Source organism: Phaseolus vulgaris, chromosome 4 (assembly GCF_000499845.2).
Source record: "Phaseolus vulgaris cultivar G19833 chromosome 4, P. vulgaris v2.0, whole genome shotgun sequence".
In the NCBI taxonomy this organism is placed as follows: Eukaryota; Viridiplantae; Streptophyta; class Magnoliopsida; order Fabales; family Fabaceae; genus Phaseolus; species Phaseolus vulgaris.
This window is the reverse complement of record NC_023756.2, coordinates 2,096,050-2,167,394: the sequence shown is the minus strand read 5'-3', so window position 1 is coordinate 2,167,394 and position 71,345 is coordinate 2,096,050. Positions and strand designations below refer to the sequence as shown.

The following is a 71,345-nucleotide window of genomic DNA, read 5'->3' as shown; positions in this document are numbered from 1 at the left end:
CTGCAGGTAAATGATTTTTTGTTCAAATTATTAATCATCATTCATCTATTGGATTCTAATGAAGTAACCATATACCAAGAGCATGACATCCATGAATGATGCTTGAAACTCAATTATCAATTATAAAAAAGAAAAGTCCAATTTAGTATTGGATGGTTGAAGATGAAAACTGGTAGAAAGGTTACCATAAGGTTCAAGCCAAGCATGTTTAGTATTGGATGATGTTATCAAGAAACATAACACTAGATGAATATGCTGTGTGCAGCAAACACACACAGATCCATAAAGGTAAAGAACCCTTTTCAAAAGATAAATCTTTGCTTCTTTCAGACCTTGGTTCATGCTGCATTTTTTAACTTCTGACCTTAAATTAAAGAAGTTGGTTCTGTCTGACTCAATATACCAAAATGTTATGCATAAATGTATAATTATTGTGTTTGAAACATTAGATGTCATAAACATCAAATAAACAATGAGACACTCCTTGCACTCTTTCTACATTTCTGCAAATGGAAAGCATAGTTCCAATTTGTAGAGGGTACAATCAACTTCAAAAAGTGAAAACTCTGGTCGCAGCTCTTCATATAAATCACATTTACCTAATAATAGAGTGAAACTATACAAGTAAAGATCAATGACATGATGGTGCTGATATGTATATCTTCAGTCATGAATGCAACATTCATGTACCTTAATTGACAATTGTGAAAAGTGTCCTAAGTCAGCATACATGGCTTCTGAACCTGGAACACAAAAATTATAATATCAGAAAGATATAGCATATATCAAGCACACAGCAGTTTAGTAAACAATTTGCTCCATACCTGTTATACAGAGTAGAATTCCACCCAAGGACATCCATCCTCCCTTTTGAGTCTTTTTCAGAAATTTGAACATGTAATATGGGGAGAGAGCTTGATAGACATGTGGATTCCAATGAAAGATGTTGTAAATACCAATAGCACTGATGCAAAGTAGCCAGGTCAAGACAACAGGTGCAAAGAGACATCCCACACGGTGAGTACCATAATGTTGAAGGGCAAACAAAAACACCAGTATTACACAAGCCACTGGAACCTCCACATCTGCATAACCATTAACCAATAATTAGCTAAGGCAAAGCACATGGAAATTTTCTAGTTCTAATGTTTGTTGGAAATTTTCTAGTTCTAATGTTGGTTGAAAATTGTGTATAAATTCTTCTTTTTAAAATTGTGTTAAAACTGTGCTATAATTGTCAGAAATCTAACAACTATTTTTTGGGTTTAACATTTTACCGATATATGTCCTACGAGTCGTGTTTGATACGCACATCCGACACATAAACGTAATTTAAAATAAGTGTTTGAAATATAGTAACACGGGATTTGAGTAGTTTTTACGAGGTTCTATGCTTTAAAGAATAACACTAGCCATCAAATTAGTATAAGTGTATGTGATTGCTTGAATTGAAACTAATTAGTATTTTAAAAAGCATATTAATTAACTTTCAGGTGGTAGTTTTTCCTGGTAAATAATTCATCAAGTGGGTATATCAAGCCAGGTGTTGAGGTGCATAAAAAATACTAGTTACCAAAGTTGTTGTCATAGTAATTGAAATGATTTTTTTATTGAACACTAGAATATGATACAGATGTCAAATTATCCAAGGAGACAAAAGTGAGGTCAAGATTAAAAAGTAAGATTAGGTGACTTCATTCTGGAATTTCATCAGCTTCAACTCTTTGAAGTTGACAGAATTAGGTTTAGTTGGGGTGCCACGATAATCATAATTTATTACTAATAGTGGAATTGCAGACACTGTTCATGATCAGTCTAACAGTGGCCACTGGCCATACCTAATTTTATATCCAATCAGACACCATCAGCCAACTATTCTAGATTATTCCACAGGGATTTATTGAAGTCTCATCCAAACCATAATGCTTCATATCATAACCTAATGAGAGTCCAACTTTACAAGGGAACTACTATTTTATACTTAAAAATCTCTGACTAGTGGGGTTAGGCTTTACATATCTTAACCATGCTTTTCATGTGTACTTTCTATTTTTATTCCAATCAATTTAGTAACAGTTACGTATTCAAATAGAAGTTTACCAAGACAGTGACTTGGCTTTGATCAAGGCGAAGAAATTTCCACTGATCTGTATTTATGAGGACCTACAATTGTGCATGCACTTGTCTTTTGGTTCTCCCCTTTTGTCCACTAATTAGAGGTTCCTGTGATGGTTCAAATCAGATCTTATTCACTCATTAAACAAATCTATTGTGATGCCCAACTAGAATCCTTTCACTATTAACTAATATCTTCACAGCATATATGCCATTGGGGGGGGCAAAAATCCTACCATCCTAAGGTAATGCACAGCCAGCTAAGATAACTGCAGTATCAAATATTAAAAAATAGTACACAAAACTAGAATTATTCTAAATTTCTAGATTGTTGTGGGAACATATTCCCGAGATTGATTTGGTCAGGGTACCAACCGATTTGAAACTTACCCATCAAAGCTAAATTCTGGGGAACAAATTCAAAAACGTTTTACCATAGTGTTATCTGCAATTGTAAGCTAGATATATAGTATCTACAATAAAAAAAATTGGTAACTGAATAAAGAATCTTACTGCATATTAAAAAAAATGGAACAAGAAAAAAGGACAACTTTCTCCTATAGAATCCATTTGTAATCCTTCCTTAGAGCACAAAGTATAGACTGCTAGAACTGCATTAAAAGTTGAGAAATTCTAAATTTTAAGGATTTTGATACTGTTGTTAAAAAACTGTTTCTCTCCCTCTCTTCTTCTGGTGTATTACACTTATTTAACTACTGACCCAGAAAACGTTTGTATAAAATCTTTAGATTTCTGTGAGTGCCAAGTTCATGGAGAAGAAAATAGAAGAGAAATATAAGGACAAGAGAATTTGTGACAGAAATTAGTTTTTTGTGTTTATAAAGAAACTTACATCTGTGCTGTTCTTTAGACATGGAAAGCTCCAAACCTGACACAGCAGAAAAAACTGCAGAATGACCAAAAATCACACAAAAGTTAGTTATCAAGACTCGTGTGTACATTACTTACAACCAAGGTTTTAAAAAACGGCTTGTTACTGCAATTTCAGCCACAATGTCAAGATTTTTGTACTATTTCTTGCAATATCAAGCATATGCCCTTAATTTAAAACCTTGCTTGCAGCCAAATTCACACAATATCATCATCACAAATACCAGAAATTGCTGGTGTGAGCACACCATCCCCAATAACCATGCAAGTTCCTATCAAGGCCAGAACAAGCAGCACCCTTTGCAGCACCCTGTGTTTCTCCAACAGGTTCTTCAACCCCAACCCAACATTTTTCTTATTGATGGGAACAGTTCCATTGTCTATGGTGTACTCTGTTAAGTCCTCATCCGCAAGCTGAGTGTTGGGCAACAAGCTAACACGGGCGTGGCGGCAGAGCAAGGAGTACAGAGCAAACGTCCCTCCCTCACCATTGTCATCAGCTCTCAGCACAATGAACACATACTTGAGCAGTGGAATCAGTGTGAGCGTCCAGAAAACAAAAGACAACACCCCATAGATTTCTTCATTGGTATCTGAATGCTGAATATCCTCAGCAAAAGCACTTTTGTAAACGTAAAGTGGGGAAGTGCTCAAGTCTCCATACACAACCCCCAAGCTTTGATAAGCCAAAGTTAACACTGTCTTCCATGATTCTTCCTGCATATATCACATCACCATCACCATGATGATATGATAATCATATACAAACCAAAGATTATGAAACATATTTCTCATCCTGCAATAGTATTTTAGCTCAAAATGCCACATGGCACATCACACACAGGCTTTCTAAGCCTTGGCCTTACCTTAATTGTGTTCCTATGGATAACAGACTCAAGATCCATGATGGGGTTGAATTTCTGAGAACTAACTACACAGCAACCATGATCTCTTCTTCAGCTAGATAAAGGATGAAGAAAACCCCTCTTGAATCAACAAGTCAATGAAAAACAAAAAGAAAAAGCTTTAAAAAAAACTCAAGAGACAAAAAGTGGCTTTGGTAATGGCACAGTGTGAGGCTCGCCACTTTTCTTCTCCCACCACCCTCTTTCTGTTGGTACTTTAATATTAATATTTACGAAAAAGGGTGTGTTGTGGCTGAAATCAGAGGGACAAATGAAGACAAAAGAAGATCAAACAAGGAACACAAGCAACAAAGGAGTTTAGTTTAGTTTAGTTTAGAAACGGTGGTGTGACTAGGAAGGGTTGGTGTTGGTGGAGTGAAGGATTAGTTCAGAAAAAAAGTAGATTAGAATAATGAGTGAATGGTGGAGTGTGTGTTTTTATGTGTAGGAGAAATAGAGGAAAAGAAGGAAGGTATTTTTGGTTTGCTTGTTTTGTTGTGTGGTGGTGAAAGGGTAGTGGAGAAGGTGAGTTTATGGTTCTGTGTAAATAAGGTACCATAATGTTTTTTTTTATTTTCTTTTCTTGTGTTGTTGAGATTCTATACGTAGGAGAATATTTTGTGTTTTGAATGAAAGATGAAGTGGACAACTACTACTATTATTGAGACACACACACAGAGAGATGATATTTATCATGTTTCAAGATAAACAATACTTTTCAAAAACTAAAACCATTGTTTCACAATTATTTTCAAGTTATATATAATTGGATGTATTCAGTCTCATAAAAATTTTATAAGATAAGATTTGCACTAATTATATACTATAAAATATTTTAATTTTTATTAAGAATATGTTTAACTAGTATTATATATATATATAGATATAATTGGTCATGTTTGAAGGATGGTGGGGATGATGAGAGAAAGATTGTTCAGAGGGAGCAGTAGCATTAACCATCTCCACCAGTTTGCAGTAAATCTGACAGTTCTCAGATTTGGACAAAATGGCTTCCTCATTCATACTCTTCTAAAAATTACTACATGTTTTCAAAGTAACACTATCATTTTCCAAAGTAAAACTATCATTTATAACTTTCTTTATTATTATTTACTATTACACCTACTACTATGTTAAACCAGAAGAGCTTTAGTGATTTAAAAAAAAATGTTTTATAATATTAAATAAATAATTAACTGTTTTTTATATTTTGAGGGATCAAACGATTTGGACATACGACCGATCATCACGTAACCATCTTCAAGAAGAATGTATTAAGATAAATGAATGATTAATCTAAGATAAATAGTAGGAAAGATTGTGTAATGTACTCATCATCATGATATATACATTAAGTTCGGTCAAAGTGTAAAAGAGTTCATCAAAATTATATAAATAGACATAACTATCAAAAATACATTATTATTATTATAATATTTATTAAATCCAAATACCGAATAGTTATTTGAAAGTAAAATAACCTTCTATTAATGCACTCTCATCAACACAATAAAAAATAAGAAAAAAAAAGTAAAAGAAAAAAATCAATTATTAATCGTATTGAAATTAATTGTTCATCGGATTGAATTCACTAAGCCTAACTCAACCTATCCTAATATGATATCAGAGCCATTTCGAGTCTATCTTAGCGAGTATTTGTTGGGTTTATCAGGTCACCCGCCATCGGACTGTTATCGGACCATCCATAACATATATCTCAACGCACGAGTTGGTAGCCTCGGCGTGAGGGGTTATGTTGGAAATCCCACATCAAATAGAGATTAGAGTCTTTCATAGTATATAAGTGGATGCAAACCTCACCTCATTGAGTCAGTTTTATGAGGTTAAGTTAAGCTTAAAACCCACTTCTTAACATTTTCAATTTAAATTTTACTGTTTAATGAATTTATGTTTTTATAGGAATTAATTAATCAAGAGATAAGAGGTATAATAGAAAAATATTTAGAAGCTTTCATGAAAAATACAGTACTAGTTATAGGTTTTTACTTAATCTTAAACAACGAAAAAATCGAGGGAATATGGTTAAAAAATAATTTTCAAAACTTTTTTAAATTCAAAGGGTAAATAGTTTAAATTAAAGTAAATTGATAAATTAATAGGTACGTAATTTAAAATGAAAAGAGTATTCTTTAAATTTTATTTATGAAAACATTGCGCGTAAATAAAAAATATAATTAACATTCTTCTATAACTTCTAGGTATTTTTTTATGCTACTTTTAATAAATATTTTCTTTCTAGACTCTTATTTTAAAAAATTTCTTACCGTCATCTCTATCACCGTATGAATAATAAATGAAAAAATATAATAAAAAAATAATTTGTGATAATAATAGTTATTGATATCGTTCAACTTCTAAAATGATAAACAAATAGAATTGAACATTTTACATGTCTGGTTTTCAATACTCGCAGTTCATTATTATATAAAAATGATAACTTATTTTACTAAAATTATTATATAAAAATAATAAATTATTTAACAAAAATAAAAGTGCTTATTACTTCCTTAATTTTCAATACTATCCTATTAGTGTTTGAACTTATATTGATATTTTTTTAATCTTATACAGTCAATATTGCAATAAAATTCTCATTTATAATCTCTTTTAATTTTATATTAAATTCTTTTAACATAAGTTATAGAATTTGCTAAAATTGTTCCCATGGCTGATTTTCAAGCAATTAAAATTGATTTTTTTTTAATATTGCACATTATGTAAAAAATACAAATGTTCAATCAATATTTTTATTTCTAATAAATCTTTCTTCCTTTATTAACATGGCTGATTTTAAAGTTGCAAAAATAATATTAAAACTATATAAGAAGTTATGCTAATATATCTTTTTTTTATCTGTTTTATTTATTCTCTCAATAACCTAAAATTAACAATCACATTAACTTTAATTCCAATTCCTATCACTTTAAATTTTTTTTCCTCTCACATAATCAATTAACATCTTTAAATATATTTTTGATTTTAATATAAAGTTATATTGCACCTTATTCCTCTAGATATCTATGGAATAGCATCATAAATTGTATAGAGCACAAATAAAGATTTTTGTGCTTTTTACCTATTTCAATTCAAACTTGTTGATACTCAAATAGAAAACTAAGATAATAATTTCATTATCTTTACGTAGAAAGTAAATTGTTTATAAAGAATTTAGTGCTGTAACGATCTAGAAAATAACCTTAGAGTAGAAGTGGTATATTTTAAATGATACCTGAATATTTTATTATTAAAATGAAAATGACATATAAATAGAAAATTCAGTTATTCAGGTTTCATTTTAAAATAACCACCATCTCTCTAAAAGTTTCCCTTTTCCTTTCTCTCCCTTCTCTCTAAGATTCTCACCTCCTCGTTCATCTGTTTGACGATCAGAGTACGCCATTAGACTCCTGGCAGCAAAGACTCTACCCGATCAGAATCTCTTATAGAGTAATCCTCTTTTTCCTTTCCTCTCCTTTTCTTTAAGATTCTGACTACCTCGCTTATCAGTTTGGCGATCGAAGTCTGCCGACTCTTGGTAATGAACGTTTGCCGGATCAATCACATAGAGTAAGTTCCTTTGGAGCTCTTAATAATTTGTTGAAACTGTTTGTGATTGAGAATTGAAAGTGTTTGAATGATAATATAAATGAGTTGAACTATTCCTTTTGAATATGTTGGTTAGAAGATTCTGGACGTGGAGGTGACGTGGTCACCAATTCCAATTATTTTTGCTTGTAGGATTGTCTCTCTTAAAGAGTAAAGTAATATATTGACTGGAATGGTTGATTTTGAATCTGTTATGAGAATAATTTGTTGAAACTGTTTGTGATTGAGAATTGAAAGTGTTTGAAGGATAATATAAATGAGTTGGAACTATTCCTTTTGAATATTTTGGTTGAATTACTTAAGTGAGATGTTTGAATGAGAAGTGGTTGTGTGATTTCAGATGATGATTGATTTAAAGAGCATGTATATATATATATATATGAAGTGATTGAGTGGTGCATTGATATGTTAAATGATGTATGTAATGAGGCTAAAGTGTGATCAAGACGTAGTATTTTCAGGAAAAGAAATACCATGTTGAGATTGTTATTAGGGTGTATTGATTTGTGAGTGTCCTGTGAATGAGACGATCCTGACTCTACTGATATAATGGAATCAAATAGATGAAGTTATTCAGTTGGCGAGAGTCGAAGGAGGTCCATTTGGCTGATTCTGAGGTTTGAAAGAACTGATCAGAGCATATCAAATGGATTTACCTGTTATTTGTTTGTGTTTGTTTCTCTAACTGTGATGATCGTGTATTTACACGGGAGATTGCAGGTAATAGAGCTCCTCAATGAGCAGCACAAGAATTAGATAGATTTAAATTGAATGCTTTGTTTTGTTTTGTTTTTAAACTTTTTGGATGTATGAAGAGGGATATATTTTGAGATACAAATATGTATATGTTAATTAGATATTGTACGTTAGTTAGATATTGTACGCATTTTTTTTTGTTTTTATTTTTTTTAAAATGTAAAAGTTAGGGATGTTACAAGTGCCATTTTTGTTCTCATTTGACAAAGTTAGAACTCGATTAAGGAAAATATTATACTTATATTAAATTAATTAATTACATTAAAATTTACTATTATTAGTAACTAATCATGCAACTTTCAACTCATTCATACTGAACTGAGTTAAATTATCTTTTATCCTATTTAAAAGTAAAACAGTGGAGTGAGATTTTGATATTAATGAGTATTTAGTGATTTTTAGTATAAGAGTCTTATCGTGAGTTTTTTTATAATTTGGATCAAATAATGTCATTATTTTAAAGATTTTCTTATCACCAATTTTATTTTAAGGCAAAGGTTTTATATGACTTATATTTTTTTTTATAAATTTTTACTTCTATTTCAATATTTTACAAGTTAAAAAGATAATTTATTATATTTTATTAAGATTGAAAAATATTTTTAATCGTAACACTCTAAATTTAAGATTTTCTTTGTGCTACATCAATATATGATTTAGTTGACATTTTTTTTTTTAATTCAAGTTTCAACTTAAGATTCTGAATATGTATTAAAAATATTTTTTAATTTTCAAACCAAAATAAAAATAAAAAACTTTATATTGTTCATTTAAAATATTTATTATTTTTTTCTAGTGAAAATAAATCAATTTATTTAAAATATTTTAAAAGCAATAATAAATATAAAAGTTGAATTACAAAGACATCTTGTATGAAGAAATGAAAATTTTCAAAAATAATCATACAAATAGGGATAAAGAGCATAATAATTTATTTTGGATTGTGCTGGATTTAATATAAATTTTACATCAGATATAATATGGTTTGACCTAAATTTTTAAAAAATTTAACTTATATTTTAATATAAATTTACATTGAGTTCTGACTCTTGGAACCATAATATCATTCTAAATATATTTCACCACATATCTATGAAAGAGACACAACACACTCATAACGAACCACAAACTCATAAAAGAACAGCATATCATTTATATATCAGATTCACAACACAATGTATATCGTATAAAAGTATGTGTCTCATCATAATCAATAATACAAACATCATACATTTTTTTTAAATAAAAGCTTTCATGTTAGGTATCACTATGCCACTTAAGATCTCAGTTAGGCTGACACCTCAAGTAACAACAATCATTTACCATCACATGAAAAAAATATTATTAAACAAAAGAAAAAAGAAAAAAGATACAAAAATACGGGGAACTAGACCAAAACTCATACATGTATCGTTTTTGTTAAATACAAACATCATACATGTATTTCAACTCATCAACCTCATATCTGCATACAAAATATTTTTGTATAATCCAACACATTCACACCTCATTAAATACACATTGTTTGAGCGAACTCTCCTAACATAAATTTAAGTTTTTGACAACATCCAAACTAAGTTTTTGGTAAACCTACATTGACAACGTTCCTCTTAATCAAAGTCTCAAAGAGAGAAAAAAAATGAATACCAATCAGAAATGAAAAAATTATTTACCCTAATCTAATCATTTTATCTTTATTTTCACATTGTTACCTTATTGGATCTCCTCATTATTATACTTCTATTTTAGAGAGAAATAGAAGAGAATGAAAATCTAAATAGATAACATTTTTAATAAAATAAATAATAAATGTGTATAACCAAGTTAGAGAATTTTTTTATCCTTTATGTGTTTAGTCAAACCAATAAACTACCTACTAACTTAGAAGTTTACCCACACAAAAATGTTTGATAAGTATTCAAGGAGTTCCTAGCTTCTATGAGCTAACTTATAGCTTATAGTTTATAGCTTATTTAATTTTCTTTATATTTTTTTATTATCCTTAATTTCTCTTTACCTATTATTACTTATTTAAACTTTATAGAGACAATTAATTATCGTATTACTTTTAATATTTGTTGAGTTATTTTTTATTTTTTTTATGAAATTCAAATTAAAAAAACTCAATATTATAGACTTAAGTAACTATATGATGCTATGAGAAAATTCCACACCATAAAAATTGTAAAAAACCAAATTCAACAGAACACTAGCTTAAATTTAGAAATAAAAAAAAATAAAAAATTGAATAATATTTACTACATCGTCTTATTTAAATAAAATGACTTGTTTTTATATCTTTGTGCTTTTTTCTATGTATTTAAAGTTACTTTCCCGTCTTACAAAAACTTCTTCAAATGATTTTATTTGAAACATAAAAAACCCATTTAATGTTCCTTTTTATAATAATTTAAAGCATATAATATATATTATTTAATTAATGCTTTGAAGATACACTTTAAGCTTTGGTAGTTTTGTTGAATGAGATTTTTAACCACCGTTGAACCAAGAATGACGTAGAATAGAACAAATAAAAGCATTTAAATTATTTGCTTAGAAAACTAAGGTTGAAAAGTATAACACATGGTAAGCATACGAATTTTTTTACATTCACACACGTAAGAAGCCTCCAGAAGTTTAACTCCCTCACCCAAATTCCACAAGCTATTTGTGAGGAAAGCTACGTGTGAGTGTGATGCAACCACACACCTACAAACCCTATACCTTCTAGTCACTATCTTTTCTCTTCTTTTTTTCATTTTCTTTCTAGGTCTAAATACTTTGTTATCAACATGCTTCAATTATTTAATGCCTGTATTTATTTCAAAATTTCACATCTTATGGTGGATGAAAACTTCAACTTTAACTTTTAAGTTGGTTCCAATCTCAAGTCAGATAGTATTACTAGAGTCAATCACCACATCTGAGGTGTTGTTCATTTTGGAGGTCGATGCTCCGTCATGGTTTTGTCTTTAAAGGGAGCTCAGTGAGCTAAAGGAGAAAGGTGTATTTAAATTTCCCTTAACCTCGACTCTTGAACAATGTGAGACTATATTAGCTGTACTGAAACAAGCCTTCAGTCGAGATCTAAGGAGAGTGGATACCCCTAGCTAAAGGGCTTGGGACACATTTTTATTCTCACAGACGGTACCACTGTTCCAACCTCAAATTCAAGCGATAGAATCGTTATGGTCAATCACCACATCAAAGGTGTTATCCGTTTTGAAGGTCAATGTTCCGTCACGGTTTTATCTTGAAAAAAGTCTCAATTGATCGAAGGAGGAAGATGTATTTAAATTGTCCTTAACCTCTACTACTTTTATAAAATTTAATTAGACTATTCATTACTCGTGAATTAGAATAAAAAATTTGTTGTACATTAATTAATTTAAGCACGTCATGGAAGAAGCATTAAGAAAGGAGAAAACTAGCACCGATTATTGATCCACCCACTCCAATTAAAGTCGAATTAAAGAATTGGGCATGCAATATTTTTCGTATGTTTGAATGAATTGTGGTTTATTATTATAAGAGAGTTTGGAGATGAGAATTGATAAGAAAAATGTGTGATAAAGTGGGAGATAAGTGAAAGTGACCTTAAAGGGCATTCACTCTTATCCTCCTAGGGTTAACTTGTGAAGGTGGAAAGAATTGGGACAAGTGGCTTTATTGTTGGAAAGTGGCCAAGGAGTTTTGTACAAAACAATTACGACAAATGGGCCTCCCCTTAGCTTGCTTTTGAGTTAGGGTGACCACTTTCTTTTCCTTTGTCCTTTAAAACTTCTCAATGGTCATGCCCTATCTCTAACTCTTTCCAAAGGTTTCATCATCTATGTTTTCCACTTTCAAATTTCTTATAAATATCTTACAATTTTAACATCACTTTGATTCAATGATAAGTAAAATGGATATTTTTAAAGTTTTGAATTGAAAATGATATTTTGATTTCTTATGCAAAATATTTATAATTTATTAGTGTCGATATCGGTTAACTTGGGCATGAAGCTCTATATTTATGAGTGATCCGAGAACAGATAGTTTGATAGGATCAACAAATTCTTGATAGGATATGTTCTAAATAGATCTAATATCGTACTAGAGAGCGAACCTTATATTAATGAATAAAAAGTTTTGGAGTTGAAAATAATATTTTAATCTTTTATATAAAATATTTATAATTTATTATTGTTGAGATCCGTCAATTCGTCTGTCATACTATATATTCATGGATGGTCCAATAATGGTCCGAGAACAAGTGGTCTGATAAAGTCAACAAATTCTTGTTAGGATATCTTTTAAATGGATTTGATGTCATATTAGGAAGCGGACTTTACATTAAAGAATAAAAAAATTATTAATAATAGAAATTACTTTAGATATCAATAGTCTTAAAAATAGTATCTAATTTAGTCAATCTAATGACTTATTATTTTTTGTCTATAAATTTAATTTTTATTTAATTATTTTCTTATAATGTTAAACTTACCTCAATTTTACAAATTATTCACAAAGTAAGATTTGCTGTAACTTATATACTATAAAAAAAAAATCTAATCGATATGTGATATTCAACCTTTTTCTTCCTGGAAGAACCAAAACATTATTTAGTGGATTGATTGTGAAGATAATTTGCAACAATTAACCAATTTAATAAATATTATAATTCTAATTTTTTTATTAAACAATAATTATAAAATATTTGATATTTTTAACTGTGTATAAACATCTTTCCTTATTAGATATCTTAATCTTTTGTTCCACTTACCACCTCTTCTTATCAAATCTCAACCTCAAAAAGAAGCAAACCCTCCTTTTTCCTTCTTTTTCCTTTCTTTTCAACCCTAAATTATAATCCCTTTTCTTCCCACTTTCCAAATGGATTCACATTTATCAAACAAAACAAGTAAAGGAAACTTATATGAATCATACAAATATTTTTTGTTGACTAGTTTTGGTACGTTAGAATTTAACTAATTTGAATAGAAATAAAACTTATTAATAATATCCACATAATTAAGCAATTTAAAATAATAATATTTATTTGACACTTACCAAGTTACATTATGTGTGACGGTGGGTTGTGTGACCTTAGTTGGACAAAGTGAATCAATTAAATAAATTTTATTTTAAATTATAATAATAAATTACATAAAAAAATTATTAATTTATTTTGATTCATTCAAAATTTGATCCGATCCGATCCATTAACAAAACTTGAATCCAATCTTTCTCTTAATAATTTAAAATATATTATAAAGTTTTTACAATCATTTTATGCATGTGCACGAGGGTTCTATCTATTGTGTTGCTTATATAGGTGCACAAATGTAGCAATGCTATTATATTATATTCACTTGTTAGAAAGTTCTATATATACTCTTGTTCAATTATCCAAGCTCCTTTTGTATCATTTATATATATGAAATTATCTATCAATTTTTTTTATATGTACTTATTTATAGATTTTTTCCATATATAACTATCTATGGATCTTTTTTCTCTATGAATTTTCAAAATTCATATATAACAACTATGTAGTCAACTTTATCTATAATTCTTTTTTATATGTAGTAATATATTGGAGGAATAGCACTAGGTTACCTTTTATGATGCAAAATCCTCAAATACTCTAAATTAATTTTTTAATTTTTTTCTATTAAAAAATATAATAATATTTTATATATGGTTTTTTTATTATATATAAATTTCTAAAGTAAGTAATAACATTTTTTTAAAATACATCCTAATAACAAAATTTTCAATTAAAAATAGTTACAAATTTGACTTTATAAGTTAGATTTCCAGATCAAGTTATATATAAAATTTATTTTTTAATATGGTATTAAAGTAATTTAAAATTATCAAATTTATCTAAAATTTATTCAACTTATTCAATGACTATCGAATCATTCCAAATTTATTAAAGTTATGAAGTTAACTGTTAAGTATCATTCACCATAACTATTGATATTTCGCCTGTCATTTTATCAACGTAAATAAATTTATTAGAAATTTCAAATCAATTACAAATAAAAATATTTCATTAAATACAAACTTCATATAAATCAATTTTATTGAATGCAAAAGTTTTATGATGGAGTTTGATTTCAGAATTTCACTGTGTCACATCAATTTCGTCGATTCAGAAATCACTAAAATAAACAATGACGTATCCCAAATTGATTGATTTGATCTTTGGTGGATAATGTGTGGTAAATAATTAAGGTGGCAAGTTATGAACGTTACTGTGCCTGAAAACGGAAAGGTAAAGCAAAGAGGGTGAAATCGTGATGAAGAACAGTAGTTGAAAGTGGTTATTTAGGGCACAAATTAGTCATGGGGGCCCACATGGGCTTTTTGGAGCCCAAAAAGGGTAGCATGGCACTGCATTAGACACAGACACCGTTTCACTGTGCTCAATTGCTGAATCTCTTTCGGAATCTTTTCTGCTGCAAAGTTTATGCCATCATCATCATCTCAAACACACCAATGAATCACCATAACCAAACTCACCAAACTTTTTTTGCTTTATATAATTTTACTTTACAAATTTTTATATTTTTTAGATGTCAAACTTTCAACCTAAAAAGAATTTATAAATGGAGAATAACGAACCCCTTTCAATTTGATTTTTCAAATTTAAATAAATTTAAATCCTGGATTTAATTAGTAATATTGGATTAAAACTTTAATATATATATAGTTAAATTAAAAATCTAATATTTTTTAATTTGTTTATATGTTTATCAAATAACTTTTATTGATAAAGATACATATATTATTTTATTTTCTTTTATTACCTATGGAAACTCCATATTCCAGTAATATATTTTATATGTTGGTGCCAATAAATATGTACGTATATAACTATTAAATATGAATACTTTGGTGAATTTAATCTTAATTCGTTATATTACTATCTCTACTTATTCCAAAAATAAATTACGCCAATCTTAATGAATTTTGAGTACTATATTAATTGTTTAGCCACCACAATTATCCAAGATAAATGCAATATATTAAAAAAAATTCTATTTTAATATATATATATATATATATATTTATATTGTCCCATTTGAGATCGAGTGATTTTATGATGTATCGTACCCGAAACGACATTCACGACAATAATGTATTAAGATAGGTAAATTTCTGATTGGTGCATAGACCCGATGATTTGTATGAGGATGATTTTATGAGATATTTATTTGGTATGTCACGTGACTTTCTCTAGGTTAAGTTATGAGTGTTTTGTATATAGTCATACATGAAAGTATGTCTACTTAAAGTGATTAAAGTTATCATTGTGTATAAGGGTTGAACCAACATAAAATGACTCATATTTATTAATTTTTTATTACCGATAAAAAAATAAATTAACATTTATAGAAAATCAAATAATACATATTTTAATCATGAACACATATCTTAATTTTGGACCAACATTAAAAAAATCTAGTAAAACCCTATAAATATGTACAACCCTTAAAATATATTTATTTATTTATTTTGATTAATTATATTATAGTGATGTTTAAGTTAAATTTTGTAAGCTAAAAAATACAGTGTCTCCATCGATATGATGCATCCCATTGAAATGAAGACACACCTAAAATTCCGGTTTAACATGATAATTAAGATTATGATGAGAAAGTCAGATTCCACTAATTTATTTAATGAAGCATTGATTTCTGAAATTGCTACAGAGAGTGAAAATGGCAGTGATGAGTTATTTTCTGAACTATTTTTCAAATCAAACTATTAATTTCATTCTTAACACCTTCTCCCATTTCTGACACTAAACACGTTCTTTGCTTAGTTTTCTCCAATTCAATTATTACACTTAATTACTATTAATTAATTATTATAATCCAATTCAACGAATCGCCGGCTAATAATCGTCATATTCTGCCGACTATTTTTATTTAAATATATTAATCTAACAACACACCATTTCTTGATTTATCTCTTTTCAATTTTCTTTTCTCCTTGTTCTCAAGTTTTTGTTTCCTCTTCAATAACATTTTTAATTCAGGGTTTCAACTTTAAAAAAAATATATAATTTTAGTCTAATTCTTAATTTTGTATATGTTTTTTTTTGGATTGATCATTATACTAAATGTTTCTGAATTTTCGAAGAAACTATGCAAATTTTGAATGTTTTTATTGGCATTTACAATAATCTAGATTCATGCTGTGATATTTTTGAAATGATATTAAAATTGTTTGTGATAGATAAATTCCAATATGTAGTCAAAACTCTTGTAATCATTCCTATAGATGTAGTTAACTATGGATTAGATTAATAATTACATGAAACTAAAATAATATATTTAAATTAAACAATTTTAATATATGATCTTTATATAAAATTATTGAAGTTTATTCTCTTTTTATACATATATCTATAAAAAAATTATACTTGAACAAATTATACGAAACAATTATAACATTTTAATCGGTTACAATATTTACTCTTGTTTTAAGAATGAAATGTCAAAAATAATAAATCTAACAATAAAGATGAAAAATCAAAACTCATCATTTTTTTTAAGATTTATTATTAATATTTAAATTATTTTATTTTATTTTACATTTTTAATAGACTTTTTGTATTATGTTCTCAGAGTTTATCAGTATGCCATATGTGAGTGTAAGGTTTAATGTATATGTCATCTGTGAGATTTTGTTTTTTTATTAAATGTAGATTACACTTTTTGTGACATTATAAGAAGACTATGGATAAAATATTATCTTTTGTATAAAGATTAAGTATTCCATTTTTTTAATTTATTAATTTTTGATCGATATGGGTTAAGTTGATTTTATTATATGGATGTTACTTACATCACTAAACTCAATTTAAGTAAAAAAATATTGATTTCTCTCTTACTTTAATTGGTTACATATATTATTGAATGGATTGAATAATTTATTATTATATAAATAAATATTAAAAAATATCAATGTATTTTTTTAGATGTGGGTCACCCTATTTAACATGTGAATTTTGCAATTTAAAAACAAAATATAAACAGACTATAATTTACCTTAAAAATTAAGAATTACAAGATTTTGTCTCAACATATTTTGGAACTATAAAAATATATAAAACAAAAACAAAAACAAAAAACCTACTAACATTTGTCTTTGTATTAATTAAATATGAATCTAATTATGAACCTATTAAATTATTGTATTCTAATTATGGTTCACATGTTATTGTATAAACAAAATTCTCTTTCATGAAGTTAAAGCTATCAACTAAGCTAAGCCAGAAGATGTATAGAGATCCCTCATTTATTTTTTATTTATATAAAGGATTTGGAATATCTAATTTTTAAGTCTTTTTAACTTTAGGTGTCACGTCAAATTTCAAAACATAAATTATTTTGTTACCCCATAATTAAAAAATAAATAAAATGTTTCATTTTAGAAGAAAAATTCTATAAACTTGAAATTTTTTTTATCATAAATTATAATGTTAATTTTAGGGTGTTATGTCAAATTAGGTTATAGATATTTATAAGGTTCCATGGAAGAAGAAGGTGCCCTACAAGTATAGATCTGGCAAAGATAAGGAACCTACATTACAAATAAGGCTTCAATCAACATCAACAACACACAAGATATTTTTCATATTTTTCTCATAATATTACTACATGATAGAGAGCAAGAAATTAATTAGGGTTTGCCTTGGTCATATTTTCTTTTAGATTATTTTTTTCATAAATGATTTATAGAATAAGAAAATTAAAATAGTGAAAAAAATACATTTTTAATTGATATTAATTACTGATAAAAAAATATTTTAATTGATAAATGACAATTAATTAAAACACAATACATTATTGACTATAAATATATAAAATGTTAAATATTTTTTTTCCTTATACTTGAAATTGGTTTTTATAAGTTTAGATATCATATGCTTTTTTTTTTCAACAATAAAAAAATAAGCAAACAAAAACCACTTTAAGGTTGATCCAACCCATGTACTTATAAAAACGAATAATCTCTCGTCTCATAAGTTTGTCACTAACTTTCTACTAGAATAAATACAGTTTAACCAATCTAAATAAATCACTTATTTTTAATCCAATACAGGTAACTAGAATAAATACAGTCTAACCAATTTAAATAAATCACTTATTTTTAATCTAATACAGGTAACTAGAATAAATACAGTCTAACCAATCTAAATAAATCACTTATTTTTAATCTAATACAGTCTAACTAATCTAAATAAATCACTTATTTTTAATCTAATACAGGTAAATGAAGTCAGGAAACTATTGAAATAAATTTTTGTCTTACTATAAATAAAGTCTAAAATTTAGACAAAAAAAAACCAATTTAGTGTTATAATATAAATAAAAAAATGTATAAAAATATGAAAGTATGGTAAGATATTTGATTCTCATTGATGTTGATTCTCTTGTTATTTGTCTTAAATATTGTCTTGTACTATGTGTATGTTGTGAGATGAATAAATAGGGTATACCTTATATTCTTCTTCCCATAAATCATGATTTAGAAGTTTAAACTTAATGATGCATATGAGATTAATTAAGGGCATTTTGTAGGGTAGCCCTGCAAAACCTGTGATGGCCCATTGTCTACCACACTCCAACAACAAAATTAGTGCAGATTTCAGTTCAGACACATTCAACCTTCTTCCATTATCTGACACCTGCTACTGCTGCTTCCTATTCAATTCAAACCTGCAATTCAGAACACACTACTTCTTCATCTATATCTCTAATTCTATCTTTTTAGTTCACCAAAATTAATGAAATTAAAAAAAAAATTCTCTTTTAATTTTGAAGGGACACACATCAGAAACGAAAACAGTGTAGTTATGAATATAATTCAGTGTTCTCTAGAAGTGGTAGGTTCTGACACTAATTGGATCAGCAGAAGTTAGTGCAATTTGCAGAGTTTTTGCAAAAGCAAAAATTGGTTCCCATTTTCATCATTTGCTTTCACATGTTTTTCAAATCAAAAGTTTGCTGGTTTTGAATTGCTGAACTTTATCTAGGTTGCCCCCAAATAAGTTAAGAACTCGTTGTTGTAAGGTACAATGCAATTTCTCAATTAAATTCTCAAATTAAAACTTTCTCCTTAACTTTGGAATATCATATTATAAATGCTAACAACACTTAGTCTCATTCTTTTCATTTCATTGTTTAGATGTCACGTCCATTAAAGATAATATTATTAGATAATTAGTCGATTTTGTAAAGTTTAATTAAATTTAAACTTTATTTTTTAATATAATATTAGACTTATTTAAAATTTATCTTAATAAGAGTTTGTTGGATTTGTCAGACCACCTTCTATCGGACTACCCATTATATAGTCTCACACACGAGTTCACAGATCTTAATCAATTCACAATATATAAGTAGGTGCATACCTTATCTTACATATTATTTTTTAATTAAATTTAAAGTTCACTTCTTAATATATTTAAAAGAACCCATTTAATTAAGCTAAAATAACAAATATATAAGTGGGTGAAAATTTACATATTACTTTTGAATTAAATTTAAAGTTCACCTCTTAATATATTTAAAAGAAATCATTTAATTAAGCTAAAATGACAAGTATAATAGAAAATATTATTATGAGTATATCCCATGGTTAATTTTTTTAATTGAGTATTCTTACCATTTTAGTTTAATTAGTATTTTCAAATTCAAATTCATAAAATACAACTACACTAAACATTTAAAGATATTTTTTTGCCAACTCTCTATTTGAACAATTTTTTCTCTATTTGGACCTTTGTGCCATTTAATACAAATAGAATGCTACAAAACTCAATGAACCAACCCAAAGATAAAAAAATTTATGAAAGATGAGAAGAATAAGATAAGATATGCATATAGATATAGATATGGAGTCATTGGGATTTGAATGGCTTGAAAAAAATATGGTCCCACCTATGACTTGGTAAATGGACCATGGCCCAAGTATGGCCCACAGCCTTCAAAGCATCATACTGGCCCATACTAACAACAGTGGCCCAACAAAATATAAAGGTACAAAAAGATATTCTATAACAGAGCCCAAGCCCCATGCAACGTACAATCACCCAAGGTGAAAACAAAAAATTAACTTTTATTATAATAATCATCTTAAAAAATAATTATTGTCATAATTTCTGATTAATCAACTTTCTTATATAGTAATTTCCCACTTTAAAAATAATACAAGGTTTATTTTCTCTTGTTTAGTTAACTTATTTTTTGTCGATAAAAAGGAGCTTTTAAAATAACATGATTATTGATGAAGTAAAAAAGAAAAAAAAAATGAAAATGCTTTGTTTTGTAGTATAAAGCGTAATAATTGGTATTTCTATAATAAGTCGTGTTTGTCTTTTTCTTGGTGTTGGTGCACGAACGCTATTTCTAGTTGTTTTTATTATTGCAATCCAAAACGTGATTTTGACGAGTCATGTCCTACGTGTAAACACGTTTCGTCTAACGTGATTTTCTATTATATTATTATTATTATTATTATTATTATTTTTATTATTATTATTATGGCCATTGGCTTTTATTAAACTCACTGTGACGTATATTTTACATCATTTTTTGTTGTGGGAAATTTTATTTACGTATATTGTTTATTGCGATTTTTGTATTTCTTTTATTCTTGGAAATTTGTAATGTTTATGTTTTTGGTAGCTTTTATTTATATAGTGAAGATATTATGGTATTTTTATGGAAATATAAAAAGTTATTTATTATCATATTTTAAAAAGAAGACGTGTTATGCGAAGAACTTTGTGATTAGACTGATATTTGAATCCAATAAATGTATGGACTATTATTGCAATATTAACTTTAATTCGAGTGATATAAAATATAAAAGTATTGCAATTTATATATTAATAATTTTACATAAAATTCCTATTATTGCACGTATAATGAAAAAGGTATCCTTTTCTTTTATATATCAATACATAAATTTTATTAATATGCAAATGTATTATTTAGTACTCGTCATTTTAAATACAACAATTAATCTTATATAAAACTAAAACTAATCCCAAAAAACCCATAATACCTTAAATACGCAATTAATTAAGTAAAAAATTAAAGATAGATTAAATTTAGTTATCATTTCAAAATTATTTCATATATTTATTTTTATCACATAAAAACAATTTTTTGCCGATACTATAAGTTGGTAATAAATTGTATAATGCGTAAATTAAAACCGGCACTATTTGATTATTAAAATTAAATATTTTAGTACTAATTGGATGAAAAGTGATCTTATTATTAAGTATTTTAAAAAAATTGAGAATTTATTTTATTAATAATATAACTAAATTGAATAAAATAAATAAATAATGAGACAAAAAAATATTTAAACTTATCATTTATTTTTCCCTTCTTTCTTAATGTAAATTTGATATTATAAACTCTTATGCGTATATATATATATATATATATAAAGAATAAGCTGTCTTCCATATTTCTCTTTTGGTAGAAAAAGAATTGGGCCTTGGATCCAAAACCTTGAATCCTATTTACTTCATTTTTTCCCTTCTTGACCTTATTGGTCAATAAGTCCAACAATAGTAGTAGTTCCTTTTTTGTGTTTTTCTCTTGCATTATCCAACCCTAAACTCTTATTTATACATTCATAGTCTTCCTTTTTAAAATAAAAGTTTTATCTTTCACTATGCAACTTGACATCTCAACTAAACCGATACCTCAAGTAACAACAATATTTTACCATTGCATGAAAAAAGTATTATTAAAAAAGAAAAATATGAAAGACTAGACCAAAACTCATATATTAACAAAAACGATACATAGTAGACATACTTTCTTATTTCATTTTTTTGTTATTTTTTGTAACATTAGATATTAAAAAGATATTATCACATTTATTATTGTTTCTTTTTATTATCTCTTCCTTTTTTGAAGCCAACATGGGGGTGGTGATTGTCATTTTCCTATATCACATATAAGGTGAACTATTATGGCAATTATCATCAGTACACTTTAGTTAGAATGTCTCTTTCAACTTGTTCCTGATTCACTCATAATTTTGAATCACAAGGCTAATAGGCCTTATGAACTTTTACACTGATGATTACAGAATAGAGCTAAGTGCTAATAACACTTGTTGTCTCCACCTTCTCTTCCAGCCTTGTGAGAGATGCTTATTGGTAGATACAAACACTTTACTAAGCTCTTAAAAGAGAGGTGAGAATTTAGTTTCATGCAGGTTTTGAATGGTACTAGAAATCTGTGTGCAGGATCACAAAGAAAGGGAAAAAACTTCAACATTCAGAATCTTCATGCAAAGTAGATCATGGCTTCTAGAATTCTTTCCACTCTGCATAATGTGTCTTGTTCTTCTGCTTCTTTTGTCACTAAACGTTGCATAGGTATAGAACTATCTCTTCTTTTTATAATGTGCATATTTTGAGTAAAAAAACTGAAATGATGAAAACCACCCTTTTGTGTTCTATGCTGGTGATATATGGGAAAGGGTGAATATGGTTTCTATAGATTGCATAGGAGAAAACAATTTAAAACATGAAAGGAAGTTTTGATTTTTGATAATGCAGCATGGTGAATTTGATATGAACTAAAACCTGATATTCTCAAGTATATCATGACGAATTTGGACAATACTAAAGTCATTTGCATATGTACATAATATGCCATGAAAGGGTGTGTTGAAGATTCTATATCTAGTGTTCAAAATAAAGTATGTAAGTACTAATTAGATTAAGTTAGAATCAAACAAAATTTTAAGAAAGAGACATAGCACATACACACTTCTTAATTTCCTTAAAATAAAAGTTCAAAGAAGTGTCACAAATTGTTGATCCTATCTTAAAATCATAAAATTTTATTGTCTAAACAATTGGATGACTATTGACTAAATTTTCAGGCCTATCTTGTCTCTGGCATAGAAGTTTAAGTGAAACTGCTGCTTCTGCTGCTGCTGATATAAAGGCTAGCAAACCACCAGTGCAAATTGAACACAATCAGCTTCTGATTGATGGACTGTTTGTTGATGCAGCTTCTGGTTTAATATCTTACCATTATGTGCTTAAAACATTGTTGTTTCATTGATATGAAAACATTCAATCTATGCCACAAAAACTAAATTTAGCAATTTTTCCTTTGTTAGGAAAAACTTTTCCAACCAATGATCCTAGAACTGGAGATACAATTGCCAATGTAGCCGAAGCAGACGTTGAAGATGTAAATCGTGCTGTACGTGCTGCTCGCAAGGCTTTTGATGAGGGACCATGGCCAAAGATGACAGCTTATGTAATAAAACATTATTTAATCCTAATTTGTTCAATAAATTTCAGTATGGAACTGTTTTGGTGCTGTAGTTTTTGCTTTGGGCTACAAAAATGCTACATGTTTTTTAAGTGCAACACTTTTGTCCATTATCTTTGATGAACTCCTCTAGGAAAGATCACGAATAATTTTGCGTTGTGCTGATATATTGGAGAAACACAATGATGAAGTTGCAGCAATTGAAACATGGGATAGTGGGAAGCCTTATGAACAGGCTGCAAATGTTGAAATACCTATGGTGGTACGCTTGTTCCGATATTATGCAGGTAACTAACTGCATTATCTTTGAGTTTTTATATCATGTAGTTATAGTATTGTATAACAAGTTGACATTCTATGGCATCTTTTCTGTTTTCTTCAGGTTGGGCGGATAAAATTCATGGTTTAACAGTTCCAGCTGATGGACCATACCATGTCCAAACCTTGCATGAACCCATTGGTGTAGCAGGGCAGATTGTACCTTGGAATTTCCCACTTCTTATTTTTTCATGGAAGGTTGCACCTGCTTTAGCTTGTGGTTGTACAGTTGTAATGAAAACTGCAGAACAGACACCACTTTCTGCCCTTTATGTGTCAAAGCTATTTCTTGAGGTAGTCTTATAACATACCTATAAATGTTTCATTATGTCCTAGCTGGGTTGGGTTTCACTTCTGTGACCATCTTATTATACTTGTATAGAGCAAGCAATTCCTCTTAAATCCATGCCTTCATCACTTTGAGATCGTTGAAATTACACATAGATATGATTAATATCTCGGGATTTTTACCAGTGTAATTTCACTTATTAATTAGCAAAATTGTTAAAATTTTCAAAAAATACCAAAATGGGTAAGTCGTGCCAAGGTGACACGAATTTAATATAATCAGATTTCAACTAAAGTCATACCACCTTACACGACTTACCCATTTTGGTAACTTTTACAAATTTTACCCATTTCGGTAATTACCTTGTGAAATTGCACCAGAATAGTAAAAATCCCCTCATATCTCATAGTTGGCTTTCGGGGTGAAGTTAAGTCAAAATCAATAAGATTCTACAAGAAAAAAAGTTCTTACAAGAATATTTGTCAGTTCTTACCATTTCACAATACTAACTATATCAATAACCTCATCTTAGCCAAAATGAAATTAAGAAAAGGATAACCTCTTCCTTTAAAGAGAATGTGAACACGTCTTTAATGTTATGATTGTCACTCTTATTAATTAGACCTCTAGGAAATTAATAGCTTCAATTTAAAATGAACCAAATAATGCAATTCCAAAATTGCTCACAACAAGAAGATTGTGATCCTGCCTGTGCCTATACTTCTGTAATTGTCCTCACTGATGGATTTGATGCAATAGGCTGGACTTCCTCCTGGAGTTCTGAATGTTATCAGTGGCTTTGGTCCTATTGCTGGAGCAGCTCTGTGTACTCATATGGATGTTGACAAGGTACTTTAGAAGATTTAGTGGAATGATTCTCCTGAAACTTTAAAAAAAGGGTAGAAGGTGTTTTAATTATCTTATGATTTGGTTAACATTTCTTTTAGTTCCTTTTTAAAAAAAGAATGATTTTGGTCCTTGTATTTATGAAATGTGGTAAATTTTGTTAGTGGCCAAATCAAAATAAAGTATAGAATTAGGGACAAAATTCACCACATTTTAGAAACTTGGGAACCAAAACCATTGTTTTCAATAGGTACTAAAACCAATTTTGACCAGATCTTTAGGACTTGTAAAAGACATTTTAATATATATATATATATGTGTGTGTGTGTGTGTAAAATTTTACTCTGCTGATTGTCTCTGCAATACATATATGCATCAATTTATGCCTATATAGTATAATAAAAATTGGTTGATTTTGTTTTTGTAGCTTGCTTTCACAGGATCCTCTGACACCGGCAGAAGGGTACTAGAACTCTCAGCACGCAGTAACCTGAAGCCGGTAACTCTGGAGCTGGGTGGAAAATCTCCATTCATTGTCTGCAAGGATGCTGATATTGATGCAGCTGTTGAAGCGGCACATTCTGCATTATTCTTTAATCAGGTTTGATTATCCTAATTTCATTATGAGGAATGATAACAACACAATCTACTTCAGATAAAATTTGTAGTTTTTAATAAATTTTAACCAACAATGAAGACTCTCTTTAAAATAGTAATTTAAAGAGTGTATTGCTAGCATTTCTCTTATGTTATAATTCACAATGAGAACAATGCATTCTCAATTTTTTTACTTATTGCATATGTTCCAAAATGGTTCAAGCTGTGTTGTTTTGCTTCTGTATAGGGGCAATGTTGTTGTGCTGGTTCTCGCACATTTGTTCATGAAAGCATATATGATGAATTTGTGGAAAAGGCTAAAACTCGTGCTATTAAACGTGTAGTTGGAGACCCTTTCAAAAGTGGGGTTGAGCAAGGTCCTCAGGTATCTATGAACCTTTCTGAATGAACTGTAAATCTTGGTTCAAGCAAGAATAACCGCCTAAGTTTTTCAATAACTTTGGTTAAGTAAAAGAGCCTATGCTTTTGCAATTCCTCATTCATAATCAAATCAACAAAAAAATTCAATTAGTTTTCTTCAACTTATGGTCGATAAATCCTAAGTAGCTGGCTGGCATCTTAAAGGGTGATGGCATTGATAGTTGTATGTGTTTCAGATTGATTTTACACAATTCAAGAAGATCCTGAAATATATAAGATCAGGCATTGAAAGTGGTGCTACACTGGAATCTGGTGGTCAAAGAGTTGGCTCAAAAGGCTACTACATCGAACCAACTGTTTTCTCAAATGTTCAGGCATGGCACTTCCAATTAATAATGGTTCTATTTCTAAACAAGTGATAACATAGTTCCAAAAGTAGGAGTAAATAACTTTCTTTCTTAATATTATAGGACGACATGTTGATAGCAAAAGATGAGATATTCGGTCCGGTACAATCTATCCTGAAATTCAAGTATGCTACTAATCACTAGATAAAAGTGTCATCATGTATGTACTTTTGCACATTCTTCAGTAGTCCCTCATCTTAAATTCCTCTTAATTCTGTGCTATGAAATAAATCATAGGGATCTAGAGGAGGTGATAAGAAGGGCCAATGCAACTTCTTATGGCCTGGCTGCTGGAGTTTATACTCGGAATATAGACACTGCCAATACCTTGATGCGGGCATTGCGAGTTGGAACAGTATGGATCAACTGCTATGATATCTTTGATGCAGCAATACCTTTTGGTGGATATAAAATGAGTGGTCAAGGGAGAGTAAGGGGAATCTACAGCCTTAGAAGCTACCTTCAAGTTAAAGCTTGTGTCACTGCTTTGAAGAATCCTGCATGGCTCTAGTTTTCCACTACCTAAGTGTTTTTGTTCTTGTCTAAGAAAAAGAACCAGCAATGCATCTTTCGTGGAACATTCCTAAGGCATTGAATTTGCCAAAGTATTCCTAGTGCCATTGTTTTTAAACATTAAATGAAATTAATAAATGTATTTTTAAGGTTCTAGTAATCAAAGAATCTAAGTAAATAAAAGATGTGTTATAAATCACGTACAGAAAATAGTCTTAAAAATTTGCAAACCAATGTTCATAACTCTGATTATAAAAGGGATATCATTAATTACACTTTTATGAATTAGAAATATTGTCTGCTGGAGTTTCTGTAGTAGATGCCTTCCATCCTCCATTTGAAATAAATAGAGGCCTCTTATAGTCTTTTGAAAACCTGTTCCATGCATGGACGTTGTTGGTTCAGATTTGTTCATGATAGAACTAGTTTAAGTGTAAAATCAAATGTTTATTCAGAATACTCTCCTTTAAGTTTAGTGTCTTAACAAACATCAGCACACATATTCAGAATACTTCGGAATGTGACTTACGAAGCACACATATCTATGATGCTCATCCATGTAAAACTAGACTCATACTAATTGAGATTTGAGAATTAGAATTGCAAATCAACTTGTTGTCACCATATTTCTAAGCTAGAATTAAGCTTTGCAAAATAGTCATTATTATTCACATGGGGATTTGTTACAGAACTAATGAATTTTTTCTTTAGTTAATGTGAATTTTCATTTCATTATAGATGTTTAACTAACCATATAACACATTATCAACTTCACTATCAGTCTTAAGTTTAAGATTTACAAGTTAACTCGAAATCTTAACAAAGGAATAAGAATAAGAAAGTAATATGAAAATTAGAGCTTGGGCTAAATGTTGTCCCTAAGCTCAGAGGTATGGTTAGAGTGGAAGGAGTCCATTTTACGCTTCTGGTTCATATTCTGCAAGGATAAGAAAAGTCCAAGATTTGCATACAAGTAAGAAGTTCAAAACATGCCTCAAATTGGAACCTAAAACTCATAACTTTTTTGTTCATGAAGTTTGTGGCAGCAACAAGTGCTATGTAAAAGAATATCCTCGTAGATGCAGATAGCAGAAGCCCTTAAACTATTAGTAAAAACTTATATATCATAAGTATCAAAGAAACACAGCCACTATACAAGACCAAACCCCATACCTGTAACAGAACTAGGCTTTTGTAATAGAGACTGGCATCATTGCATGTCAGCTTCTCTGATCCGTAATTTGGTGCTTCAAAATTAGATCCATCGGCTGGGTAAAAAGCCAGAGAACACCATATGTTTGGAGTTTAAAATTATCAAATATTTAAAAACAAGACATTGAGAAATGCATGTATAGAAACTAAAAATAACATTCTCTTACACATGAAGAAAGAGAGAACAAATTTAATAACATGTTAGTATGATGATTTATTTTTTACAGGAAAAATAATGATGGTCAAGCAATGAAATGAACTCATTCTATTTTCACTTATTCCATTATGTAGCACCTACAGGTGTTGCAAATGTGAATGAGGTAAACACGATCCAAGAGATTCTATGCAGAGAAGAGAAGTACATGAATAGCCCACATGCATGGGTCTGGCAAGTAATTTAATAGTTTTCTACAAAAATGTTAACAAATCAATGCTTGAAGATGGAAAGTGAAAGATAATGGCTATACCTGGAAGAGGCTCTTTGAAACTCTGAGAATGGTAAGCTGTATCACTATCACATGTCTCTTTGGTTTACTGCATGCCATTTATAACATAGTCAACTTCTTTAGTAAGCAAGATTCCAGTTGGTGCAAGTTTAGGATGCATGCTGCCTGTATCTAAAGCTTCATATGACTGTCTATTAGCTGCAGAAGAAATCGTATACCCCTTATGCAGGACACCATCAACAATAGCAACATGGCATTTTTACCCCCTTTCTATCTTAGTATGAATAAAACAAAACCATGCATAGAGGAGAATCACTCCTCCCTTGAGGGGAATGTATGCGTATGACTGCCAAAAGCACTTGCTCAAGACCCTCTACAGTTTTAATAGATGTTAGCAACACATCACTAGGGTCAAAATAAAAACCAACTTTAATAAGGCTTTTAGCCCAATCAGGATCCGCAGTTGGCTGGTGAACCGTGGTTATAACAGGTACAATTGTTAGGTTAGACACAGGCTGTCAGGCAAGGTAAAAGTTCACAGCAGTTTGTGCTTGGACTCCCTGAGCAGCATCAACAACCAAAAGCAGAGACAAGCTGCCAGTGACCTTGACACTTCGTGAGTAAAGTTCAAATGCACATGTATGTCAATAAAATTCAGGGAAATTTTGGTGACTCCTTTCCATCAAGGTAAACTTTGCCATCTGTGCTTAAAGAACACTGTCTGTCTGGGCCTTAAACTATGATTTTCCTTTCCATCTCCACTTAGACGTTTTAACTTCACCAACTAAGCTTTTGATCAACAAATTGGAAGACTTTTATTTAATCAACATACTATAAATCATTAAATAGTAATTCACAGAAATAACATGTTAGTACAAAGAAAAATCCACCAAAATCAGGCGGCAATAGTTGTTGTTGTATTTGAGACTAAATGATGCTACATTATAACCGTAGAGGTAGAAACACCAGTAGTGTTTCCTCTAGACGGTGGTAAGACACTTTGCAATTTTTTAATCATCTGGTCAAGCTCTTTCAACTTGTCCATGTCACCTGCCTGCAACAAAAACCTCTCCAGCATCAGAAATGATGCACTACTCATATGTCTTCCTCTCTCCAACATTTGTTTGGAGCACTCAAAAGCTTCATGCACCAAACCCCTTGCACACAATCCAGTGACCAGAAGATCTAAAGCTTGAGCATGGGGACAGTACCCTTTCTCCACCAGGTACTTCCATAGACCTACACTTAAATCAAGCCTATAATTTTGACAGAAATACTTTATCAGCATCACAACGGTCCTTGTTTTTGGAACAAAACCCCTCTGAGTCATCTTCTGGTAAAGCTCACTCACACCTTCAATCCCTCTTGATCTCATCAATCCTAAGAACATTGTATGGTAAGTCACACTGTCAAGCTCAATGTGTTTTTCAGCCATCTCATCCAGCAAGGAAAAAGCAGATTCAATATCTCTATTTCTAACCAAAGCAGTAACTAGAGCATTATAAGCCCCAGTGTCAGCAACCAATTTTCTCGAAGGAATCTCATTAAACAACTGCCACGCCTTGCCTATATTTCGAGCCAACCCTGCTCCATGAATCAAAGTAGTTATAGTTTCAATGGTAGGGACAACATTCCTCCCCTCCATCTCCTCCATAAGTCTCAAAGCGTCACCAAAACAACCTTTCTTACAGTAAGCATCAATCCTAACATTAAATGTCACTCCATCCGGACTAAAACCACGCCTAACCATTTCATGATAGAAAATATCAACAGAAGTAACATCACCCGATTCTTTGAACCCCAAGAGCAGAATATTCATGGACTTGGTATTAGCACTAAACCGTGGCACGAGCTTTGCAAACACGGACCTGGCTTCCTTCATTTGCCTCTGTGTGCAAAATGCTTTAAGAAGCACATTGAACTCGTCAGTGCCAAACTCCCTGCCAACAAACACTTGATCTTCCATCCTTCTAAACCCATCAAGGGTGTCCTCAAAGGACTGGAATTTGGCGATTTTGGAGAGCACAATGCTCATTGACTTAAGGGTGAGCAAAGAAGGGTGGGTTCTTGCAATGTCCTGCAACAGAACCCAAGTTTTGTCGAAATAACGCATTCGTGCAAGGATGTGGAGAGTCATGTTGAGTGAATCAGGACTTAGGGGGGAATGGGAATGGATGAGGCAGTAGTTGAAGAACTCCAAGGCCTTGAGGCCATTAGAATGTGAAGAAAACAAGCGGCCGAGAACGTTTTCCACAAGGGTAGTGGAGAAAGTGGAAGGAGGGAGGAGGTGGAGGAGTGTAGCGTGAAGGGGTTGCAATGGGAAAGGGTGGTCGTTGATGATTCTGGTGAGTGTGTCAACATCAACTGCGACCTGTGAACATGATTCAGGACTGCCAATAGGATTTTGAGAAAAAGTAGGTGACTCCTTTCCAACACTACAATCATCACCATTTATGCTATGCTTATAGAACATTCTTGTTGTCTTTGCTTTAACCATGATTCCCATTACTCTCTCCACCTAAGACATTTTAAAGTTAACCAACTAAGCAACACAAGACAAACAAAATCCAAGAAATTTAACATAATATTTTTGAAGAAATAACTAATCCGTCATACCTTTTACAAATAAGTTCATCCACAAACTAATTTTGATTTGATTTGTAGGAAAAGTTGAATTCACTTTACAATCTTACTTCTCCAAAAGCTAATTTTAACAATTTGAATATTACACTAAAAATTAAATTTTTTTCATCTTTTCAATCAACCCATTATCTCATTCTACATCATAGTGAACCCAGCACTACACTCTTTGCACAAGAAGCAATTTTCTACAATACCCATTTCGTTTAACATAGCAAAAGCCCATGCCCAAATGAGAAAAAATGAAAATTTTCAGCAACAGTACCTGAGACTCATCAAAATAGTGAGGTTGTCCACGGCCTTTCCTTTGGGTGGAATTGCCATGGTTAAAATGTGCAGCCGAGAAGCTTCTAACGAGCTCTAGAGGGTACTGCCTCAAACCTGTGGAGCTTTTCCCTCTGGTGCTGTTTAGGCTTGGAAAGTGTTGATTGGTTAAAGGATTGAAATTGAAATTGCAGAAGAAGCGTAGATAATCCGATAGCTTCAAGCTCTTGGAAGCCATTTCACAGTCATGGAGGAAATGTACCTTCGGGTTACATTTGGATGGATGGTTTCAACCCGGTTCAATGTCACAAATTCTTTGAAAAAAAAAAACTATTTAAAAAAAAGTTGTTGGACTTAAAGTGAGGCCCAACCCACTAATTTGTAGTCTTGTCTATGAAACGGGAAGAGAAAGGAAACCAGAGACGCAGGGAGAAGAAGGGTCGAAACGCAAAACAACCTGGGAAAGACACGAACACAGATCTGTTCCTGCGACAGAAGAACGCAACAACAACACCCCAAAAGCACAGAAAGTTGCAAGAGAGAACCAGTGACCTCGGAATTGTTACCAAGGTGCGTTCTGCATAAATCATGACCTAGAAACAAACAATTTCAGTGTCGTTTTTTGCTTTTTTTTTCCTAGTGTCCAACTGAGCTCGCTGAATCCACTCTAAACTCGCGAATTTACACGAGTTTGCTCGAGTTCACACAACCCTACTAAAAAAATATTCTACTTAACTAGGTTCGAGTTTATTAAGACTCGCAAATTTAAGAATTTGTATTCAGTTAATATATGTTAAATTTATCATTTTTACCGTTTTTAAGGTAGACCACCTTGGCCATTAGACTCATCTCGGATTCAGCGGTTATAGCTTTCAAGGACAGTTCGTTACTAGGCATGAGAATGGGAGAAAATGGTTACCTCGGATTCAAAGGTTATAGCTTTTATCCACTTACAAGTATTTATTAAATGACTATAAATATGAGATTTAATGAGAGAAGTATTTATCAGTTGGAAGCATAGTGTTAATAATGTTAAGTAAATATTAAAAGAAATAGTGGTTATGATTATTGAACAAAAAATTTACCTTTCTGTTAATATTTTTTTTTGTAGGAACTTGAGGCAAAATGAGAGTGATTCAGAAGTTTTTCGTTGCATCATTGTTCATGTGGGCAATCCCCATTGCAATATTGTATGCTTTTAATCACAACATGCTTCCTGGTAAGATTCTAATGTACTTAAGTCTTTAAGAGTTGTTGTTGTTGTTTTGAAGTGGGTGTTGGTTAGTACTCTAATATGTGTGATTTATATCTTCTATCTATCAGCTTGACTGGTTGAGTTTGTGAAGTTCATTTTAAGGGCAAATGTAGAGTTTCTCATTATTTCAAGCCAACCTTTTGTTAGTTGCTTTTTTTTTTCTGTTTTTGATGTGATGGTATTTTCCTTCTTTTTTTTTTTGAGTAAATGGAGTATGCACTCACGATGCTCAGTGTCATCCAATCACAAATTGTCATGTATGGTTTTTTGCTTTGACAATAATTATCTCAAAAGTAGCTTCTACCATGATTTTTAGTTGATGATGTTTAAAAAAGAGTATTGGGCCTTGTGTGGTTACTATTTTCGAAAATGGTTTTTGTTTTCTGAAATTTGTTTGTCCTGATTTTATTTGGAAGTGTTTGTCTCCTTAGCACGTTTCTGTTTTCTAAAAAAGTTTGTTCTCTGATGTGACTACTTCAATAGAGCTCTTGAAGAAAATAGAAGATTATGAAAAAAAACATCTCCAAGCTGTTTCTGTTTTTTATCTTTAAAACGCATGTTTTGGAAATAAATTTTGAAACTTAATAGATTTTGGCTGAGAAATTGATTGCTAGTGTAGATTTATTTTAAAATGCAGATTTTAAAACAATAAAGTGAAAAGAGAACATAAAATGCCCTTGGTCCTGACATTGAATTTGCCTTTTTCAAATCATCTAGGAAGTTTTATCTCTATACATATATACCTAGCCTCTAAGGAAATGGGTAGTTTTGCCCATATGGTATGGTATATGTATATGCTGTTGCACGGGAAGATAATTTTCTTCTTCTGATGGAGGTTATTTTGCTAACAATTTGTATTAGAATCATTGTAATGGAGATATGCGTTTAAGTCAATCCTCATCCATGGTCTGAAAAAGTAAACTGTGAAACCTGTTGTTCACTATGCATATTGGAGTTAATTTTTAGCTCTATGTACAACTTTTAAATGGTTGTTAAAGGGTGATGCTCTTTATTTTTCTTCTGTTCTCTCTTTCCTCGTTATAAACTGATTGCATCATTACCTATGGAATTGAGTTAACAAGTTATTCACACACACCCCATTCTAACCAGAAATTGTTGTTGTTTGACTTTTTATTACCACAAAAGTTAATATGGGAAATTAGTTTCAATGTATGTCTATGTGAATTTACTTTTGACCTGGAAATGCCACAATTGCCTAACCTCAAGCATTGAGGTACTGGAAAATTTATGGCACTTAAGCTCAGTTGGAAATGGTTGTTTGTCCGTACTTTTGTGATAAATGCTTTAAGTCAATGCTTCAAAATGCTAACTGGATCACCTTGATTCTTTAAGCAATTTTTTTACTTCTTTAATCTGTATTACTTGTCTTGCTATACTGACATCTTGGTATATTACGGCTCTTCAAATGTTGATTTCCCTATTCTCAACAATCTTATCATTTTTCATTAAATTTAATTTTCATATATTGTCAGTATAAAGATGTTTAGAGTTTTATTAACCAATTACAAATCAATTTAGATAGATGACTTTGAAGTTAAATATTATAAAACTCAATAATCTTACCATATATATCAGTCTATGGTGGCATGACAATGTAAAACCTTTAGACTGTCACTGAATTCTGATTTTGTTCTTTTCATTTCATTCCTTTAATGTTACCAACCTGTTGTGAACAAGACCCAATTGGAAAATAGAATGGAAATTGCAAAACTACCACCTTAACCTTACTGTGTTTCCTTGTTTGTAACAGGAGCATCCAATTTGTCCCCTTACTCTGTGACACTAGTGAGTGGATTTCTTGCTGTGATATCTGTCAATGTAGTCATAGCATTTTACATATATTTGGCAATGAGAGAACCTGCTGATAAACACGAACCTGATCCTAAGTTTGTTGCTGAGGCCAAAGCTAGCATTAATCAGCCTACAGGGGATGCTCAGCAATCTTCACAGGCTGTTAAGAAAGAACAGTAGATGGTGTTTTGAGACCCCTTTGTTTCTACTCACAAGTTGTTCATCTTGGAGAGGAGAGGGAAGAACGGGGATGAAGGGAGAAGGTCCTGAATCGTGTGCCAATCATGCTTATGTTATCAAGTTTGCACATTCATGTTTTCATGTGTTAGTTTCATAGCGTTCTATTATACACATTCAAAGTTCCTTTCAGTTAAGAATGTTTTAGACGGTTTTGTATCCATTTGACCATTGTGTTTTCAATGCATTGGAGAAAATTATTTTTTACGTTTGATTTATCTGCAACATTAAGATAAATGAACTACACTTCCCATATAATGCTATCAATGTTAGTGGTATTATTCTTCAAATCAAAATTAAACTACCATTCAAAAATGGTAATTATTGGCTATTTTAATTGTTAAAAAAGTTACTAAAATATAATGTCTCTGAATGGCAGTAACCTTTAATGAGTTAGAACCGAAGTTCTACTTCAGTTATGTATTCAACATTAACGAAATACTTGTGCTCAGAAGATTAAAAAGGGACAATGAAAGAAAATTAATCACAACCAAATGGAGCAAAAATCAAAATAACTATGATAATACTAGAAGACTAATTGTTCATCAATCAAATATGTCAACAATATTAGTTTTTTGAGCTACCCCTCACAAAGCTGAAATTCTTCTGCATGAAGCAAAGTGGTAACTGATATCTGATTTCAGTTGAATCTTTTGTTAGTGTTCTCTTGATTCTACTCCTCTCTCACCAAGTTCAGACTTCCTAATGTTGGATTTTCTATGACAACATTTGTTGATGGACCATTTTCTCGGCTTTCTCTCAGCTGTACCAATACCACCATATTGTCATGTTGCTGACTTCTTGTGGCAGTTTGGCTCTCCCTAGACACACTATTTGGTGCAACCAAGTGGTCACTGTTACCTATAACTTGGTTTTCACTATGAGAATGAGCAGTGGACCTGCAAATTGGACATAAGGGTGTCTTAAGAAGCCATGTGTCCATACACTGAGCATGAAAACTGTGCTTGCAAATAGGTAACAACCTGCACTTATCTCCAGTGATGAGGCTCTCCAAGCAAACTGCACAATCCACAGGGCTGCTTGTGTTGCCTTTGGCAACATAATCATAACATGGAAGCTTCTCCAAGTCATCTATGGACATGCTTCTGCCCCCATTTGCACCCCTCTCAACCATAGATCCTCTCCTAGAGAGTCTCTCCGAAATACAAACATGAAATATGACCAGGACCACAAATCCCACAAATATTAGCACCACTGTTACAATAACTGTCATTATACACTCTAATGCTTAAATGGAAATTTCACAATCTTTTGGACAGAGACTACAAGTATTCTCCACAGAAAACAGTTTTTCTGGAACTTGGTAGGATCAGAATGAACAATAAAACTCTCCCTCTGAGTATCTAACACAGTTGCATATTGAAGACTCATTCAAAAACAACAGATTAAGTTGGAACAATTCCATGGCAATAGATCTATGCGTTTGTTAGTAAAAGCTCAAAAAACATGGATTCATGATGTTACATTGACAATATTCTATTGAAACCATTTCCTATCTATGCATGTGTGAAGCAAATGCTAAGCAAGTACCAAAATATATGCCATGAAAAGTAGAATTGTAGCACAAGAAAAAAGGAGTTGGTTTTGTCATAGAAACACAAGTTTGTTTGTTTGATGAACTTGGAATTTCATTTATAAGAAGTTAAGGACACAGTTGAACATCATCAATCAGCATGGTTCTTCTTTGTTTTTTTCCCTTTTTGTCTGTGTTTTGGTGTATTAGGTGAGTGTGGAATGTTGATGGAGTGGGTGGGAAAGTAATCAGTTTTTAACAAGTGGACACAAAAAATCACGGTTAGCTTGCCTTTGAGCCTTTTCCTCTTTATCTTCTTTCCCTTTTTTCTCTTTACTTTCTCTTTTACTTTGTCTTTGGTTTTGGCACTATCTACTACCACCTTTTTGTGTTACAATGAGACAAATGGAACCAAAGAGTTTATTAAACATGTGTAACAGTTCTTACTACGTGAAATATATATTTTTTTCATATCTTCATCTTTCTTAAAAATTATAGTTTTTATCTTTTCTTATTATTTGATTTCTTATATGAAAGTTCACATCCAATGCATTTGGGTCTTCTCGAATTAAAAAGAATTGCTATTTAAAAGACAAGTTGAAAGATTTTTCCTACTAATATTAATTAATACATGAAAAAATATTTTTACATAGATGACTAGCATTTTTTTAGTAGGCTCAGCTTATGTAATTTTGAAGACTCTAATATTATTTTCTCGGTTTTAATTTATATTTCTAAATTTTAACCTAACAAAAATACATATCATATAATTTTTATATGCGCAAAAATTCCACTTTCTTAAAAAATAAAATACAAAATAGTGTATTAATATTATTTATCTTAATCCAGCTATACACTTTTTGTCCTATTTTTTCTTCTTGCACCCCTATAATTTCTACCTGCACTTTAATCCTTTTCTCTTCGTATGGGTTGCAGGAAGCAAAAACCTGTTATTCAACAGCAACAACCCAATCACGTGGGTACGTATTTCACTTACAAGGACAAAATAAAAGCCCAATTTACAGTCATTCAATTAGCACCCCCAATTACTATTAAAACCCATAAGATAATAATATTATTTATATAACTTAAATATGTTTTCAGCTCTTGAAGTATAATTATATTCTTGATTTTTTTTCCTCTAAATTTTTTTATTTGTCTTTGGTTTTTGTAAACAAAAAGTCCTTGTTATTGTGATTTTAATCCTTTAAAATATCAATTTATTTTAAGGTCACATACAATAAAAACATGTGTTTTTATTGTGTATTTGGACAAAAAATTATTGCACTTGAATTATGGAGTTTTTATCTACTTAACAACTAAAAATGTTTACAAATACAATGTGTATTGTTGAAAACTAAAAGACATTTGACGTACCGATTATTTGACTCAACAACAACTATATTATATCCAATAAGAAATTATTCAACCCATAGAAAAAATATAAATAAGTAATTCAAAGATAAGAAGTAATAATTGTTTTAACCATGACATTTGTGACCTAGATATATTCACACTCAATCATTTAACCAATAGACCAAAAGGGATCACCAGAGGTTGAAAGACTAGAAAAAAAAAAAAACACTAAGAGACCAAGAGACTAAAGAAGGTGTTGAAAATGGAAACTTGATAGACGATATCCGATCTTGTAAGAACACCATGCAATTGTTAATACATGACAAGTGAAAATTGCCTAACCAATTACAAGGATCAATCATATTTTCTTATCCTTAACTTACTTTGAATTAAACAATAAACATTTGGAAAATACATATAACATGATGTGAACACGAAGAAGATCAATTAAACTTCCCCAACAATACAAAACACGTGTCACTCGATCCATAACCAACTAGACTTGTATGCATAGTCGCCCTGCAGGCCTAATCGGTTGTGGGACGAGGAACACATATTTTGTATAGTTGGAATAATTTAATTTGTAACGTGAATATGTGATGGTCAATCAACTTATGATTAACAAATTATCATTCTTCACACCGATTATACAATTGTATAACATCAGATAGCTTTACAAATGATGTTCACATTCCACAATCATCATATAAGAAAAAAAATAAGTGGAGGCAAGTGTGAGATAATGTTTACTTGGATGAGGATGTAGTTGGAAAATTTGTTGTAATATCCCATAACCAAAGTGAATTTTGTAAGCTTTCTAGAGTCAAGTTTCACTTCCAACTAATTAAGCAAACCATTTTTAATCAATTATAATCAAACTATATAATTGAAATTAGATATGAATAACCAACATTTTTCACATCCATCATCACATTTTATTTATAAAAAATTTCATGTTAGATATCATTATACAACTTGACATCTCGGTTAGATTAACACTTCAAATAACAACAATAATTTATCATTACATAAAAAAAAGATTATTATTATTATTATTTTAAAAATACAAAAATATAGAGCACAAATCCTCACACTTGATATATGTTCAAATCTCCCTTTCTTTCTACTCATTTCTCTCCATCGAAACTGTTATACTAACCATTATATTTTAGTCAATAAATCAATTCTTGGAAAGTGTAAAAACTCCATTCAAACAAATCATTAATGTTTATAGAAAATTGATATTTTCTAAAATTTAAATTTTATTTATGGTCAACATAAAACGGTCGTTGCAGTTAAAAAAAGCATAGAAAAACTGTCAGCTAATAAAAAAACGGTCGTTAATATAACAGTTAAACAGTTATTTTCTACAAACTCTTTAATATAGTTATTATAAAATTAATAGTTACAATAAAAACAATTAAATAACCATTTTAAAAATAAATATTCCATTTTTTATTAGTCCCTTTATTGATCCCTATTCTACACGACAGAAAACGAAAAAAAAAAACATAAATAGAGAAGCATATGAAAAAACATGGTCACACAACCGACACATCCCCACACCTTTTACTAGAAAATACAATCTCACCTTAAATTAAAATTAGCTCAAAATAAGATTTTTAATAAATTAATAAAAATGAATTTTAAAAATTTACAAGCAGTTATTTACCTATATAAAAATATTTGTTTTATAATTTTCTTCCTATAAATGTTAATAAGAAAATTTCTTCAAATAAGTTTATGGTTTAATTTACATCCATTTTTAATTCTTTTCCGTCAAATTTTGAATTTTAACAAAAGTTAGAGTAAGGGTAAATTAAACGCATACTCAATAAATATATTAAAAACTAAATCTCACATTAATAGATGATGAGGATAATTTTATTCACACTTAATAATTTTAATTATAGATTATTGGATTGTAATTGTAAATAGATTCAATGTTTTAATTAGGATTAATCTATTTAAGTTTATTTTTACATGTTATTTCTATTAATTCTATATTTTTAGGGTAGACGGTCTAATATCACTGTTGTTGACCTTTAATTGTTGTTTTGTAAATAGTTTTTTTAATGCAGGTTGACAATTCAATTATGTCTTTAATTGAACTTTATGAACAATCTTTTTTGCACATGATAAAAATATTAAAAGCGTACGCGAACAAGGTATTGAGTAAACTAGTGTACGTCGTGTTTCATTAATGATATTCAATTGTCTTTTGGTTAACATATGGTTGAACAAATTAAATTTATTTAAATGATTGAATTAGTGATATATTTAGCAACTGATGAATAATTTACTGCTATAAATACTTGATTGTCAACATGCTTCCTGTCTTGTAATCTCTACTTTATAATTTATTTTTTCCCAACAATCTCAACAAACCTTTCATTAGTTATTATTTTTAACCCTGTTGATCACAGGTAAGTTTTAAATACTTTATTGATTGGATTTACTATTAGATTTTTTGAAATACTGACTTTGGATCATTTGACATTGTCTATATTATCATTATAATATATAAAGAATATATATGAACAGTGTGTTCACTACTCCTAGAGTATAATTGATTATAGATATTTTTTAAAAATAAATCATGTTTTATTTTATTTTTTAACATGTGTTTGTTTATCGTAACCGTTTCTCGTGTCTTAATTATGCAATCAACTTAATTATAATAAACAAATCAACCACGCATTCTCAATTCTCATATGCGACGTAGACGTACCTTGCATGTGCATGCAATTGATATGGAAGAGACAGTTTCTCATGTTCATGCATTGACTTATAATAAAAGAACGACAGTTATCCAATATTATGATTTTTACACAAGACTTTTTGCATATACGTAAACCATGCACAATTTAATTTATACACAATTGTAAGTTTTTTATGACAAACTTTAAAAAATCTCGTGATTTTACATGAAAGACACAATAAAAGTTGAAAAACAGAGTCATACTACATTTATTTTAATTATTTTCATCACACTTACGAGAGTCAACTTCTCTATCACCATCATTTTTTATATAACTTTGCAATAATTCATTGAACCTAACGCATATGCATGTAATTGGTATGGAAGAGACAGTTTCTCATAACATGTTCATGCATTGGCTTACATATGCATGCAATTGGTATGGAAGAGACAGTTTCTCATAACATGTTCATGCATTGGCTTATAATAAAAGAACAACAGTTATCCAATATTATGATTTTTACACAAGACTTTTTGCATATACGTAAACCCATGCACAATTTAATTTGTACACAATTGTAAGTTTTTTATGACAAAAACCTTTAAAAAAACTCCTGATTTTACACAAAAGACACAGAGTCATACTACATTTATTTTAATTATTTTCATCACACTTATGAGAGTCAACTTCTCTATCATCATCATTTTTTATATAACTCTGCAATAATTTATTGAACCTAACGCATATGCATGCAATTGGTATGGAAGAGACAATTTATCAGAACATGTTCATGCATTGACTTTTAATAAAAGAACAACAGTTATCCAATATTATGATTTTTACACAAGACGTTTTGCATATATGTAAACCCATGCAGAATTTAATTTATACGCAATTGTAAGTTTTTTATGACAAAAACCTCTAAAAAAACTCGTGATTTTACACGAAAGACACGATAAAAGTTAAAAAACAGAGTCATACTACATTTATTTTAATTATTTTCATCACACTTATGAGAGTCAACTTCTCTCTCATCGTCATTTTTTATATAACTTTGAAATAATTCATTGGACCTAACACATATGCATGTAATTGGTATGGAAGAGATAGTTTCTCATAACATGTTCATGCATTGGCTTAAAATAAAAGAACAAAAGTTATTCAATATTATGATTTTTACACAAGACTTTTTGCATATATGTAAACCTATGCACAATTTAATTTTTACACAATTGTAAGTTTTTTAGGACAAAAACCTTTAAAAACTCTTGTGATTTTTCACGAAAGACACGATAAAAGTTGAAAAACAGAATCATACTACATTTATTTTAATTATTTTCATCACACTTATAAGAGTCAACTTCTCTCTCATCATCATTTTTTCATTGAACCTAACGCATATGCATGCAATTGGTATGGAAGAGACAGTTTCTCAGAACATGTTCATGCATTGGCTTATAATAAAAGAACAACAGTTATCCAATATTATGATTTTTACATAAGACTTTTTGCATATACGTAAACCCATGCACAATTTAATTTGTACGCAATTGTAAGTTTTTTATGACAAAAACCTTTAAAAAAACTCGTGATTTTACATGAAAGACACGATAAAAGTTGAAAAACAGAGTCATACTACATTTATTTTAATTATTTTCATCACACTTATGAGAGTCAACTTCTCCCTCATTATCATTTTTTCACTGAACCTAACGCATATGCATGCAATTGGTATGGAAGAGACAGTTTCTCAGAACATGTTCATGCATTGGCTTATAATAAAAGAACAACAGTTATCCAGTACTATGATTTTTACACAGACTTTTTGTATATACGTAAACCCATGCACAATTTAATTTGTACGCAATTGTGAGTTTTTTATGACAAAAACCTTTAAAAAAAACTCTTGATTTTACACGAAAGACAAGATAAAAGTTGAAAAACAGAGTCATACTACATTTATTTTAATTATTTTCATCACACTTATGAGAGTCAACTTCTCTCTCATCATCATTTTTTCATTGAACCTAACGCATATGCATGCAATTGGTAAGGAAGAGACAGTTTCACAGAACATGTTCATGCATTGGCTTATAATAAAAGAACAAAAGTTATCCAATATTATGATTTTTACACAAGACTTTTTGCATATACGTAAACCCATGCACAATTTAATTTTTACGCAATTGTGAGTTTTTTATGACAAAAAACTTTAAAAATCTCGTGCTTTTACACGAAAGACACGATAAAAGTTGAAAAACAGAATCATACTACATTTATTTTAGTTATTTTCATCACACTTATGAGAGTCAACTTCTCTCTCATTATCATTTTTTATATAACTTTGCAATAATTCATTGAACCTAACGCATATGCATGCAATTGGTATGGAAGAGACAGTTTCTCAGAACATGTTCATGCATTGACTTATAATAAAAGAACAACAGTTATCCAATATTATGATTTTTACACAAGACTTTTTGCATATACGTAAACCCATGCACAATTTAATTTGTATGCAATTGTAAGTTTTTTACGACAAAAACCTTTAAAAAAACTCGTGATTTTACATGAAAGACACGATAAAAGTTGAAAAATAGAGTAATACTACATTTATTTTAATTATTTTCATCACACTTATGAGAGTCAACTTCTCCCTCATCATCATTTTTTCACTGAACCTAACGCATATGCATGCAATTGGTATGGAAGAGACAGTTTCTCAGAACATGTTCATGTATTGGCTGATAATAAAAAAACAACAGTTATCCAGTATTATGATTTTTACACAGACTTTTTGCATATACGTAAACCCATGCACAATTTAATTTGTACGCAATTGTAAGTTTTTTATGACAAAAACCTTTAAAAAAAACTCGTGATTTTACACGAAAGACACGATAAAAGTTGAAAAACAGAGTTATACTACATTTATTTTAATTATTTTCATCACACTTATGAGAGTCAACTTCTCTCTCATCATCATTTTTTCATTGAACCTAACGCATATGCATGCAATTGCAATTGGTAAGGAAGAGACAGTTTCTCAGAACATGTTCATGCATTGGCTTATAATAAAAGAACAAAAGTTATCCAATATTATGATTTTTACACAAGACTTTTTGCATATACGTAAACCCATGCACAATTTAATTTTTACGCAATTGTAAGTTTTTTATGACAAAAACCTTTAAAAAAACTCGTGATTTTACATGAAAGACACGATAAAAGTTGAAAAATAGAATCATACTACATTTATTTTAGTTATTTTCATCACACTTATGAAAGTCAACTTCTCTCTCATTATCATATTTTATATAACTTTGCAATAATTCATTGAACCTAACGCATATGCATGCAAATGGTATGGAAGAGACATTTTCTCAGAACATGTTCATGCATTGGCTGATAATAAAAGAACAAAAGTTATCCAATATTATGATTTTTACACAAGACTTTTTGCATATACGTAAACCCATGCACAATTTAATTTGTACACAATTGTAAGTTTTTTATGACAAAAGCCTTTAAAAAAACTCGTGATTTTACACGAAAGACCCGATAAAAGTTGAAAAACAGAATCATACTACATTTATTTTAGTTATTTTCATCACACTTATGAGAGTCAACTTCTCTCATTATATTTTTTATATAACTTTGCAATAATTCATTGAACCTAACGCATATGCATGCAATTGGTATGGAAGAGACAGTTTCTCATAACATGTTCATGCATTGGCTTATAATAAAAGAACAACAGTTATCCAATATTATGATTTTTACACAAGACTTTTTGCATATACGTAAACCCATGCACAATTTAATTTGTATGCAATTGTATGTTTTTTATGACAAAAACCTTTAAAAAAAACTCGTGATTTTACACGAAAGACACGATAAAAGTTGTAAAACACAGTCATATTATATTTCTTTTAATTATTTTTATCACACTTATGAGAGTTAACTTCTCTCTCATCATCATTTTTTATATAACTTTGTAATAATTCATTAAACCTAACGCATATGCATGCATTGATATAATGAGACGGTTCTCAAAACACATGCATAGGTTTATAATAAAAGAATTATGGTTATCCAATATTATATCTATACAATACCTGATACATCTATGTAAACCTAAGCAACAATTTTATTTTTATGCAATTATATTTTTTTAATGAGAAAAACGTTTTAAAAAAGTTCATGATTTTATACACACAATATATGAGAAAAGTTGTAAAACACAACCATATCACATTTATTTTTACTATATTATTTCACCACCAGAGTCAACTTCTCTCTCACCATTATTTTTTATATATAAATTTGCAATAATACATATTCAATATAAATAATTCACAAAATAAATAAAAAATAAAAATATATTAATAAATTAATTTTAATTCAACCCAATTAATTCTCAATTCAACAAACCTAAACCAATATTATTACCATGTACATAGTTGAACTAAACATTTAACTTCTCTTATCCTTTCTGAAAAATTTATAATTATAACATCAATAATTTTTATACATTATGTAATTGTTTTCTTTAACAACCCTAAACATGCATCTATGGTACATGCAAAATTTGCACTAACTTGAACTCCTAATATTGTTTGAGAAAAGTTGAAAATTGACACTTTTCATATCATGTTTGTTTAAATAGAATTTTCTTGTTTACAAATATTATTACCATTTTGTACCAAATTAAACACTTGTAAGAGATTTAATACTTATTATTTTCACTTAATTATTTGATTAGATGTGATTTTAGTGACGAAGGAGACTAAACATTGGTTCAGTGTTGTAAATTGATGAAAATAAGAGTCTCTATAGAGAAAGTATAAACCCTAAAAACGTTTAATCAAAATTTGTGTTGGTTGATTTCATAGTTTTTGTCATTCATTATTGATTATTGCAATAAATAAGAAGGAGGTTACGGTTTCGCAGTTGAAGATAGGAAAAAAAAGAAAAGAAAGTGAGAAAGAGATTTACGAGTTTACGATACAGATACGGTCCCATCCCTGTCTTTCCCTTTTCTCTTTCTCAACTTTCTCTCTCCTCCTTCTTTCTTTCTCTCTCCTCTTCTCTTTCGCTCCAATCTCACTTCCTTCTTTCGATCTCTTCCCAACAAAGATTTTCTACGGAATCGGAAGCACAATGGTTCAGACTCAAACCCCTAACTCGCTGCCGTGTCACTCAGCGCCGACTCTCCGATGATCATGGAGCTCTCCGATTCTACCGGCGGCGAACGCAACCTCAACGCGCCGCCGCCGCCGCAGCACAACAACCACCACCAGGACGCTCGCGCAGGTCTTGGAATCGACCTCAACGAGATCCCTTCGCCTTCCTCCTTGTTCGCTGAAACCCTACCGGACTCGGTCACTGTCGACGTTGTCCGCGCGTATCACGACAACCCCGGGCCGCCTCCGGGAGCCCCCGCCGCAGTCCCCAGCGGCGGCCTCGCTAATTGCGCTGCCTGCTCCAAGCCCTGCCCCGCCGCCGCCGGGAGCCACCACCACCTCGTCGTGTGCGACGGGTGCGAGCGCGGGTTCCATCTCGCTTGCGCCGGAATTCGCGGCGGAGGACGCCAGGCCGCGAGCCTCGAGGAGTGGGTCTGCGGGGAGTGCGTCGCCGCCGGAGTGAAGAGCAAGCGGTGGCCGTTGGGAGTGAAGCAGCTGCTCGATATGAATGCTCCGCCGCCGAGCGAAGCCGAAGGCGACGGCGTCGGCGACGGAGACTCGCAGGATTTGAGGTTCGGAAAAAAAAAACTGTTGAGCTCTCCTTCTCTTGTCATTGTTATGTACTGGGAAATGTATGTTTATTGTCTTGTGTTTTCAGCTAGCTGTGGCGTGAAGCTAAGCCCTTTTGGGAGGTTTTTCAGTGAGGTTGTTGGGAATGAGTTGGTTTGAAAGAAGGAAGAGGTTTTAAGTGTGGTGAGATCAATGTGGGTGGTTTAGCGTCTGGTTGTTGTGCTGAGAACGTGTGTTTCTCTTTTTCAGTTCTTGTGTTATTAGGTTTTTGAAACTTGGAGCGCGTGTTAGATTAGGAGTATCGTTTTTTATTTCTTTACAAAAAATGGTGACTTTTTTTGGGAAATTGAGGTATTTAGTTGGCTGGTAATATATGGTATATGGTAGAATACGTGACTGTGAGTAGTTAGTTATAAAATCACTTTTTTCTTTGAAGCTATATGCGAATGGGTTCCTTTTTCGTGTAAACCTCGGATAATTGTTTTAGTTTTTGTGATAAGTGGCAATGCACTTTGTTTATGGTATCAAAAAGAAGCAAAATCACGTTCTGCATGGGGAGAACAGGTGACCTGGGGGAATTGAACTGCCCACATTGTTAACAAGTGCGGCATTGTGTCTGGTGCTCGTGCCGGTGCCAGTTGAGCTATATATAACGTCTGTAATAGCTGCATTTTCAACTTTTCGCTTCCACAAATGATTTGATCTCTTTCAAGAACCTTTTCACTAAAACACTACCAAACAAATTTCTAAGCCCTCCTCCCCCTGAAGAAAGGAAATACCAATGTTGTTAAAGTCACTATTTAGATTGCAAGGTCTTAGAATCCTTCTGTTTTGTCTTGTACCCGAAATCACAAATAGGAAAGATCGTACTTGTTGGATCGAACACTGAACAATAGGTCACAAACTATAGCTGATAGTTAAAGCACAACTTCTTTTACTTAAGAGCATATCAGCTCAACCTACATGATTTAATTGTGACTTTACCCATCCAATCTCCGTCACAAACAATTAATGCATCTCTCAACAATCTCTTCCTAAAAAGTTGGGAATCAAACTCGTGACCTTAGCTTTGATACTAATAATTGGATCAAGTGCTTACCACTGAGTAAAATATTATGGCTGATAGTTTGGACCAACTAGCATACCAATCCAAGTACCATGATTCAATTGGAACTTGATCCACCTAGTCTCCGCCACAGGATGATTGAATGCACCTCACAAAATCTCTCCTTTAGCAATTATCCTATTGGATATCAAATTCGTGACCTTGACTCTGGTTTCCATAGTTAAATCAAATGCTTACCACTAGGTAAAATACTATAGTTGATAGTCAAGGTTAACAGTTGATATGCATCTCGTAATAGTGGTGAAACTGTGTAAGTTCTACATTCTTGAAATTGGAGATTTGTGGGTTTTACAATCCTGTTTGCATAAACCTGGAGTTAACTCATCATGTTCTCTAAATTGCAACATTTGCTTTCTGAAACAGACCCCATCTCCTTCATTTATGTTTTAGGGTTTTCGAAGTTTAGAAAATATCTGTGAAGTGAGTATAGCTTTTTCTGTCCTTGTAAAATGCTAACTTCTGTAAGATGTTTTGTGAAATTTTCGAGAATTGAGGTATGGTAGGTGGTAGAATATGCAAGTGTGAGAAGTTATATCGAAAATCACTTTCTTCTTTGATTTCATATGTATTTTTGGTGGATTCCTTTTTGGTAGTACACCTGGTTAGCTGTTCTTTAATTATTTTGATAAATAACAATGCTCATTATTTTTAGTATAAAAGATAATCAATTACCTACATAGCGCAAGGAGAATCGAACCCCTTCCTTTGTCACCAAATCACACTCGGGGCGGTGCCAGTTGAACTATTAGCTTTTGGATTATATGGTTTTCAACTTTTGGTTATAATTGCATAGTTGCCACCACAATTTCTGCTTTCTGTTTCCGAAAAATGTTTAGGGGCATCTAAATTAAAACACAACCAGACAAATTTCAATTATCCCCCAATCCCTACACTGTAATTTTGAATGTGGGAAATACGTTGATGAAATGCAGTTCTGCATTTCTTTTTTGCATCTTTGGTGTAATATTTGTTGGACAGTATGGTACAAATGTAATCAGAAAGAACTGTCATATGGTATTATTGTTCCTTTATTTCAAGTAAGATATTGTGGACATTTAATGATAAGATTAGTTTTGGTGACGGAAATGGAATTTAGTTCACAATTTTAATTCCAATTTTGTTTGAGATTAAAGTGGTGGTTTAGAGTAATAAATTCTGCGGTTTTGAGTAGTGTGATTGGGCTGTTATAGTAGTGTCGTGCCCCAGCACAGCCCCATGCTGTTTCTTTGAGGCATTGAGGAGAGTAGTTTAGTGTTGGAGTTGTTGTGTTGTAAATTGCAGCTGCCAGCTCAGCTACTATTCTTTCCACGTATGAAAACCCCTTTTCTGGCCCCTTGAACGATGTCGTTCGGTGCTGAATAAGAGGGCCAATAATTCCCCATTATATTTTACTAGAGCACAAACCCTATTTTGCTACTCTCCCCTTCCGAAGGCTTAAATAATAAACTATTCTCATATTCTCCTCTCTTCTATACTGACCTAGAGCTCTTTCCTTTGTTTCTGGACAAACCATTGCACTCTGGTGGAGTTTTTGGCCAATTATGGTGGAACTCTGGCATGCTGTTCTGTGGTCTCTATTCTGTTCAAATCTTTTGGAATCTGTTATGTTCATGTCAAAGAGGGGTCTAAGTTCTGTTCTATTTTTAGTACGACGATGTTTTGTTTTCTCTTTCTTTCATTGTTCTGTTTGGATGGGTACCTTATGTTCTCCTTTCTTGCTGTACATTTTTCTCTCAATTAATATTCCTTTCTTTTTATTAATGATTTTAATTCCCAGATGTGATATTGGCAATTTTTAGGGTGTTGGTTAAGATTTAGAAAGGGTTTGGGCTAGTTATTTTGTAATTCCATGGAATTTTGAAATGGAGGTATCATTTTATTTAGGGTTTCCTAACTTAAAAATTAGAATTAATCAGTCAAATTCTGATTCAAATTCTAGATGCTATACTGGCATTTAGGAGTTTTGCTTTCACACGGAAAATCTTAATACATGTTTTCATATAGTTTCTCCAAAACAGTACTAGTTCTTTGAAGTACCAGAATGACCATTGCAAAACACAGTTGTCAATAGTGTGATGTCAGAGTGGAGTGACCTTGGGCTGCAATGGGATTCAGATAGCTGAGTGATTTTCTATAGCTGACATTGTCACCACAATAGTGGTGCTGCCATTATATAGGCTTGAAAAACCCATTTTTACACTCCAAACAACATTGTTTAGTTTTTTTTTTTTGTTGAAATTGTAATTTTGCACATGCTTTCTTATGCATTTATGCTTCAGAAATGTAAACCCATCTTTCTTACCATTCCACAAAAGGTTACCCCTTACCCCTGTTTCTTCACACTTTAAAGGACTATTTTTCCTCATTTTTAAAAGCTGGTTTCATACTATTAAATTTTGGGTGTCATATACTGATGTTTATTTAAACACTTGATTACTGATATGTTTTTGGAAGCTTGCCTGATTAATTGAGAGTATATTGTTGTAATCTTTGTACTAGTTCCATTTATGTCTTTTGATTTATTGATGCAATATTTTATGCTTTCTGATCTTAGTTGTTTTATCTGGTTACTTTTTATGTTTATTTTTGGTTTTAGAAAGCACACTCTGGGTGATAATTATTTTGGTGCCAATCCATTTGTTGCCCCTGTGACGTATTCAAACTTTTACAATGGAAATGCTACTGGCTTCCAAAAGGCTTCTGGAGGTTTGACACATACTGATAGAGTGGGTTTTGAGGATATATTGAATCATACTCAATCAATTACTAGAAGATTTGAGGAGGTATGTACAGATTTCCCTCTTAGAATTCATAGTAGTAGTAACAATATGGCTATTATAATACCATGTCGAAGTCCAAATAAGATATTTTTGCAGGCTCTTAAAGATTTTATATCTGAACAACGTGGTGTACTAGAGGAAGGTTGGCGAGTGGAATTTAGACAATCAGTGAGCAGCACTGAACTATATGCCGTTTACTGTGCACCTGATGGAAAGATATTTGATTCTGTATATGAAGTAGCTTGTTATTTGGGGCTAATGTCTGGCTTCAACTCTGTTGAGTCTGAACTAAGAAATGAGAGGTCTCTTGCGTCTTTAAGTGGGTCTCTGTCTAGAAAAAAAAAGTCAACAAGATCTGCAGTGGTCAATGGTTTTGTGGAAAAACGGGGAACCATGATGAATAGTAATTGTAAGGATCCTTCCTCTGAAGGTTTAAATGTGGAATGTGCTACTACTAGGGGGAATATCCCAAAACCCTCTGAAAGTGGAAGAAAAGATGATGGACACTCCTGCCCTCCGCAATTTGAGGTCTAATTCATATTTCCTCATTTTTTTGTGAAGTTAGTTTCTTACTATCAGTTTCCCCCCAATATAAGTTAGAATTTAGAGGGGATTATTATAGTGAATCTGAAAATTTACTGTTTCTGCCTGATTTTTCTGTTTTTTTTATATTTCAGGATGAACTTCCTCTACAGTTCAATGACTTCTTTGTTCTTTCATTGGGGAAAGTTGATGTGAGACCATCATATCATGATGTTAATCTTATCTGTCCTGTAGGTTATAAATCTTGTTGGCATGACAAGATTACTGGTTCTCTCTTTACATGTGAAGTTTTGGAGGGTGGTGATTCTGGACCTATATTTAAGATCCGAAGGTGTTCCTGTTCAGAATTTCCTGTTCCAGTTGGGTCAACCATCCTTTCAATGTCAAAATTTTGTCAACTTGTGTCTCAAGCCAATGAAGGTGAGAGAAAAACTAATGCTAGTATGGATTTGGATGATGGTGAAAGTATCCAGATGATGCTTCAAGACCCTTGTGTACCAACTGAAAATGATGTCCTAAGCTGCTCTGCAAACTTCTCAATTAGGGATTCTCATTTATCGGATGTACTACGCCCTGGTTCAGTTCAAGATAATACTATAAATTCGTTAGCTGGTAACTTGGAGTTTAATGATGGAATTGGTGAAATTTTGGTGGAAGAGCGGTCATCATGCTCTGCATGGAGAGTTATTTCTCAGAAGTTAGTTAATGTTTGCAAGGATATCTGCAACCAGAAAGGAACTCTCAAGTTCTATTGTAACCATGCTAAGAATGAAACATGCTTACATCAATGGGATTTAGGGAACGCAAAACGTGATACATACTTTACTTCGGTGGATAAATTTTGCGGTTCCCTTGGTTCAGTTGGCATTCCAGATGTAATCTATGCAGACAGTGATCTGGAAGGTATCTCTGAGGCTTTGAGAAAATGGTTGGGGCAGGATAGGTTTGGATTGGATGTTGAATTTGTTCAAGAAGTATTGGAACAGCTTCCTAATGTTGAATCTCTGCAGTATGAACTTTTAAATAATAGAGATAACAGCTCGTCCTTGCCAACAGTAGGAAATGATTTCTTAGTGGTTGAATGGAGAGATGGATCAAAATATCAGGAAGAAGCACTTCAAGGTTTATACAGGAGGTCCAAAAAGGCAAGTTTGACTGAAAAAAGCTTTAAGGATGGTCGTCGTCCACCACTTGGGAAGCCTTTATGCTCTAGGGCTCCTGGCGAGCTCATTGGTGATATTTTTCAGGTATGCTTGTTTCATGGCATCAGTGAATCTGAAATGTTTTTTCTCAGCCTTTTACATTTTTTGGCTTTATTTTTATTTGCTAGGATATAGTCTTTACATTTTTTCTGCTTTTGTCTTCCAGGCTTGGGAGCTTTTAGAGCGATTTAACGAAGTTCTGGACCTGAAAGAACCATTGTCATTAGATGATCTTGAGAAGGAACTAATTAACCCTTGGTTTGATGGATTGGATTTTCTTGAGAAATCTGAGAGGGACATGGATGAAAGTCAAGTTTTGATTTCCCAAGGAACTGATGGTAATTGCAGATCATTATTGTCCCCAAGAGTTGAAACTGGTCCATCAGGTTCCATGGAAAGTTCTCATGCATTTATTCAAATGGAAACAGAAGCAATGAAAGAGGCCGCTCAAGTTAAGCTTGCATCTTTCACTTATGCCAGATGCTTTGGTGTAACTTTGACCAAGGCACATAATTCATTGCTGAGAGTGCTAATACGTGAATTGCTATCAAGGGTGGCTGTCCTGGTGGATCCAAATTCTGAACCCGGAGAAACACGAACAAGGCGGGGAAGAAGGAAAGATATGGATAGTGGTGTTTCTGCTAAACGAACCAAGCTCAACATGCTTCCTATTAATGAATTGACCTGGCCAGAATTAGCTCGTAGGTATATCTTGGCTTTTTTAACAATGGATGGCAACCTTGAGTCTGCAGAAATTACTGCCCGCGAAAGTGGTAAAGTATTTCGCTGCTTACGAGGTGATGGTGGTGTGCTGTGTGGTTCTCTTACCGGTGTGGCTGGGATGGAAGCAGATGCACAGGTGAGCATTGCTTTTGTCATTAATATAATGAATAAAGAGTTTTATCTTCGGTCTGGCTAATATTTAGATACTTCTTTCTTACCCATTTGCTTCACAGTGCTAGTATGTGGGACCCAGATATAATTTTATTTGGCATTCAGGCTAACTTTTAAGTTACAGGATTTCATGGTTTCAAAAACATGATAGTAGATTGCAAGACAATCACTTTAGGTGTAATAATTTCTAGAAGTTTTGCTGATTTGTGGTATTTTCTGCCCAGGCGATAGTCTTTTTTACCCGAGAACTTGATACTTTGGAGTGGGGTCTAATGACCACTTTCGATTTTATTCCCTTACTCAGCCTTTTCATGACATGTCTGGAAAATTTGTTTTTCTAGCTAATGACAATTCAGTTTTCTTTTTGAAGTATTTTTCTTATGTCATCATATCTTAAGATTTAATATTTTGCTGCTGGTTAATCTTTTCTAGACTGCAATTTAAGTTGTAAACCTGAAAAGAATGATAGAAATAACACTGACAAGTTTTTTTATTTGTCTCTCAGCTGCTTGCAGAGGCTACAAAGAAAATTTTTGGTTCTTTGAGCAGAGACAGTGATGTACTAACCATGGAAGAAGAGTCTGATGCAAAGGGTGCTTCTGAGAAGAAATTGGCAAATGATGGTAATGTTCCTGAATGGGCTCAAATGCTAGAACCTGTCAGAAAGCTACCAACAAATGTAGGCACTCGAATCAGGAAGTGTGTTTATGATGCTCTGGGTAAGGATCCGCCAGAATGGGCAAAGAAAAAACTGGAACATTCAATCAGTAAGGAAGTGTACAAGGGCAATGCTTCTGGACCAACAAAGGTGCTTCTCAGTGACAACTCTCTTTTAGTGTGTGTATATATTTTGGGGGTGCATAATGTGATATATAACATTGACATGGCCAAAACTATGGTAAAATCACTATTTTGGTTGCAATGATAAAACTGTTAGTAGGAAAGTTTCTTGACCATTAGATCAGATCTCTGACCAAAACTTTTTCATAGAATTCAATGGTCCAGGAACTGTCTTCTACTACTTGCACTGGTGTGATGGTTTCCCTTTTGCTTGATTAATTATTGTTGATATTTCTAGTTTTGTGGTGCATCATCATCTGTTTTAACAGGCAAGCCATCTTATAGTTTATAGTTTCCACTATACATGTGTAATGTAAAACTGTATATGTCTCAGTTTACCCCCTGTTAAATGTTACTTATTACAACATGCAAGAGAAACCCACACAGTATGATGACAAAACTAACATGTTATTCTCAATGTTACTGTGGTAGTTCATCTGGTTAAAATAAACTTTTATTCTTTTTGGTTAAGAAAACATGAATCATTAATTCAACATTATTCTTGTTTAAAAACAGAAAGCAGTTCTTTCAGTTTTGGCTGATGTTGCGGGTGAAGGACTGCAATCAAATCCCAGTAAAGGACAGAAAAGGAAGATTGTTATATCAATTTCTGACATCATGATGAAACGATGTCGCATTGTATTACGCCGTGCTGCTGCTGCAGATGATTCAAAGGTTTTTTGCAACTTGCTGGGAAGAAAATTGATTAATTCTTCAGATAATGATGATGAGGGGCTTCTTGGATCTCCAGCCATGGTGGCCCGCCCTCTAGACTTCCGCACTATTGACCTAAGATTAGCTGCTGGAGCTTATGGTGGATCTCATGAAGCTTTTCTTGAGGATGTTCGCGAGGTCAGTGTCTTATAAAACTCTGATTGCTTGACGAAGCAGTCTTTATTTTATTTTTACTTTAGATTACTACCACTACCCTGTAGACCCATTTTGTGTCTCTGTAAAGCTTGTTGCAAATACACTTTTATGCTTGCTTGTGCACCATTATAGTCTCTGGCTCAAGGGGCATCATGATTGGTGTCCTCATGATACTGGTCTCTAATATGTTTTCTAGTAGATGCAGAGTCATTCTTACAATGCTTATTTATGACTTGTGTGGAGGCACTAAACTGTTGATTTGATGGTGCAGCTGTGGAACAATGTTCGTGTTGTTTTTGGGGATCAACCTGATTTACTCGAACTGGCTGAAAAATTATCCCAAAACTTTGAATCACTATATAATGAGGAGGTTGGTAGCTTGTTTGTGTCTACATCAGTACATTTGCTCTTGTGCGTGCTTGTTAATCGAACATTTAAATTTCCTCATTGGGTACAGGTTGTCACCAATGTCCAAAAATTTATGGAGTATGCTAAACTGGAATGCTTAACTGCAGAAATGAGAAAGGAAGTTGATGATTTTATTGAGTCAATGAAAGAGACTCCAAAGGCCCCTTGGGATGAGGGAGTCTGTAAAGTATGTGGCATTGATAGGGACGATGATAGTGTTTTACTATGTGATACTTGTGATGCTGAGTATCATACATATTGCTTAAACCCTCCCCTTGCAAGGATTCCTGAGGGAAACTGGTACTGTCCTTCCTGTGTTGATGGTAAACATGCAACTCAAGATGTTACAGAACGTACACAGGTTATTGGCAAATGCCGAAGTAAAAAATTCCAGGGTGAAGTTAATTCTCTTTTCTTGGAATCCCTTACTCATTTATCAACTGTAATTGAAGAAAAAGAATACTGGGAGCACAGTTTGGGCGAGGTTTGTTGATGCAATCTACTTGCTACCTTTTGTTTACAATATAGCTAATTCATATGATCATTCTAGGTAGAATGACATAATTGTCTCATTTTTGAACTTCATATTTGTTGTATCTTCCTGGAAAGTGTTTTGTTGGTAATTGCATAGTGCTAGTATGTGCTTCCCATTCTGTTATGAACTGAAAAGGAGTCTTAATGAGGTTCTATCTTGTATTAACGATATCTTATCCTGAGTCATAGTTGCAAGATTTTCATTTGTTGATTTCTTTTGGCATTGCTCGTTTTATTGTACGTGTATAAAAGGTTTCCCATCAAAATATTGTTTTTACACTCCTTTTTCTGTTTTGAGCTCATTATCATAGTTCTTGAAGCATAAAATGCCCTGTGTGGTTAGCAACTTGAGTTATGATTGATAATGTATTTATGAAACTGTAGAACTCTTTTATGTGTTTGTGTTTGATTAGTTTTTATTTTAAATGGTTGCAGAGAACTTTCCTTCTTAAATTTTTATGTGATGAGTTGCTTAACTCTTCCATGATACGCCAGCACCTTGAGCAATGTTCAGAGTTGTCAGCTGAGTTACATCAGAAATTGCGTGCACATTCTGCAGAGTGGAAAAACCTGAAAACTAGAGAGGACATTTTATCTACAAAAGCAGCTAAAATTGATACTTTCTCATTAAATACTGCTGGAGAAGTTGGTCTTAGGGAAGGGGTTACTACTTTATTAACAAATACTGGTAAATGTCTGGTTCAGCCACATACTGCAGTTGACAATCCTAGTAATTTTGGGGTATTTGTTGATAGCCTGCCTTCAGAAGAGACCACCAAGGAGAAGTATAGGTTTGATAGTGTAGATAAAAGCATGTCCGTGACAAACTCAGATTCTGATAGCCAAAATATGAATTCCTTAGATGTAGAGGGACAATTTAGAAATGTCTCTGGTGCTGTGGAGTCTCAATCAACTGATAAATCCCCCAAATCTTTTCCATCACCAAATTTGTCTCAAGAAATAAATGGTTCTGGTGGAGCAGCTCATGCCCAGAGTAACCACCAGAAATGTGAGGGGAGGGACATATCTACACCTGTGACATGCCAGCAAGGTGGGGTGACAGTTGATGCTTCACATACTGCTTTGAATGAGTCCGAACCCTATCACCTTGAGCTCAACGCTATCAAGCGTGATATTTCAGTATTGCAGGACTCCATAACTAGTGTAGTATCACAGCTGTTGAGGCTCTCTGTTCGTCGGGAGTTTTTGGGCATTGATTCCATCGGTCGATTGTATTGGGCTTCAACTTTGCCTGGAGGACGTTCACGAATAGTTGTTGATGCAAGTGCTGCACTGCTGCATGGAAGAGGAATACCATTTAGCAGAGACTATGTGGAAAAGTTTTCTGTTCTGCAGCATTCTTCACTATCTGAGAAGGATTCCTCTCAGCTTAGAAATGCTTTGGCCAATAGTTCACCATGGATTGCTTATGAAACTGATGCTGAAATTGAAGAGCTCTTAGGTTGGCTGGATGATAGTGATCCTAAAGAAAGGGAACTGAAAGATTCCATTATGCAGGGGCCAAGATCAAGATTCCAAGAGTTCCTTAATGCGCAGACTGAAGAGCAGGTTGAGGACCGAGGACCTATTTCTATGCCTATAAATAGAGAGAAAACAGTATCTAGTTCTCTTGTTACAAAGGCGACATCCTTGCTGGAAAAGAAATATGGTCCCTTCTTCGAATGGGATATTGAGATGTCAAGGAAGCAAAATAAAAAGTCAAGAACAACTAATGATGAAAAGTTGTTTAGGTGTGAGTGCCTAGAACCCATATGGTTCGATAGGAGACACTGCACATATTGTCACAAAACTGTTTCAAGTGATGGTGAATTTGATGGACATAATGATGGCAAGTGTAATGCAGGTCTTCCGGTTGCAGAGAAGAATAGGAACAAAATTGGATCTTGTAAAGGAAAAGGAAACTTAAGATGTGATACCTCACGAGAGAAATTCAGAGCTGATGCGGAAACAGCTGGAACCAAAGTTGGTGGTTGTTCTAAGCTAAGCTCAAGATTGATTAAATTTTCAAATGAAGAATCCACATGCCCATTTAATTTTGAAGATATATGTTCCAAGTTTGAGACAAGTGAATCCAACAGGGAACTTGTCAAAGAAATAGGTCTTATTGGAACGGATGGTATCCCATCCTTTGTTCCTTCTGTATCTCCTCTTGTTAGTGAGTATACACGATTCTCAACTCCAAAGGATGATGCCATTATAGGTGTTTTGTCCAAACCAACGGAAACCCGTGGTTCTCAGGGAAACACTGATGGAGCTGGTGCATGTCTTGACCATAATTCAGGCATTTCTACTGGTAGGTTAGCTGCCAATGAAATCAATAAATCCAATAAATCATCCTCGGGAGAACAAAGAGATGGGAAATTCTCTTTTTGTGGTCCTGCTTCAGATATGGGAGTCGATGGCTGCTGTGTGGTTCCTTTGTCGTCATTGAAACCATTAGTTGGAAAGGTTTCTCACATTTTGAGGCAACTGAAGATTAATCTGCTTGATATGGATGCTGCACTCCCGGCATCTGCTCTGAGACCATCAAAGGCTGAGTCTGAGAGAAGACAGGCTTGGCGTGCATTTGTGAAATCTGCAGAGACTATATATGAGGTTTGTCTTATTTCTGCGGCTCTAGCACACAGTTCTCCATTAACAGGCATTGCCAACTCCACATGTTTCTCATTCTTTGTTTCTGTACTGCAACTTACTTTACCGAGATGCTTTTTTATTCTTGAAAACAATTTGTGGACTTAATAATGCCACTTTGCTCTAACTGCGATATCAGTGAAAAACAGCTGTTTAATGTAAATGAATTTCGTGAACATCTTTTATACTATATTTCTCTTTCAAGTGGTTAGTGATCATGTGAATTTATGTTTGTTAATTGAGGTTCCTTCCTTTTTTTCAGATGATTCAGGCGACATTTACCCTGGAAGATATGATTAAGACGGAGTACTTGAGGAATGACTGGTGGTACTGGTCATCATTTTCAGCTGCTGCCAAAACTTCTACTTTGCCTTCCCTTGCCCTTCGCTTATACTCTCTTGATTTAGCCATTATATACGAGAAAACGCCCAATTCAACTTTTACTGACAGCTCTGAACCTTCTGGCACAGCAGAAACGAGACCACCAATGAATGTGGATACAGAGAAATCCAAAGGAAATCGGAAGTCAAACAGGAAAAGGAAGGAATCAGATGGTTGATCTTATACTTGTATTTCAGAAAATCAGATATCTGGTCAGTCTTCTGTGGTGTGATGTGATCATCCACCGGTATGACTGGTTCATTGGGCAAACCTAAGACTATAAAATGGGGTAGCCACAGCTGCTGGTGTCTCTTGCCTGCTTGTACATATAGGTAAAGCTGACCTGCTAACTCGGATGCCTGGTTTTTGGCTAAGCAGAATTTGTAGCATTATCTGCTTTCAGTGAGGGCACCAGTATGAGGGAATTGTAAGGATGCGTCCAATTTTGAAATTATATTTCTCTGCAGATGTCCGGTTGGCTGCTCCATAGCGAGAAGAACCAATTTTCATTTTTCTAGCAGAGTCTGATCCATATATGTATACAAATGGAATTATTGTAAAGGAATAGGAGGAAAGTAGTAAAAAGGAAAAGGATGGGAAAGAAGTCAGAAAATGTTAAGTTGAGCAGTTGTAGGCAATATTTCATTCTTTATACTTTTTCTCTCACCCCACCCCACCAAAGGTCCTGCACACGCATGCCCTTGATTTTGTTCCTGGGCATCTGCAGATGTGTTAGAATGCAGGGGAAATTATTGGAATCAAAGCTTTTTTTCCATCTGCTTTGTGCTTGCGTCGTGCGTGATCTCCTTGATTTTTTTATTTGCTTAATTCCCATAATTTTCTAGTCATGTCTTGGGGTTAATGTATATATATACACTAATATTTGACCCCTCCTTCACTGTTTTAGCATCAAAATTAAGTATTAAATCGTTATAGCATTGCCGTGGGATGTCTGGTTGTTAATGATTTGTGGTAGTATTACGTCATGTGCATTGCACGTGCCGAGGTAGCACTAGCATGGATTTTTCTATCTATATCCCTCAATTACTTGTGACATCTTCCATGTATTCTGATTCACATTTCAGAAACAGAAAGTCCATTCCCTCATTAGGGAGGTGTCAATGACAATTGTGGGGTGGAGGAAGCTGGATCCCACTTGCATAACGTGGTTACTGTGTCCGTTATACCAAATTATGGATACCAACTTGGGTGTGTTGGTGAGGTAAATTGAGTGATTTCTGATAATCATTGTTTGCTTGATGGTGATCTTTAGATCAGTTTGAGTTCTTGTTAATCATGATATTTCTTTGTAATTAAGTAATATGTATTTATTGTTACTTTCTGCAAATTTAGTGCTGGAAGCCTCCATTGTATCTTCCAAAAATTCATAGTGACTAGTGAGAAATTGAAGTTGATCCATGTAGTTTTTTTAGTTAATTCCAAGTCTCCAGTCTCAACCAGAAGATTTGACTCTGGATGGTGTTTGATTAGATTGTGTTTTTTTATTTATAAAAGATTTTTGTTAAAAAAATCTCATCCATACCTCGCTACCTTTTTGAACACTTTGTTGTCTATGCTTTGAACACATGAAGTTGATGATAATATTAGTAAATATACACATTGCTTATCATGATTAGGGTGTGAAAATAATATTATTATATGAAAAGTGGACAGTGTGTGTGCTTTGCCACTTTTTGTGGACGTGGTTCTGGATTATCTTATCCAAATGGTTTTCAAAAATTGAGGATTCAGGAGGGTAAAAAGAAGGACAACTTACAATCTATGGACTTACTAATTAACTATGTTTTAATACTTGAACATGAAATAATCTTACTGTAGTTTGGAAGTACAACCATTAACCAACATTTGACACCATTGACCAAATTACTACTAGACTTTATTTATTAAACTTGGCTTGAGGACACTCCAACTCCTAGAGGTCCAAGCCACCTGGGCGTTTACCTTTTCTTCCTTGCCCACACCATACATCTAATTATTCAATATTATTATTACCTTCTCTTAATTATGCATCTAATTTCATATGACTGCTGCTGCTGCATTATCATTTATTCAACATAATACATATTGGTCCACCAAACCAATGCCTCTCCTTCCTCATGGTTTTGGTTCTCAGTTTCAGATACCACAAACACATCCATGTAACTCCTCCCATCATCACTCCCATCCTCCTCCTCTGACTGAATTCTTTCAACAGGGCCCACACATCCACCAGGGTTGTCGGCTGGTAAGTATGAATCAACACTGTCAACGACCAGCTGTGGACTACCCTCATCCACCACTGCACTTCCAACAGACCCACTGCTCTGGTGGTCCTCCACCCTTGTGCTGAAAATTGTAGCTATATCTTCTACTGGAAGTGGATCAACTTTCTTGTCATAGAATGGTTCCTCAGGAACCTCTTTAGCTTGATCTTGAAGCTTCTCATTTAAGGATACCACCTGCGGAATAGTCAACATATCATTAAGATATTCAATCGACCACACTTAAAAAAAAATCCACTTGTTAATTAGTTTATGGCCTAGCTTGCATACTCCTTTTTTTCTTAAAGTTCATCAGTCCCTTTCACAAAAGGGGGTCTTAAAGCATATTTTGAGAAATATATAAAGGTATATTCGCATAGTTACTTTGAAAGTGGCTTCTTTGCAAACGAGGTGGGGTTCAGAACAGATGCTACTCTTGGTAGTTTGTGATTATTATAGTGTCGAATCTCATGTGTAGGGCCCTTTCTGGATAGCTACCAATCATCTTCTATGTTAAGTGTCGACTTGTTTCCCTATGCTATACTCTTATGGACTTCTGATTGTGAAGGCACTAATTCTATCCTATACACCCCCCACAACTGTTGACAGACAATTTATATTCTATTCTACTCTATTCACCCAATATTTCATCACACATCCACCATAGCTGTAAGTAACCACTGCATCATTCACCACTTCTCAAATTGCATACATGAGCAACTAAATCTAAATGGAAAAAAAAAATCTCAAAAACCCTGTTGCCTAGATCCAATGATTTTACCACTTTTCCAATATTTTATAAATGTATAAATGTACCTCAGATTTGAGTTTCTCATTATCCTTCATAAGTGAATCATAGGATGAAAGTAGGGTATCGTATGAGGACTTGAGAACATCAAAATCCCTTTCAAGCTGTTTGGTCTTCCATCGAGCCCTGCGGTTCTGAAACCACACAGCCACCTGCCTTGGTTGCAATCCCAGCATCTTGGCCAACTGGGTCTTCCTCTCAGGCTCCAGTTTGTTCTCTTCCTCAAAGCTCTTCTCCAACAGATGGACCTAACCATCAATCACACAAGAGTGTCACAACATTATAATATTGATGGCAAACTATCACAGGAATCTTTGGATGCAACAATATATATTAATCTAAAAAACCAAGCAACTAAAAGCCTAAAACATTATCTCTCTCATCAGATCCATCAGTAAATTAATAACACCACCAAGCATTCAACTCAAGGAAAGTTGTCTTGATTTACTACTAATAATCAGAAATGGTTTCAAAATCAATCACTTTATAGCTTCAAAATGGAATTTCTCTTTAAAGCCAACCACCTTTTTATTTAGAAGCCAAACTCAAAATAATTCATTCATATTTCAAGCTATTCATTACAACAACTGTTTTCAATTTCAAATAGGTGATCAAAACAACAACAACAAATAGCAGTTCATTCAAATTTGAAGCCACCGGCCAACCTGTTCAGAACTGAGGCGATGCTTCTTCTCCGGCATCTGTTTCTCATAATACTCCTCATCATACAGTTCATCTGGTGAGGTGAAGAAAGGTCGCCTCTTTGAGGCTTCCTCCAAGCTCATCATCGATCTCCCTGCTTCCATTTCAATCCCAAAACCAAAACCAAAACCCCATCAATTAACTCTCTTTCATGTCTCAAGACACCACCCATGCCACAACATAATAATCCAGACACACAGTAAAAATTTAAATTTAAATTCTTTATCTGTCACTCTCACACCCCAATTTTGATACACAATCAAGTTGCTTCATTTATCACAAACCCAAATCCAACCATGCCTTTTTTAAGCTTTAGTTTTTCTTTAACCAGAACCATCTTTCTGTTCCTAACTCCCCAGCAACCAAACACATCAATTTTAGAAGCACAAAACTTGGAGGCGGTTTCTTTAGATGGTTTTTTTAATACTTTTCTTCAATCAAAGTTAAAGTCTCACCCTGATAATAATTTATGCAATGATGATTTATACTAAAAACCAACATAAACTATGGAGGTAAAAAGTTCAATTGCTTTGAAAATCTCCTTAATAATGAGCCATATTGAAGGTCAACATAAATTGATGAGGCAAAATTCCATTTTTGAAGGAAGAACAACACCAAAGTACTTGTGAAAAAGTAAGCCATAACAAACAAAAACTACTCCACAACATACCATTCAAATCCAAATTTTCAATACACAAAAGGGTATCAACAGAAAACTAAGAAGACCAAATCAAGAGCAAGGAGAGAAAGAAAATGACCTCGGAAAGCAAGTTCAGTGTTACCGAGGAAGAGCATGTTGGTGTTCCCGCGAGAAGCACAGGCATCAAAGAAAAGCCGTCCAGACTCCATGGCACTTCAGTCACTCACCACCGCCGGAGACAATTTCCAGTGAGAGAAAGAGATTAGTACTTAAAAGTGTGTGTTGTTTTGTGTGTTTGTGTTTGTTCTTTGCGTTTACTCTGTTTTACTAGAATCTTGTTTGAGAATTTTTATAAGGGTCGTTGTTGTTGTTGAGTTTTTGCTTTTGTGTGGGAATTATTAGAAGATCATAAGCTTATGACGGAAGAAGCTTGTGGTCCAAAGCAACCTCGCCGGAGTCTCCAACGGGCATATGCAAGATCCCATCATACACCGCCAGATCCTACCCACCACCCGAGTTCGTCCTTTTCCGGCCTCAGTTTCGGCTCCACCAAAAACCACCGCCGCAAAGACCTTCGTCGGAGTCACCGGAGAAATATTTTCCGGCGAACCTCTGTTTCGTGTTTCTGTGTATCGTCAACGCACTGTGTTTGTGAGTGTCTTCTGCGACTAAAGTTGTTCGAACCATGGCCACTGCACTTTATAGTGCTTTCTTCCTTGTTAAAAGACCAAATTGCCCTTTATTACGGTTTTTCTTACCCATGTTCATTTTTTTTTCTTATTTTTCTTATGAAACTAGATATCTCAATTAACAATTATTTTTTACTGTATAAAAAAATATTATTAAAAAATTAACAATTATTTGTGACTACATCAAAAAAATATTATTAAAAAAATATATATTCAAAATGCAATTATATATTTTCACAGTTTATTTACTTTTCTTCAATCTTGTTTATTTTCTGAAAAGAAAAACATGTCAATGTTTTTTAAAAATACGTGCAAACTTTTTTACACCTCTTCAATTGATTTAAAATTGTTATAAGTTTAACTAATTCTGTATTCAAAATGCAATTATATATAGTTCAAACATTTTACATGAACAAATAATTGTGTGTGACAATTGGTTTATAATAGAGCCAAAATTAAGCAATCCACTTGATAAATTATTTGATTCTCCCAATTGAATTCTAAATAGATATGATAAGGTGATGGAAAATCATAAAGTTTTTTTTTTACATTTAATATTTTTTGAACTAAAAATAAAAGGGAATACATATATAAATAAGTATAATATCTATTAATCGCGAGTATTCAATTTTAAAAATTAATTTATGGCCTGTAATTCATGAAAGAACGTTAACATGTTGAGAATCTTATATTAAATTATAATTGAAAAAATAAATATTTTTTTATTAAAAATTAAACTCCACATGATTTAAAATTATAGGATGAAGCAATATCTTTTTTTCTTACCATCTTTCATCTTTAAGATGTTAGTCGCAAGGTAACTTTTTGTGCATTTTATGACCATGAAAAGAGAAGAGAATAGCTTGGTTTAGCAAGAACCATGCTCCAATTTCTCAACAAAATATGAAGTTGAACATCAAATATTTGAGTTCCATGTGGAAATCATGGTTGCACTGAAATTTTAAATGGCTTTCTTAGGCCATGTTTAAGATCCCAAAAGCATCATCACTTGAAAACTCAAAAAGCCAGAATATCAAACCTACTTTTGTCATGTCACAAAAGTTTGTATCAAATGAACAGAAAAAAAAAGTCATTACATTTCTTTTGGTGCCTTTAAGAATTACCAACTTAGTGCATTGCTTTCAATTGTATGAATTTTTGTTTCCAAATTCAAGTTAGTGAACCGAATGAAGAATAACATGTATATAAAACTCAAAAAACCTCATTAAAAATAGTTAGTTAATTTTGTGGACAAAATTAATTATAATGGAACCTTTTATTACATCATGGTAAATGTTGAAGATCCCACATTGACTAGAGATTATGACATTTCATCGTATAAAAGTGGGTGCAACCCTCATCCCATGAGCAGGTTTTATGGGGTTGAGTTCGGCTTAAAATTCACTTCTTAACATGGTATTAGAGTCATTTCGAGTCTATCCTAGCGAATATTTGTTGGGTTTATCAGGCCACCCCTCATCGGACCGTTATCGGACCACCCATAACATATATCTCCACGCACAAGTTGGTAGTCTCGGCGTGAGGGGGTGTGTTGGAGATTCCACATCGACTAGAGATTAAGACATTTCATCGTATACCCTCACCCCATGAATCGGTTTTATGGGGTTGAGTTAGGCTTAAAAGCCCACTTCTTAACAGTAAAAGAGAAAAAAAATCATAATTTAGTCTAAAAAATGGTGGAAAAAACATTACCCTTTTTGAAGAAGAAACCGTTGTTTATTTTCCTTTTGTGTGTTTTGGTTTATGAATTTTTGGCATAGAAAGAAATGGTTGTGATAAAAAAAGATCTAGGAGTTATAGTTTTGTACATGAATGAAATGAAAATGGGTTAGGAAGTGGAATGAAAATGGTTGGGCACATGGTTGTGTTTGTTGTTGAAATTTGGAAATTCCCCTTTGGTCTGAACAGAGCCAACATCTCCAACGCATCATAAACAGTGTCTGTAATTAAACTATGAATGGAAGATCCAACTACACACTTCAAACCCAAGTGCTTTCCGTTGTCATTCACATGGTGGGGGCTTCTTCAACAATGCATCCAATTTCACTAATTAACTATTTTTCCATCCAATTCTAAATCACTCTCATTTCTAAAAGTTTAAATCCGTCAAACTCGATAGCTTGGTGTAATGGTTAAACTCATTAGACTCTCATACATAATGTGTTAATTGCGTTAAGTGTGTTACATGTGGTTGTGTCTGAGATGATTTAAGATATATAGGTCAAATAGTACTTTAACTATTGGGATCCAGAAGATTTAGACAACCTAAAATGAAAGTCACTTAAACTAATTTTTACAGTATTCGTGCTAATCTCAGTTCATCAGCACAAAAATCTAACACATGTCTATAAATAGCTTGATCAATCACAAGTCAATGTACATATTTAGTAATAGTTATTATTCTCAATCACCGAATTTCAAATACTAATTTTAACATTGAAAGACCTTTTTGCAGGTACGATCACTCCAATCCAAAGTTGATAACCAAAATTTATTAAACACCAATAAAAAAAACTGAAGAGTATGAGTAATATTGAAGACTAAACATTCTCAATTCATACAAGAACATTAAATACGTTTCGTGATGAAAAAAATATTAATTTATCTTTCATAATATTTCATAATACTTATGGAGAAGATTTTATAATACCATTGTTATACTTATAAATTTGAATATAATGTTCTCAGAAGATTTAAATACCCTTTCACTCAAATAAAGCATGTATCTAAAAATAATTGTAACAAAATATTTATTATTGGAGCTCATATATAAAACATTATAGTATAATATCCTTAAAAAATATAATTACAATTTCACTAAAATAAAACATGTATAACGAACTATTTACTAGTTTTATGGGTGGGTCATGCACTTCCCAAATTTAATTTGTTATTTTTGGTGAAAATTTACATTATAATTATATTTTTCTATCCATGAAATTTAAATTAAGATATTTTATTCAGAAAATGTGGATTATGTAGATAAAGCACGTGGTGATGGAAACCCTAACATATATTAATGTGTTTAACAGGTATATTTAAGTGGTGTTGTACTCAAAAGATGAAGCAGTGACATAAATTTGCAGGGAACAACACTTAACAACCATTTAAATACATCTTCATTTCTTTAACTTTCCAAAACACCACCCTCATCCATTGAACCCATATTCTTCTCATATCTTAATAATTTACTTCTTATATTATATTTTTCTTCTTTTATCTTATTCATAACTTTCCCTTTATTTTTTATTTATTCATTTTATATCAATTTGGTGGTTTAAAGTAATAATAATAAGGCAAATTTTTTCCCAACCATAATTCAATTTATCACTAAATTTATGAAAATGTCTTTATGAAATAACAAAAATGACCTTAAATAAAAAGGGTGTGGATAAAAAAAAATTAGAATCCCGTTTTCAGAATATATTTCTGGGTTTAGATTTTTTTAAACATATTTTGAAAATTTGAAAATTCTTTTTCAAAATATATTTTTAGATTTTGAAAATCCTATATTATAAAATGACTAATTGACCCAAATGTAAAAAGAAGACTTATCAAAATTAACTTCTTAAAAAATAAAAATAAATTGAAATTTATGAAAAAATAAAAGACAAAAATGTAATTTAGCCTGATTTAGTGAATAAGTTTAATTGAAAATAAAAATTCAAGAAAACTAAAATTATTTTATATTTTTTTATTTGAGATAATGAATGAAAAAGAAAGAGTGGGTAACCAAGTTCCATGCATGATAGCAACATAACTAAAAAATGGAGAATTGTATTTGGATAAGGTGGCATCCCACGTCCTTATTATGTACATAACATAACCCATGGGGTGTATGCAATGTATACAATGCATTCAAAATCTCATTATTGGAAAACATTCATAAAGTAACCAAAACAAAAAAGTCATTAAGAGAAATTACAATAAATATATATATATATATATATATATATATATTACCATGTCATACTATATTATGAAATTTATGATGTTTTTTTTTAAATTATTAAATAATAAATAATTTTAGAAAAAACAATTAATTATTATATTTATTAAATTAAATATTATTTTATAAAATAAAAAATGATCGGTATTTTTAATTACTAATAAAAAATTTATAAGATAATTTTTAAATTAGTATCTAATATTAATTACTAAAATTTTACTTATTAACTATTTTATATTCTAAATTACTCTTATACTATATTAATACAACGTAAATACAAAATTTCCTACTAAAAGAATAAGTTTTTTTAGATAATGTAAAACTGGTTTTTCACTCCATTACAACACAACATTTTTTCATTATACCATATAATTAGTGTAATATTTTCAATAATAATTCAATTTGCATTACATGAAAACTACTAAGTATTACTACCTAGAATCATAACATGGGATTGGAGGGTGTTTAAGGTTAACTTTATATATAGACTAATTATCTGTGTGAACTATATCAGGTCGAACTAGAAAATACAACACACATGAAAATCTAATTAAGAACTTCCTAATTTTTTTTATCTCACAGATCTGAACGAAAAATAAAATAAAGCATGAAAAACAGTATGGTTAACGATTGTTTGGACAATCTAGAATCATAGAAATAAGATAGTTTTTAAGCAAAGAAGGTAGTTAAAAAGGATTGGTGGAAGACTCGATTGGTAAAGGAACACAAGGAATAAGAGGTGAAGTAAAACTGTAAAGTGGAAATTCATAATAAATGAAGAAATGAAATATTTCAAATCTATTTATAGTTTTTTTTAAAATATTTTCAGTATCTATTTAATCTAAATTCCGTTTTCCAAACTCGAATAAATTAAATTTTATTAGTAAAATCTATTATTCTTGATACATCTAGTATAATTTTATATTAATCAGGAGTCGAAGCTAAAGATAATTTATATACTCATTTTTCTTCCAATCCACCAAAACGTCTTTTAAAGATAAAACTGTGACGTCGACCTTCAAAATTGTAATACCTTATATGCGATAATTGACCCTACAATGCTATGCTATCTTTCGGATCTGAGGTCGAAAAATATACTAAAATAAAAAGTTTAATTCTAAAATAGAAAGTAGAAAAATCTAAATGGTAACAATCATGTAAAATTATTGAAATGTGATATGGTTAAGTAAGTTAGAATGGAGACACCATAAATGAAAGAAAATGATGGATGGATTGTTATTTCAGTGGAGTCTCTGTCTCATATACTGCGTACAAACAGCGTAGCATATTAATGTATTATATGAATGGTGGTTTTAATAATATAAAGGGTATAAATAATAATAATAATAATAATAATAATAATAAATAATATTCGTAACTTGTGCATTAAGGTGATGCTTGTGAGCATGAGAGAAGGACGTTGAAATGGCACGCGTATTTTCCATCTTATTCAATTCGCATCATATTCCAAATATTATTTCTACACGCGTATTCACTTTTACCTTTAAATATATTAAGATAATAGTAATAATAAAACTTCATTAAAATATTATAAATAATATGAAAATTAAATATATTTTATTTATTAATCATGTACTATTTACGATCTTATTTCTATCCAATTAAATTCAACATTTTTGTATTTTCATAATTGCCCCCAACATCTTTCAAAGAAATGAAGGAATGATACCTCTAGATTTAGTTGAAAGAAAAAAAAAATCATCAAGAAAGAAAATTATGGATCTCTTGATAGTAATCTCAACCCTAATACATAATATTTAGAATAATTATTCAAAACATTAAAATCACAACTATAAATCATATATTATTTGAGATAGTTGTGAAAATTTTATAAAGACAAAAAGTGATATAATTATAACACTTTTTTTTTAATTTTAAGTTGGTTGAGATAATATTATTAAAATCAATTATCGCATTTAATGTATTGTCTGCTTTAGTTAGAACTCGAAACCCCGTTACGATTTTATCTTTAATTTTTTTTTCAAAAGATTAAAAAAAAGATATATGTAAATTATCATTGATCTCGACTCCTAAATGATATGAGTCATTATAATTAGTTTTTTTCTTATATATATAAAAACTCTCATGTTAGACATTACTATGAAACTTGACATCCCAGTTAGGCTGACACCTCAAATAACAACAATCATCTGTCACCACATGATAATTAAGTTATTATTAAAAATATTACTTAAATTTGATTACATTTATCTTAAAAAAAATATAATTAATACGTTTACAAATAAATTCAGGGTCTCTTATTTTATCTTGTATAAGAATTGAAAGATCCCTTAAATAGTCCTTTCAATTTAATTTATTTTTTCTAATAAAAAAATACATCTATACTAATTCAATCGGAAAAAAAAAATAGTCTATATATAATTAAATATATTTTTCATATATAGTTATTTAATTCATCTCCAATATATTAGAACCCATAAACTTGGTGGAAAAGCACATGGTGATGGGACTCAACTCTAAATAATCCAAACTTTCTGTGTAGTGGGATTAAAAAGCCACCAAAGAGAAAAAAAAATATACAAAACATTTATGTGGAAACACAATGTCGTATAGTTATATATATCACAATAAAATAATAACTATTAATATCACCAACTATATAAAGTGCCATACATAAAAGTTATTATGAAACTCTTTTATGAATGAAGTGTAAAACCATTTTTATTTTTCATTAATGTAAGCATACAATATCTGAGTCAACTATGTGAGAATTATATAAAAACCCTAAACCCACTATAATAAGTAGGAGAATAGATACAAAATTTTAAAAAATTATATGTTAATTAATAAAATGCATAATTTTTTCATTAAGTATACATAAACTAGAGGATTTGACATATTAATTATATATAATTAAAAAAATTACACATCAAAGTCATCTTACACATACATGCCCATTTGGTGAAAAAATTATTTATTTTTATCTCTTTTTTCATGACACCATAATTCATGTCTCTATCTTCCTTCAGAATGACTTTACTTGTTATAGCAAAAGTTCTGGTCGTGTAAGACTACACTAAATGATTATTAATTAATAGACTCATAAAAGAATATTAATTAATTAATTAATTAATAGGTATTGTATTAGTGGTGTGACATGTATTAGTTTTGAAGGTTGACATAAGGAAGGAGAAGCATGTGCAAGTCTAAACATGGAAGATATGATATAATTAAAATAATAATAAATAAGATTACTTTGTAATTTTTTTAAATGTTCTTTTGCTAATTAGAAATATGCACGCATTTTGAATCTTATTGGCTGAAAAATATATGATCAATTTTAAGTAAAAAAAATTCATGTGTTGGGCACTTTCCATTCTTTTATAAAAAATTTCTACTTTTATCTAACTTTATTTCAACCAAATTTATTAAAAATAAAGTAACATTAATCCGATATGATGAAGTAATGAATTAGATAAAATATGGAGTACCAAATTCAAATTTATTAAAAATAAAGCAACATTAATCCGATATGGTGAAGTAATGGACTAGATAAAATATGGAGTACCAGATTAGATAGACAAAATGATTCAATACGAGTTGACAAATTTAAAATATTAATTTATTTTTTAGAAATAAAAATAAGTTGATAAATCGAATCTATTTTATTTTATCACTTCTCCTACTAAATATGTTGAATAATATTTTCATCTCTTCAATTTATACTTAAATTTTTAACAATAATTTATATGATTAAATTATAAAATTTGTTTCACATAATGTTGTAATTTCTTTTTAACTTATACAACCACAAGTTAGTTTTAACTTATGAAGATTTTTTTTTTCTTTGTTAAAAGTTGGTATAAACAAACTTA

The 71,345-nt window shown here is 31.7% G+C and overlaps 7 protein-coding genes across 17 annotated transcripts in view; 3 read left to right on the top strand and 4 right to left on the bottom strand.

Moving 5' to 3' along the window:
- The window catches only part of LOC137836795 (potassium transporter 8-like), a 6,677-nt gene extending 2,103 nt beyond the window's left edge, over positions 1-4,574 (bottom strand). Inside the window, exons 1-5 of the mRNA XM_068645537.1 lie at positions 3,873-4,574; positions 3,231-3,723; positions 2,969-3,022; positions 825-1,085; positions 691-743 (exon numbers count right to left, since the gene is read on the bottom strand). Of these exons, the coding sequence (XP_068501638.1) occupies positions 691-743; positions 825-1,085; positions 2,969-3,022; positions 3,231-3,723; positions 3,873-3,911 (900 nt within the window). The 5' untranslated portion in view covers positions 3,912-4,574. The remainder of the gene's footprint in view (positions 1-690; positions 744-824; positions 1,086-2,968; positions 3,023-3,230; positions 3,724-3,872) is intronic.
- A 17,725-nt stretch (positions 4,575-22,299) lies between these two features.
- LOC137836791 (benzaldehyde dehydrogenase, mitochondrial-like) lies at positions 22,300-27,142 on the top strand. Of its 4 annotated transcripts, none has more exons than XM_068645528.1 (12): positions 22,300-22,488; positions 22,579-22,710; positions 23,223-23,360; positions 23,466-23,608; positions 23,757-23,910; positions 24,006-24,235; positions 24,990-25,079; positions 25,504-25,677; positions 25,921-26,058; positions 26,291-26,428; positions 26,525-26,586; positions 26,699-27,142. In XM_068645528.1, the coding sequence occupies exons 2-12, from the start codon at positions 22,635-22,637 to the stop codon at positions 26,970-26,972; spliced, it is 1,617 nt and encodes a 538-aa protein (XP_068501629.1). In that variant the 5' UTR covers positions 22,300-22,488; positions 22,579-22,634; the 3' UTR covers positions 26,973-27,142. The 4 variants fall into 4 exon arrangements, with proteins under 4 accessions (XP_068501629.1, XP_068501631.1, XP_068501628.1 ...); XM_068645530.1 differs by having other exon boundaries at positions 26,525-26,621; XM_068645527.1 differs by having other exon boundaries at positions 22,317-22,710.
- Positions 27,143-27,144: 2 nt separating this feature from the next.
- On the bottom strand, positions 27,145-31,774 carry LOC137836790 (pentatricopeptide repeat-containing protein At3g61360). 3 transcript variants are annotated; one of them, XM_068645524.1, is made up of 4 exons: positions 31,538-31,774; positions 28,654-31,150; positions 28,148-28,242; positions 27,145-27,349 (listed from the first exon to the last, which is right to left on the bottom strand). In XM_068645524.1, the coding sequence occupies exons 1-2, from the start codon at positions 31,772-31,774 to the stop codon at positions 29,570-29,572; spliced, it is 1,818 nt and encodes a 605-aa protein (XP_068501625.1). In that variant the 3' UTR covers positions 27,145-27,349; positions 28,148-28,242; positions 28,654-29,569. The 3 variants fall into 3 exon arrangements, with proteins under 3 accessions (XP_068501625.1, XP_068501626.1, XP_068501624.1); XM_068645525.1 differs by lacking the exon at positions 27,145-27,349 and adding an exon at positions 27,714-27,911; XM_068645523.1 differs by lacking the exon at positions 27,145-27,349 and having other exon boundaries at positions 27,714-28,242.
- LOC137836793 (uncharacterized) lies at positions 31,293-35,047 on the top strand. 5 transcript variants are annotated; one of them, XM_068645532.1, is made up of 4 exons: positions 31,293-32,106; positions 32,359-32,468; positions 32,648-32,755; positions 34,563-35,047. In XM_068645532.1, the coding sequence occupies exons 3-4, from the start codon at positions 32,662-32,664 to the stop codon at positions 34,781-34,783; spliced, it is 315 nt and encodes a 104-aa protein (XP_068501633.1). In that variant the 5' UTR covers positions 31,293-32,106; positions 32,359-32,468; positions 32,648-32,661; the 3' UTR covers positions 34,784-35,047. The 5 variants fall into 5 exon arrangements, with proteins under 5 accessions (XP_068501633.1, XP_068501634.1, XP_068501635.1 ...); XM_068645534.1 differs by having other exon boundaries at positions 31,900-32,106; positions 32,363-32,468; XM_068645535.1 differs by having other exon boundaries at positions 31,926-32,275.
- Positions 35,048-35,335: 288 nt separating this feature from the next.
- LOC137836792 (uncharacterized) lies at positions 35,336-36,460 on the bottom strand. Its single transcript, XM_068645531.1, has 2 exons — positions 35,824-36,460; positions 35,336-35,739 (listed from the first exon to the last, which is right to left on the bottom strand). Exons 1-2 carry the CDS (start codon positions 36,072-36,074, stop codon positions 35,514-35,516), a joined length of 477 nt encoding a protein of 158 aa, XP_068501632.1. The 5' UTR covers positions 36,075-36,460; the 3' UTR covers positions 35,336-35,513.
- Positions 36,461-45,387: 8,927 nt separating this feature from the next.
- Positions 45,388-59,193, top strand: LOC137836787 (methyl-CpG-binding domain-containing protein 9). 2 transcript variants are annotated; one of them, XM_068645521.1, is made up of 11 exons: positions 45,388-46,190; positions 49,911-50,097; positions 50,191-50,622; positions 50,772-51,884; positions 52,006-52,698; positions 53,239-53,541; positions 54,090-54,425; positions 54,715-54,813; positions 54,901-55,335; positions 55,821-58,001; positions 58,300-59,193. In XM_068645521.1, the coding sequence occupies exons 1-11, from the start codon at positions 45,652-45,654 to the stop codon at positions 58,594-58,596; spliced, it is 6,615 nt and encodes a 2,204-aa protein (XP_068501622.1). In that variant the 5' UTR covers positions 45,388-45,651; the 3' UTR covers positions 58,597-59,193. The 2 variants fall into 2 exon arrangements, with proteins under 2 accessions (XP_068501622.1, XP_068501621.1); XM_068645520.1 differs by having other exon boundaries at positions 45,394-46,190; positions 49,911-50,622.
- Positions 59,194-60,199: 1,006 nt separating this feature from the next.
- On the bottom strand, positions 60,200-63,505 carry LOC137836788 (homeobox-leucine zipper protein HAT5). Its single transcript, XM_068645522.1, has 4 exons — positions 62,948-63,505; positions 62,153-62,283; positions 61,496-61,735; positions 60,200-60,877 (listed from the first exon to the last, which is right to left on the bottom strand). The coding sequence occupies exons 1-4, from the start codon at positions 63,036-63,038 to the stop codon at positions 60,485-60,487; spliced, it is 855 nt and encodes a 284-aa protein (XP_068501623.1). The 5' UTR covers positions 63,039-63,505; the 3' UTR covers positions 60,200-60,484.
- Between the last annotated feature and the right edge of the window lie 7,840 nt (positions 63,506-71,345).

Excerpts from the sequence above, each read along its gene's own strand:
- LOC137836791 (XM_068645528.1), top strand. The coding sequence starts at position 22,635 with ATGGCTTCTAGAATTCTTTCCACTCTGCATAATGTGTCTTGTTCTTCT. Across the intron at positions 26,059-26,290 it reads GGGTTGAGCAAGGTCCTCAG|ATTGATTTTACACAATTCAA; the intron begins GTATCTATGAAC and ends TATGTGTTTCAG. Across the intron at positions 26,587-26,698 it reads CAATCTATCCTGAAATTCAA|GGATCTAGAGGAGGTGATAA; the intron begins GTATGCTACTAA and ends AATAAATCATAG.
- LOC137836790 (XM_068645524.1), bottom strand. The coding sequence starts at position 31,774 with ATGGCTTCCAAGAGCTTGAAGCTATCGGATTATCTACGCTTCTTCTGC. Across the intron at positions 31,151-31,537 it reads ACTATTTTGATGAGTCTCAG|GTGGAGAGAGTAATGGGAAT; the intron begins GTACTGTTGCTG and ends AAAATGTCTTAG.
- LOC137836793 (XM_068645532.1), top strand. The coding sequence starts at position 32,662 with ATGAGAGTGATTCAGAAGTTTTTCGTTGCATCATTGTTCATGTGGGCA. Across the intron at positions 32,756-34,562 it reads TAATCACAACATGCTTCCTG|GAGCATCCAATTTGTCCCCT; the intron begins GTAAGATTCTAA and ends TGTTTGTAACAG.
- LOC137836792 (XM_068645531.1), bottom strand. The coding sequence starts at position 36,074 with ATGACAGTTATTGTAACAGTGGTGCTAATATTTGTGGGATTTGTGGTC. Across the intron at positions 35,740-35,823 it reads ATCACTGGAGATAAGTGCAG|GTCCACTGCTCATTCTCATA; the intron begins GTTGTTACCTAT and ends TCCAATTTGCAG.
- LOC137836787 (XM_068645520.1), top strand. The coding sequence starts at position 45,652 with ATGATCATGGAGCTCTCCGATTCTACCGGCGGCGAACGCAACCTCAAC. Across the intron at positions 52,699-53,238 it reads GGATGGAAGCAGATGCACAG|CTGCTTGCAGAGGCTACAAA; the intron begins GTGAGCATTGCT and ends TTTGTCTCTCAG. Across the intron at positions 58,002-58,299 it reads CTGCAGAGACTATATATGAG|ATGATTCAGGCGACATTTAC; the intron begins GTTTGTCTTATT and ends CCTTTTTTTCAG.
- LOC137836788 (XM_068645522.1), bottom strand. The coding sequence starts at position 63,038 with ATGGAGTCTGGACGGCTTTTCTTTGATGCCTGTGCTTCTCGCGGGAAC. Across the intron at positions 61,736-62,152 it reads ATCGCCTCAGTTCTGAACAG|GTCCATCTGTTGGAGAAGAG; the intron begins GTTGGCCGGTGG and ends ATTGATGGTTAG. Across the intron at positions 60,878-61,495 it reads ATGAGAAACTCAAATCTGAG|GTGGTATCCTTAAATGAGAA; the intron begins GTACATTTATAC and ends ACTATTCCGCAG.